The following is a 72089-nucleotide window of genomic DNA, read 5'->3' on the forward strand; positions in this document are numbered from 1 at the left end:
AGGATGAAGGGCAAAGTTTACAAAACAGTGGTGAGGCCGGCCATGATGTACGGATTAGAGACGGTGGCACTGAAGAAACAACAGGAAGCTGAACTGGAGGTGGCAGAAATGAAGATGTTGAGGTTCTGGCTCGGAGTGAGCAGGTTGGATAGGATTAGAAATGAGCTCATTAGAGGGACAGCCAAAGTTGGATGTTTTGGAGACAAGATTCGAGAGAGCAGACTTCGATGGTTTGGACATGTTCAGAGGCGAGAGAGTGAGTATATTGGTAGAAGGATGCTGAGGATGGAGCTCCCAGGCAAAAGAGCGAGAGGAAGACCAAAGAGAAGGTTTATGGATGTGGTGAGGGAAGACATGAGGGCAGTTGGGGTTAGAGAGGAAGATGCAGGAGATAGGCTAAGATGGCAAAAGATGACACGCTGTGGCGACCCCTAACGGGACAAGCCGAAAGGAAAAGAAGAAGAGATGGATGGATATACTGTAACTTTGTAATTGTTTGTTGATGATGTCGTTGCACCTGCTTCGATATTAAAACTGGCTTCAAATGTGTTTGACTATGGTACGGGCAGCTCCTGCAGTGGTTTGACATAGTGCAGATTAGCTCATTCGAACCACTCTTCATCGCCTCTGTGGTGCCGAATAAATTACATTCTGTGTTGTAACTGACAGGAGAAGCTATAATTTGTTTTACTTAAATGTCATAGTTAAACACTGGAGTAAGTGCTGGGGTGGTACAGTACTCATTTCACTGCAGTCTTTCTCGAACCGCATTGCAGAAAAGCTTAACTAACTACAAACAGCAAATTAGTTGTTTAATTAAAATGTATTGAGAAAATAATAGTTACACACGACAAGTTCAAAAACCTAAAGTGAACGATACATTATTGCATACATCAGCCAAGCTGAGGGGCCTATAAAGTTAAATATATACAAGCATAGTGTGGTGGCGATGAGAAACAAAGACAAGTAGGAGGTACTTTGACTTTCAAGAAGAAGCCCTTTACTTCAAAGATCAACAGGATGGATTTGCAAATGAGGCTTTCACACTGTGTAGAAGTCTAACACGGTTCATCCGGCTCCGAGCCTCGGCATCCACAATACGAAACTTCAGTGAAGTCAAACTGGGTGAGTGAAACAATAAAATATGTTGATGCCAACATTGAGGCAACATTAAAGGTAAAGAACTGGTTGCACTTTTGCACTAATGTTCTTTAGCATTTATTTTAGACTTCAACGCAAGAGTCGATAGAGAAAAAAAAAAATACCATTGAGCTAAAACGTCACCAAAGCCAAACTAGCAAATTTTTGTCTAACCACAGGCAGGTCATGCTTCCTCAAAAACTGCAGGAAGTACATCCTCTGCTGGATGTGGTTGATATTGATCTCCCAATTCAGGTCCTGAGAGACTGGAGTTTCCAGGGAAATGAAGGTCTCAACAGTTGGCACAAGGCAATTGGACAGCATGAGGCTCAGGTGTGACGAAAGATGCCTCCTGAAATCCACGATCATCTCTACAGTCTTGAGCGTGTTCAGCTCAACATTACTTTCCACAGACTCATGACCGTCTTCAATGAGGTTGATGACTGATGTCGTGTGAAAACTTCAGGAGTTAGACAGTTTGGTGCATTGAGCTGTAGACCTGTTCTTTACACGCTAGTTGAAGTTTCCTGTAAATCTAGATGCCAACTCAAAGAACCACACACTTTGTATACTTAAATACAGGTGTCCATTCAGTTATGACAATGCTCATGGAATCCCCTGAAGGGCAAAAGTCACTCAATTATTGACTATATGAGGAAGGGATGAAGAGACAGTTCAAGTAACTTTACTGTCAGATGTGTTATATTGCCTAAATAGTTAAAAAGAAATGAATAAAATACAAGTCTGTCTAAAATATGTACAATGTGCTTTACACGAAAGCATTGTGTGTGGGAAATATGCGGTGTTGTAGAGGTGTTGTGGTTTAGTAGGTGCTGTGTTCAGAGATGGCATTTCAACCTTGATGTCAATGGTCTGCCTCACTGCTTTTTCAAACAATCTCACTTCTCTGTGCATTACATGTACATTTTTGTCCCGTTTCTCTTAGAGGGAATGCAGTCCGCTGAGTCTCGACCTGAAGAGTCTGTGTTGCATTGACATGTGCCTGGATGTTGTATTGTCTGCCTGTGCGTGGCACATTCATCCTCTGTGGCATTCCATCCACTTTTTTCCTTCCTGTGCATCTCCACATCTACGAATCTGTTCTGTTTACTCTTGCTGCCTAGTATCTTTTCGTTCATATCCCTTTACACCCTCCAGCCAATTTCCCCACAGCCCCCTTTCCAACATTGAGTTTTTTTTCGATCTCATTGCTCATCTACCTTTCCGATGAGCTCCCTCTGTGTTTATGCTCTGTGTGTTATTTCTGTCCTCCTACTATGGTGAAACTCACTCCTCTATGTTTGGCTCCAGTGGCCCCACCCATAATAACTCACTATGCTGGCTCTCACAGGGACCAGGCCACTGAAGATTACACTCCACTGGGCAAGTTTCCACTCCATGGGCCTTTTCCCCACAGATGTGGCTAATGCAACCTATTATCACCGTGCCCTCCACCCCCCTTTGATGTCTTCTTTTCCACTCCATTTTCTTCTGTTATTCAATGCTACCTGCTGTTATGTGAGGTACAATCACCTCTATAGCAAGGACAAAAGGGCACATCCTCTCTCTGTCTCTCTCTCTCTCCCTCCTTCCCTCACTACCCCCCCCCCTCTTTATCTGAGAAATGTGTATGCTAAAACATTGATGCGCATCCAACCAAACCAATTTGGTATAAAGTGGGTAAGTAAAGTATTCAGACACCCTTTAATTTTTTACTCTTTCTTATATTGCAGCTATTTTCAAAAATCATTTGAGTTATTTTTTCTCCTCACCAACGAACACACAGCTCCTAATATTGAATGGGAAAAAGCTTAATTGTTGAAATGATGCAGATTTGCAAAAAAGAATAACAGAAATATCACACTTCCATAAGTACTCAAATCTTTTTGCTCAGTGTTCAGTCGACACAAACCTTTAAAGTTAAGACAGCCAAGAATCTTTTTAGGAATGATGAAACAACTGTCTCACACCTGAATACAGGGATCTTCTGCCAATCCTCCTTGCAGGTCCTCTCCACTTCTGTCAGGGTAGATGCTGAATGTTGGTGGAGAGCCATTTTCACGTCTCTTCAGAGATGCTCCATTGGGTTTAAATCAGGGCTCTGGCTGGGCCATTCAACAACAGTCACAGAGTTGTTTTAAAGTCACTCCTTTGTTATTTTTGTCATGTGCTTAGAGTCATTGTCTTCAATCAATTAAAATCAGTAACTAGTTCCAAAACTAATAAAGGGCTCGATCAGAGTAAACACTTTTGTGTGCAAGAACATGCTTGTGTGTGTGTAAACGTTGAGTAAAGTGGACCCATGCCCTTCACTTTCAAGTTTTCACCACAAAACTCGTGTTTGTTTTTCTGTACTATTTCCACAATGGTACATTTCCTCTCTCGAGTTCTTGTTTGAAGTCATAACTGGTTAAAAAAAAAAAATAGGGAGGGATATTGTGCCTGACGGTACGGTGGAGCAACTGGTTAGAGCACTGGCCTCACAGTTCAGACGATCAAGGTTCAAATCCTCACCCCGCCTGTGTGGAGTTTGCATGTTGTCCTCGTGCCTGCGTGGATTTTCTCCGGGCACTCTGTTTTCCTCCCAGATCCCAGAAACATGGATTCTTTGGAGACGTTAAATTGCCCTTTGGTGCCCTGTGATTGATTGGCAACCAGTTCAGGGTGTACCCCACCTCCTGCTCAATGATTGCTGGGATATGTTCCAGCACTCCTGCGATCCTTGTGAGGATAACCCGTTCATAAAATAGATGGATTGATATTGTGACCTTGTAGTCCAGTGATCATATTGAGGACCACCTGTTTTCCTTGTTTTTTTTTTTTTTTTCCTAGGGAAGCCACTTGCAGCTTTTTCTTGTGTAAATCTGTAGATTCCTGGGGTAACAGCTTTTTAAATCACAGACTCCCCAGATTGATGCTGTATTTCCCTAAGAATGGGAAAAGGAATTTTGTGTGACAAGACGTTCATCCACTGTCACCCCTGGCCCTGGGTTGAACATCAGCGGAAGAAGCTGCACGTCCCAGACATCGCAGATGGGAGCTAGCTTGTCAGATCTCACTCTGGTCTCTCTGTTGTCAAATATAAGGTCTCTTGAAATGATTTGAAATGACATTGCTGGACGGTAAAAATGTCTGCCTGTCGTTGCATCCCACAGACTATCAGTGGCCTCATTACAGAATATGTATACTCCAGCAAGAAGAACACCAATGAAAGCATCTAGGTATTCCTCATCAATGTCCTTACAAATTATCATGGCCCATTTTCCATTCATGGTTCATTTTAGTGATATTGGCATTAATAGCTCAAAAGATGTCATGATATTACTATTTTGGTGGGATTTGCAGCAGTTGCCCTGCTTTGTATGCCATGAGATACTCAATTCCAAAAGACCTTTCCATTATTGGACTTGAATCTTTCATCAGGAGGTTCAGCACCAGTGTCCTCCTCATCTGACTCATCAGATGTGTTTGTGTCTTCTGGGTGATATTCCCCATTGTCTTCCTGCTTAGAAAAGCAACGCTGCACTGTGTCCTCCCTCATTGTCACTCAAAATTTAATCCAGAGTTTGGCTCACTGTGAATCAACTCATTTTTGCATGCCGCAAATTGTAAAAAGTGTAAATGTCAAATGAGTCAATTCACCTCACTTGTCTGGACATGCCCGTCTTTGTTTGTTTTGTGTTTTGTGCAGGCATACGGGTGAACCACGCAAAATGAGAATCCCCTAAAGCTCACATGATTAGGAGAGGAGCTGGCTTTCTGCCAGTGTGTCAGTGACAGTGCAGTTGTGATTCCACTTTTGCGTCTAATTGTTGCTTCATAATTGTAATATTATAGCTCGGTCGAAACAAACCCTAACAACACAAGTGTCACAATTTCAACCAGAGCATTTTATAATTTAGTGAAAAGATTTGTTTTGTTTGTTTTCTTTTGTTCAACTAGAGGTTCCTGACAAAGTTGAAAAGCCTTGATGTGATCAGCAAATTGATGTGATTCTTCTATGCATTTGAAATTTAAAACAGGTCGGTGGCGACCCTAAATCACAAGGCAGATTAACCCGTATTTATCTCCTCCTTATTTTCATGATTGATTGTGATGATTTGTTGCTTTATTTCGGCTGTAGCTCAGAAGGAAGAGCAGGTCATCCAGTGACTAAACGATCACTGGGCCGAGTCCCAGCTACGACTGTTCGCATGTTGAAGTGTCCTTGGGCAAGACACTGAACCCCAATTTGCTCCGAGTTGTCTTGGCAGCTCCTTGCATAGCAGCAGTCACCCGTTGGTGTTTGAATGTGTGTGTGAGTGTGTGAATCTGAGGCTTTGCAAAGCTCTTTTGGCATTATAAAACCTTGGATAAAGCACTATCTATATACGTGCAGTCCATTTACCATTTATTCATGCTGCATTTGTAAATGCTGAGGATGAGCCCTCCGATGATGTTAATTTCAGTGGCCACCTGGTTAAAAAGGTCACACGAAGTAACGCTTAGGCCATTGCAATTCAAAACTCAAGCTGTGGTGGCCAGTTGGACAGAGCAGCAAGGGGTCGTTTCCTCATATCACCTTGTTAACCCCCTCGGCAGGCTTATCTTACTCCTCAAACCAAGGAATACTTTGGAGGTCACAATGGTCACTTTCACTCTTGCAGATGGCCTGGACTCATCATCATTCAAACTTCCTCCGAATTAGCAGTTGGGGATGTAAAAGTAGTAAGATACACATTCCTATAAATTGTCTTTTCTCTCAGTGACCAATGCCATCGTTAAACACTATTACCTTCTTTTCTTGATTCAATTGTTAGAAAGTACACCCACAAAACAAGTACTTCATTTTTGCTTCCACATGATTGCAATATGATAAACTGATGTCATTTTAACCTTTTCCCTCCCAAAAAAAATCAATTTGTTTGACTTTTTACTCATGTGTGTTACGATGTTCCAATAGCACAAATTCAAAGGATTATTTTCAATGTAGATGTTTTGAGTCGAGCCAGTTAAAATTAACTCAAAGGTACAATGTGATAATATTTGTAGCATACAGCACTGTTTTAAAGATGAATTTTGCCTTGCCCTAAATCCACACTACCGAAATGGCTCACTTGTCGGAAGTGCATTTTTTCTTCCAATGATAAAATGCATGTTTTCGTCCTTGCTCATCTGCTTCCTTACTCTCACAAGTCTTTTGGCCCGCAGCTGTGACTGCAATACAGCTGTGCCAACACACATGACTATCCATATGAGACAGGACAAAATGGCTATTCGATGGTCATACTGACCTTTTTTTTTTAAAAATTTAAACTGCATATTCAAAAAACAATCCACACACACACGAAGAAAATATCATATAATACCAAATTATCATTTGTGCAATTTTTAGATCTAAAATAAAACAGATGGGACTTTGTGTAAAATATAAATACAATTATTTTCCAATCCTTTATTAAATCACATTTTTGCACATGCTGAAAGTGGCCCATGGGCGGGGATATTAATATATCTGTCGTAGGTGATGAAATTAGTGAATTTCTTGCAATTGTACGTTGAGAAACTTTGTTCTTAATCTGTTGGCCAATTTTCCCATGCAGTTGTCCACAAAGTGATGAACCTCATCCCATCTTTACTTGTGAACAACTGAGCCTTTTAGGGAAGCTCCTTTTATACACAATCATCACACTCACTTGTTTCCAATTAACCTGTTCACCTGTGGAATATTCCAAACAGGAATTTTTTTTTTTTTTTTTTTTTAATCATTCCTCAAATTTCTCAGCATTTTGTTTCCCCAGGCTCTGCAGGCACTGAATTTAAAATGAGAGAATATTTGCAAACAAACAATAACTTTCATTAGTTGGAACATTATTATCTTGTCTTTGTATTACATTCAGTTGAATGCAAATTGAAAAGGATTTGCAAATGTATTCTGCTGTTATTTACGTTAAACACAATCTCCCAACATAATTGGATTTGGGGTTTGTACATGTTTGTGTAATAATAAAATGTAGACAATGTAGCAAAGGGCAACCATGTAACATGACTACTTCTTCCTAATATGAATAAAATACCACAGATTAAATTTGAGAGAAAACCAAAAGGAAGGGATTAGAAACCCAACAGAAATTTAAATCAGCCCAGACGTATCACACAGATGAGAGAATGCTGGAAAGAACTGGGGCAGAATGCAAGCCTATTGGCTGACACTATCTGCTGTTGGCGAGGTAAAGCAGGCTGACCTGGTCAAATTAATGATAGAGAGACAAAGGGAAAAAATGGAACAATTTTCAAATACACATTCTAGACATATGATATAAACATATTCACACAGAATACTAGTTCGATGAAGCAAGTGATACATTTTTTTTCAAGCCATTGCCTCTCTGTTCTGTGCTACCTTTCAATGTTCTAAGTTTTTTTTTTCTCCATGCAGCATAACTAACTAATTGAAGAAAAACGTCCAAAACACTGCAGGCAGACTGTTAGGAGGACTGACTATAAAATGTGACCATTTTGGGACAGAGTGCAGATTGGCAAAACTGTGTGAAAATTAATTTCCTTATCTTTTTTTTTTTTTTTTTTGGACTGGGGAGCTGAATTACAACCATCTTCTCACCTTTCCCAGGGTTATTCCAGCAGTCTCTGACTGGTTGTTTCACATTTATGTGACATACAGTTGAAACAAGCATGACAGAATTATGTAAAAAAAAAAAAAAAAAAAAAAAGGATTACCTTCGTTCAAAAGAAACAGACTTCATTGAATGTGTGTATTTTAATAGTCCAGCAACTAATTTACCATTGATTGATAGCAAACCGATTGCCAAACCGATGGTGTTACACATTATTTTCCTTGATTGACGCAGTGGAATCACACCCTTCTTTCTCCACACCAACTTCAATCAGATTATTAAGTGTTGAATACAGCAGAATGGGTGATGGTGTTGTCAATCATTTTCAGACATCATAAATGTAGCAGGACATTTTCAAACCTGCCACAATTGCTGCCACGCTGGCGCAGCTGCAATGATGTCGTCAACTGGAGTGTTGGGAAAAGTCAGGGACAGGGAGCAGACAGTGACCGTTTTCTCCCTTCTTCACATATGATCCCGTTTTGTGCGTTGTGTAAAAGATAGAATAACTTTGTTACAATACATTTGTGGTAAAGAAATCAAAGAGCAGTTATTGCAAGGCACAGTTAAGATCTACAGTATATTGCCTCTCCTCTGTTATTGATTCTTAGTACTGAAGCTTAGCCAAGAGAACAGCTTTTCTTCTTTGGGAAACAATGAATGAGCTATCTTCCAAAACACTAGACATTCGTTGACTTTGTGTTGAGTGTATAAAGACTCTACTAATCGAAAAAATATTTTTAGCAGTATGTTTATCTCATACAATATGATCCAACCAAGTGGGTTTGGCAAACCAAGTGATCAAAACATATAGCTTTACGGGTCTAGTCAGGTCAATATTTGTGATGATACAAGAGAAAAACACAAGTCTACAAAGAGGTCTACGTAGAAGTCCGGTCCTCACACAACACATTTTCACAAAGTGCGATAATATATATGATAACAAAGTAGAAAGAATTTAAAAGCAAAGGACTCTGCCCATGTCAAATACTGCCACTGCTGGCATTCATCCACTTCCATTTGAATGCTGAATTTTCATTAATTTATCACTTTTATGGTTTTATTTATTCGATTTACATTATGTGCCTTATTTTGACTTGCTCCTTAGAACTGTTAAAAGTATCCAGCATTGAAGAATAATTTACACACTGGAATGAAATGTGGCTCCGTGACTCGGGCTCTGCTATGAAGTCCTTTTTAAAGTACTGCATTTATTTAAACAGGGTAATACGGTGGCTTGACACCGAAGACACACTCCCCTCGACTCTGTACACAATGGAATGATATGTCATGTTTTTATTCCTTGGCATATAAAGTATTTAGTTTGAAGTTCTTCAATTTCATGTCACATATTCGCAATAACGGACATTTTGTTGATTTCTGCTGTCTGCTGTTAAGGTATCGTTGCTCAGTTTGAACACTTTGCCTTTTTCTTTCCAGACAAATAATCTAAATACATAAACATGTAAAAGAGGCACAGCATGGATAATCACATGCAGTGATGCAAGCTGAGCTGTTTTGGGGGGTTGGGTCATGGTGTCTAACTCACGGAGAGATGCTTGTCTGCTTCCACTTCAGGAAGCAGAAAAGTATCCCTTTTCACCAATCAACTCAGAGTATTTCCACATCACGGCCTTTTAGACTCTTTTGCTGGCACCTCCAATTTGGCTGAATTGAGTCTGATTGATTCAAAAAGGAAAAGAATCCAGTGGTTAAATATGCCATTAAACTGCGAATAGTGCTGATTCCAATGTAAAAATATAATTATGATGCATGGATAAGACTAAAATATTGGTTACCTGTTACTTATTGTTGCAAGCATCACAGTTTCGCTCAGTGAGTATGAAGAACAAATGGAACCATATCTTTACATTTGTATTTGCTAAATCATATTTGTTGTCTGATGTCACTGTTATTGTTGGGCATAATTTAGAAATAGTGGGTGTTGAACGACTGGTTTACACTTCTGAACTCACTATCTTCTGGGTGTTTTCCAGAATAACGCCAAGCCCTAAAGATATCATTTTTTTTTTTCATCACTGTAATTACAAGGGACAGAAAGTTGGTCAAAGAGTTCTGGCACAAAAAAAAAAAAGTAGAACTGCAAACTTAGTGAGGATAAAATGTAAATCTATCAAACCATGGTCTGCAGTTATCTCTGCGAGTCTAGCTCCTTTTAATATCAGGTCACTGGGTAATAAATCAATGTTGATTAATGACATCTTTACAGCCTATAATCTAGATTTATTATTATTAAATTAAACGCGGTTAACAGAAAGTAGCTGTAATAAGATTTTAAATGAGGCAACACCAGCAAATTTTAATTGAACAATGAATGAATGAACAAGTGTCGAATAGGGAACTTACTTCAGTGTAAAGACGCTATAACAGGTGATTTTAGCTCTTTTGAATATCAGTGTTTTTTTTTTTACTCAAAGGTAACCCAAAGGTTGTTGTTTTAATTTATTTAATTTATAGAATTCCAAGATACAATAGAAAATTTATGGTGTATTTTTCAGTCACAAGTAACATTCATGTTGACAGTAATGTGGAAAAACATCCAAAGCACTTTCTGCCGTACTAGACACATTTGACCTCGCAACATATTCAACTCACACTCAAGGCCAGCAATTTTTTGAATTTAAATGGACTTTTTGGCAAATTTCAATCAGGTTTCTGAACTCACTCCAGTACAGAATCTCAATGAAAGACCTAAACGATATAAGGTTGATTACTGACTCAGGAAAGTGTCATTTTTGGTCTTGATGTATCTCAGTGCGGCTTTTATATGGTAGATCATAATATACTGTTGAACAGTTTGGAAACTTGGGTAGGGCTAAATGGAATGGTCCTTAGATGGTTCGGGTCCTACCTGGAGGAAAGGAGGTACTTCATAACCATTAGAAGTGACCAATCTCAAAAAAGGGCATTGACCTATGGGATACCTCAAGAGTCAGTTCTTGGACCGCTCCTGTTCAGACTATATATGCTACCTTTGTGTCAAATCTTTCAAAAGTTATATTGAGTATCTCCAGATGTGTCTACAGATGACTACAGTTAAATTGAGGTGTTGTGTCATTGATAAAAGCAGATAAAATTTTCTTCAACTAAATCACCACAAAACTGAGATAATTCTTCTTGGCAAAAAAAAAAAAAAAAAGAAAGAAGTTTGTTGAGAGTAAATACCTGGACACAATATCTATAAAAACCGTAGATCAAGTCCAAAACTTTGTTTTTCTGATAGATTGTGACCTGACTTTCAACAGTCATAAAATCAATGACGAAAACTTCCTTCACCATCTGGAGAACATATCTAGAGTGAAGGCTTACATGTGTCAAGCAGACCAGGAGAAGTCCATTGATGCTTTTATCTGAAGTAAACTTGACGATTGTAATGATCTTCTGACTGGACACCCTAAAATGAGCATCAAACAGCTGGCGCTCATTCAGAATGATGATCTGGGCAGCGTGGGATCGATATCCACTCAGTGATGGTGTTGATATCTGCCCTGCGACTGACTGGGGACCAGTTCAGGGTGTAGTCTGCCTTTCGCCCGAAGTTAGTCGGGATAGGCTCCAGCTCTCCTGTGACCCTTGTGAGGATAAGTGGCTTGGATAATGGATAGTTTAGGGGCATTTCTCTGCTTCTACCTCACAGTTCTGAGGACCCGGGTTCAAATCTGGCCTCGCCTATGTAGAATTTTTCATGTTCTTCCTTGTTCCTTGTTCCTGAGTGGGTTTTCTCTTGGTGTTCCGGTGTCCTCCTACATTTTAAAACCATGAATGGTAGGCTAACTGAAGACACAAATTTGCCTGTGGGTGTGAGTGCCAGTGTTAATGTTTCTCTTTCCATATGTGCCCTGCAATTGGTTGGCGGCCAGATTAGGTTCCACCCTGACTCAAACCCCGAGAGTCATCTCAAATAGCTCTCAGCATGTCCACGACCCTAGTGAGGATAATCAGCATGGAAAATGGATGGGTGGATGTATTTTCAAATAGAATACATGTAATAACAACGTGTCACAATATACTGTAATTGTATGTAGTCTTTTGCGTTTGGAAAAAAAATCCAAAGGGAAATTCTTCAACACAAAATCCTTTTGTTCTGACACGACTTTATAAAACAACATTTTCATAAATGTATTGGCCTCACTTTAATGACTACCAAGTCCTAATGTCACCCAAGAGATGCGCAGCAATTACTGAAAAGATAAGTCCAAGTGTTTTAAAATGGACGAGGAGCCACTTCACGTTTGGATTTGTCCTTCCACACCAGCACTGATGGATTACAGCATTTCAGGATTGACTCATGGGAACTCTATGCTCTATCACTAGGAACAACATTTGGCAGATTAACTGAATAGGCAAGGTGTTTCATTTAAATGAGTCTATTCACATATAATCTCTATTTGCAAAGATGAATTACAATTTAACCATCACTTCACACTGTTCACTCGGGAGCAACTTAATATGCGGTACTTTTCCAGCACCTCCCTAGTTTGAATCTTGCCAAAGACTGAACCTAGAACTGATCTATTTCTAGATCAAATATAACCACTTGATAGGTAATTTAAAAATTTGGCAAACTGTAACATGTACCTGACAGAGATATACTTTTAATCAATTGTCCAAAATAATCTTGAATTCCGAGGAGGAACAACGCATGCAAAGAAAATGGATGTTATATTTAATTCAATAGACAAACTGTCATAGATGTAATGAGAAAAGAGCAATTATAGCGATTATTCTGACTTTTAGCTAGTCGTATTATTTCACTGTAAACTGATAGTTAAGGTACTTTTTTCTTACAACAAATGCAGCCTGGCTTAATGTAGTTACTGTATCTCTTGAGTATGAAAATTCACCAAACCATGCTAGCAGACCTGGGAGCACGATGTATTCAAATATGAGTAATGTACATCATTCGGTAATTGAGGAAGAAACAAGCAGATTGAATAATTCTTTAAGAAAGATGCATTTCCCTTAACAGTAAAGTCAACGGAGAAGCAGATTAAAACCTAAATTACTGGATTTATGATAACAAACCACTGCATACACATTTTGTTTGATACATCAAATTACAGATACACTACCAGATCTCCTGATAAACAGATAGTTGCATTATACTCACACCAACAAAACAAACACAAAATATCAACACAAGGTACATTGGGAAATTAACTCTGGGCGTTCTCTGCATACATACATGTATATTTACATAATATATGATTTCTTTACTGACATTCTTTGTGACGGCTCGACTGACGTATGCCAGGCAATATCCAAGGTGTTCATTAGTAAAGTTATTGAAAATGGAGCAACTGCTGTCTCTGAGTGTTGCGATCTTAGGGCATGGCGAAATTGTCGGACGTAATTGGTGTAAGTATACAGACATTGAGCGGACGCAAGGATTCATCCGAGACTGCACAACATCACAACAGGAAGCGTTTTTTGGCCACAAAAGACTATAACGAAAGCTTCCACAATCTCTTCAGCACAGACGCTATTACGAGCTACCTGTTGGAGAGCCCAGCACTGAATCTTCATCAACCTTATCGTTTGAATGTGTATTTTCAAATAAATCATCAAAATTTTCATACGGCTTATTCGTTGAAGAATCACCTCAACCAGAATAAAAGAACTGGATAAGAGACGTTTGAATAGTCGGTGGGATAAACCTTATGTTACTTTTCTTTGTGATCTCTCTCTCTCTCTCTCTCTCTCTTTTACCTCTAACAAATGAGACTTCCTATTTCTTTCAACAGTTTTTCTTTTAGATAAAGTTAACTGAACTGATTATTGCTTGATAGTTCCAACCATTGGTGGCAATCAGTTTCATTTGCTAGTTGACTCCATAAGATTAATGATATAAAATAGATTATTCATTTGCCGTAATAACAGCTCTCGATTGCAAAGTTTCAATATTATTTACACTATTTCTTAATTGTAAAATATAGTTTCTTTCTTTATTTCCATTAGATATTTATATGAGTTGAGTGGTCTAGCTGATACATGGCAACAACTTTAAAATAGGTTGCCAAGAATCAATTACCATCCACGCTAATTAGATGTAGACATCAGTGCTCCTTGATTAGGATTCCTTGGTTTGGATCACAGACCAATTCTCTTCCTGTTTTCGTCAATGACCTTGTTTTATCCCCCTTTCTCTCCTCTTTTAGCATAAACAGACAGTCATGGTGTTTGCCTTTTCCTTCCCCCTGACTGGTCTCCCACATGGCTCAGTAGCTTGGCTTGACAGCTCCTCTGCTTGTGGGTTCAATTGGTTGGAGTTGAAAGTCTTTTACAGCTCTGGGGTTTAGGCTGATAGAAACCTCCCTTTACCTTTTGCCCTAAGGCAATGAGAGGGAGGGAATAGGGTTAAAGCTATACTCGATGGATCGACTGAATGGAATATGATCCTGAGAAATACATTGTCTGAGATTCCAAATAGGATACACTTCCTACAAGAGGCATTTTTAATTTTTTTTTCATCTTAAGATCATTTCTAATTAAAAAATAATAATAACATCAATCACAATAACTAATTTAAAAACATCAGCAGACTACACTTTGCATAGAACACCTCCATTACTCATTGAGAGCATGGTTGCAGTATTCATAAAAACCAGCTTACTTATTCAACATGCTCTCTAAGGAATCAAGAAAAAAAACCCACACCAATAATTTACAAAATAACCTTTGGGAGAAAGAGTGCATTCATCACTCTACTGATTGCAAGGTAGGGCCTGATAAGAATGTTGGAAACATTTCTGTCAAGACTAGGTACTCACATTTGAGCTTCCAGTCAGTATCTGTGCTAACTTGGCATGGTGCACACAATCAAGCGTCGTCGTGACGGATGACGGCTGATGGTGGATGGCAGCTGTTGTCAATAATGATACTGAAATTGTCGACAGGAAGCTGAGGTTACCACATTGTTATCTCTAATGAGAGGAGGATTGTGGCGAGGTTAGAACTAGCCTCAAGTGGTTTACTCTTGTCTAGGACGTGCGGGCATTTACACAAAGATCTTAGCATCCACAAATGGACTTGACATACTGTGCACTCACTTGAGCAGAAAAAGAAAGGCAATGTTCAGTTTAATCTGCATTATAATAGTAGATAGGAATACATGATAACAGAAAAAACAATATTTCCACTTTTACAAAAAAAAAAAGAAAAAAGATGTGACTTTGATGAGAGGAATTCCACCAGGGAGGACACTCAGCGATGACAGCAACAAAAGCCTGGTATCCTGGGAGATTAACGACAGGTGTTTAGATCAGGGATCTGTAGACAAGCGTTTTTGACAAGAAAATTCACTGCACAAAGCCATCGTGAGATGATGAGACTGTGGAACACTGCAATGACAAGTGCCACTATGATGGTGAAGCAGAGAGAATGGATGTTAACTTTTGTTAGATCACAGATTTGGGTTGCAAATATTAAATGTCTAAACACAGCACTTGAAAAATGACAAACTTGCTGTGTTTTGACATACTATGACAGATAGGTCAAATGAGACACAATTTCTGAATTTCATCACAAAATCTTTCTGTCATTTAAATTGGTAATGGACCAAACTCCAACTACTTAATTATATACAGTATGTATTCATATGTAGAGGTGTATTCTGTGTATTCAATGCTTTCTGTAAAGTCTTTCTCCAAACACGCTGGTTCAAAGTGATTAGCATAGTTTGGAATGCACTCAAGGGCACCCATAGCTGAGCATGTTTCTTCCCGTCACTTGACTTTGCCTATCTACTGATCACGTATTCCCTATTCACTTGGAAAGCCCCAAAAAAACCTATTGAAAAGAAATGACACAAATGCTTTATGCAGGTATGACTATACAGTGGACACCAGCATATTTGTGTTTCACCATTTGCAAAATCTGCCAATTCACTGATTGCAGCATGGCAAAAAAAATCAAATACCCTTGACAGTATATGCTCTAAACACTAACTATACAGTAGCTGTCCAATCCAAAGCGGAAGAATGTTGTTGCTTCTTCTTCTTCTTCTTTTCCTTTGCCTTGTCCCATTAGGGGTCGCCACAGCATATTATGCTTTTCCATGTAAGATTATCTTCAGTATTCTCCTCATGTCTTTCCCAACTACATCTATTAACCTTCTGTCTGGTCCTCCTCAAACTCTCTTGCCTGGCAGGTCCACCCTCATCATCTTCTCACCTATATACTCACTCTCTTTCCTCTATGTTTGTCCAAACCATTGTTTGCTGTGTGTTCAAAAACTTATAATTTTCGCCATCCCTTGGATGAGCTCATTTCTAATCCTATCCAGGATGCTTACTCCTAAAGAGAACCCCAAAATCTCCATTTCCGCCACCTCCAGCTCAACTTCCTGTTGTCTTTACAGTGGAACCGTCTCTAATCCGTACATCATGGCTGGCCTCACCACTGTTTTATAAATTTTGCCCTTCATCTTAGAGAACCCTTCTGTCATATAACACACCAGACACCTTCCTCCACCCGTTCCATCTTGCTTGCACCAATTTCTTAATTTCCTTACCACACTCACCATTGCTCTGGCTTGATGACCCTTAGTATTTGAAGTCGTCTACCCTCGCTATTTCTTCCCCCTGGAGCCTCACTCTTCCACCTCTCTCATTCACACACATATATTCTCTTTTAGTTCATCTAATCTTCATTCCTCTCCTTTCCACTGCATGCCTCCATCTTTCTAATTGTTCCTCCACCTGCTTCGTGGTTTCACTCCAGATCAATGTCATCTGCGAACATTATGATCCAAGGGGATTCCAGTCTTACATAATCTGCCAGCCTATCCATTACCACAGCGAACAGGAAGGGGCTCAGAGCTGATTCCTGATGCAGTCCCACATCCACCTTAAACTCCTCTATCACACCTACAGCACACCTAATCACCATTTTCCTGCCCTTGCACAATACATGTCCTGTACTTTTCTTACATACTTCTCTGCCGCTTCACTCTTTCACATGCAGTATCGCAGTTCTTCTTTAGGTTCTTTGCCTTTTGTTTTTTGAAGATCTACAAAAGCACAATGCAACTACTTCTAACCTTCTCCGTACTCCTCCATCAACACCCTCAATGCAAATGATACATCTGTGGTGGTTTTCCTTTGCATGAAACCACACAGCTATCAACCAAACACTTTTTATTCTGTATAAGGATATAGGGGACTGGAGCTCACTATTTGCTGACTACCATTCTCCAATTCTCTCCTCATTCCTTTTTCCCCCTCTTATGTTAGAACAAATGGAAAAACAAATGTTGAGATTACAGGCACAGACTCAGAGAAACCATGAAAGAAATTAAGGCACCATATGGGTAGTGAAACATCTGTTGCCCTGAGGGTGGCAGGGACTGATGGAGCTCTGTTACTCCCATGGATAATACATTATTATAATTGAATAAATAGAGCATTAAGTTACTCTGAATTATCTCTAGCTCTGAAAAGCTTTAACAATTGCATTCTTCATCACCCTCATATTACAGTAATAGAAGTAAGATGTAATGCAATTTTTGAATCAATGTGAATTTAATTGTATGTTTAGTGACCAGAAAAAATACATTTAAAACAATTAAACATTCTTTCATAGATTATTGATGATTGTTCTTTATTGTAAAAATGAAATGGATGGTATCATTTGGTGACAAAAATGGGGTCAGTTGCATTTAGTATCCTCAAAACAGATGAAAATGGCAAATAATTAACCTTCGGGCTATATCATATATTGAAACAGTAAATGCCTTAAACACAGAGGCAATATGTTGACTTTGTCTTTCGGCGAACAGATGGAATACTGTCTAAAAAAGATGTAATCTGTCTAAATTGTAATTTTACACATCCCATCTGACTGTGTGATTGGGGGATTACCATGGACTGGTAGCCAGCCAATTGAAGAGCAGACAAACAACCATGTTTGCTCACACCTATGGATAATTTGGAATCACAATTAACCCTAACCCCTATCTCTACCATTGTTCCATTTTTTTTATTCAGAAGATTGAAGAGTTACAAAAAATAGCAAGTAGGAGACAGTCCACAACCCTATCATCAGTGTGAAATTACTGTTTTACAACACTCCCACTTCATTTTACACTCAGAGTTAAACACTTTAATCATTTCCATAATCATTAAAAGTCCTCCACATTAGAAATAATGTCAATAATAGAAATAGATTGTTCAAACTTGTAAGAGTTTTTACTTACTCCTTTTTAACCTTGCTTACTTTTAATAATACGCTAAAGAGAATATAGCACAGTAAGCATATTAGTCTGATTTAAACTGTGTGGATTGAGCCCAATGTCTTTCACAACATGCTTGTCAGTGGCTTGGTGAATATACTGTATCTGCCTTCATATCAACTGTTGGACAATTTTACACTTGTATTTGCCCATTTTTCCCATACTCATGACTGTTATGATAACGAATCTGTTTTTTCCTTCTGGTGATGATTCACAGGATTCTTTGTGATTGCGATGGTTCCTTGATTGTGCGCCAGGATCACTGTTGGTGAATCACTCATTCCAAGATCAGTGAGTGACTGCCTCAAGCAAGTATTTTATTGAAATGGTTGGCTGAGTGCAACACACTTAGCTTGTGTGGTTGTGATTGAGACTGTTGCCCGATGTTTCCTTAACCACCTCACTGCTCAAAAACTCAGCATGAATATGATATTGTTGAGCGATGATCATCCTGATCTTCATCCAAGTCAACATCTGAGAAACCAATTGACTTTTATAACTCTGACTGTTCATATATGAGGACAACGTTCACTGTGCTCTTCACATACTGAATAATTATTTTCACAGCAGCCAGATGTACAGTATTTTGGTTTACAATGAACTTTGACGCAACACTCACTGCTTGTTCAGTGTCGCAGTTTTAGCTCATACTGTGGACTACCTAACTTGGATTAGTGAGTACTCTGTGTTCACAGGGTTACTGACACCACCATTTTTCACTTCACTTCATGTTTGCATCAGCAGGGGTTGCAACAGATTGAACATAATTTATTCCATACTTCTGGAGAACGGTTTCTATGTTCTTTCTGAGAAGAAAGACAGTTCTTTGCTTTGTGTGGGACAACAGAGATTACTAGGATATACAGTAAGACAGCTCACCTATGTCCTTCATCACGTAGCGCTTATTTAGAACCTGTTTCTTAATGACATCCATTGTTTCTGTGGATTCTGTAATCACCATCAGATCATTCACATGCATAGCTAATATCTGAAGCTCCCGTTGAAATCTCACAAACACATATGGGTCTAATTTACTCTTTTAAAAGCCAATATCCTCCATAAACTCTGTGAAAGCCTTACAAGACAGACAGTTCTTTGCTTTGTGTGGGACAACAGAGATTACTAGGATATACAGTAAGACAGCTCACCTATGTCCTTCATCACGTAGCGCTTATTTAGAACCTGTTTCTTAATGACATCCATTGTTTCTGTGGATTCTGTAATCACCATCAGATCATTCACATGCATAGCTAATATCTGAAGCTCCCGTTGAAATCTCACAAACACATATGGGTCTAATTTACTCTTTTAAAAGCCAATATCCTCCATAAACTCTGTGAAAGCCTTATGCCAAGAGCGAGGGAATGTTTTAATTCATATATTGACTTCTTCAGTTTCCACAATCGAAGTCCCTTACCTGGGTGTATGGGTCCATTTGGTTTCTCCATGTCGATTTCTTCTTCCATGTTTCCACTTAGAAATGGAGTTACTACATTCATTGAGTGTACATGTGGATTATTCTGTACAGCAAAGGACAGTGTATGAACTGAGCTGAATTTTATGAAACATTTTCACCTTTGGTACAAGTCACCGCCATACCTCAAGGCCTTATGGGTTCTATTTTTCCTTTTCCTTTTTTGACAGACATGGTTTATATGACCTTCTTTTCCACATTTGTAACATCTCCATGAGCTGGATATTTCAGCTCTCACTGGTTTAGTATTTGGTTGCATCTCTCACCGAATTTGTGTTGATATGGTTGATGCACAACCGGATGCAGAACCCCAACTATTATCATCAGGTTACACTTTTTATGAATCTTCATTGATTGATGCTTGCTAAACAAACTGTCAAGTTGTGCATGTCCTAACGGTGCGACAATTGTAGCATAGCTTGATGGCAAACTACGCAGGAAAGTTAAGAGTCTGAGCTTCCTCTTCAGTTGCGGCACGTATTGCAGCTGGTTTGTCAATTACTTCATTTGTTTTAGATGTTCAGTTTGGCGTTCTCCTTCCTTCATTTCACATCGGAAGTATTTTTTCTTTAGCGGCAGTTTATTTGCAAGAGTGTCTCTTCTCAGCAACTCCCACACTTCTTTGGGAGTTTGACAGCTTGTTATCAGGTACAGTTTGGGAGTACTTGTATACAGGACCAAGATAGAAAATCTCTTTCCCCTCCTTCTTTTCACAGACTACTGCTAGTGCACCTGTTTCCACAACCATGCTCCACAGTCCTTTCGCTTTCAGCAAGTGCTCCATTATAAACATCCATGTTGCCCTGTTCCATGGTCGGCTCAGCTTGTCAATAAACAGTTTACTTTTTGGTGATGCCAATTGGTCCCATAAACTATTAAAATGTTTTTTTATTCAGAAGACTGAACTGTAACAACAAAAAATAGTCAGTAGGATGCAGTATAACACCCTATCATTACTGTCAAATTACAGTTTTATAACAATCTCACTGGCCTGGACACTAGTTGGCAAGTGGCTGGCGATTCTAGTGTCTGCTGCGTGCAGAGACATCCCTTTGATGTCTCCTGGAGACTGTTGTGTGACTGTTGTCTGTCTCTGTGTGCCCCGTGATTGGCTAGCAACCAGTTCAGGGAGTACCATACTTCCTGCCCGATGACAACTGGGATAGGCTCCAGCACTCCCGCGACCCTCATGAGGATAAGTGGCTGAAGAAAAGGATGAATGGATGAATTAAGTATTCCTTTATTGTGTGGTCAAACTCTCAAATAAGTGATGGGGAGCAAGCTAGAGCTGTACGTCCACCTCCAACTACATATGCACGCCACATTACTTGTTTTTCCTTGATTATGTTTTTATAATTACCCGGCATGCTAAGCCACGATAGAAATCTCAATTAAAATGTAATTCAAATTATCCCCTCCATACGTTAATAGTTCTTTTTCTCAATTGGCAGCTGTTTTACGTCTGTGGCATCGGTAATAAATTACACGTTGAAACCGTTGTAAAGCGATCAATATAAGCGTTCTTCTCTGTACTTGAACACAAAGACGCACGCACAGACCTTCGATATTACAGATACAGTAATGATGTTACATTACATCGTACGTGACGTTACATACGTACATGCGTTACATTTATCTTTATTTACATTTATTTATTTACATTTATCAAAAGGATATAAAATTAATTCTGTAGATTTTTTTTCTTAAATGGCTATTAAGAGAGAAGCAAAATATGCAAGAAGTGTCAGAAAGATTCCAGGACTGGTGTCATAAATGATATATTTCAAACAACAACAACAAACTATGTTTTTTTTGTCTTCAATGTTGGCGATACCAATCAACCAAAACATGAAGAGATACTGTGGTATTTGTTCAGTGTGAGAGAAAAGGCAAGCGCTGTGGCGAAACAACTCATAGCTGCTTCACCTTGACAATAACCCTGGAACAATGTCCAGAGAAACTGACAGTTGCAAGGTGATGCAATCTCCTCACTTACCTGACCTGGCTCCATATAATTTTTTCAAACATGTGCAAGTTTGAAGACATGAATGACATCAAGATAGTGGTGACATAAGAGTTGCAGAGGATCCCTGAAAAATCCTTCCAAGAGTCCCTAGGGGCAAGGCAGAAAAGTCTGGGCAAGTGTGTGAGACTACAGAGGGAGTCCTTGTTATTTGTTGTTTGGATTTGTACTATCTTCTTTTCCTTTAAGCTTGTCCTGTTAGGGGTCACCACGGTGCATGTTCTGTTTCCATGAAAGCCTAAACTATTGCTTCACTTGTTCTCTGCTTTCACCGCAGATCACAATGTCATCTGAGAACATCATGGTGCAAGGGGATTCCAGTCAAACCTCATCTGTCACAACGTCATCCTAGCAGAGAGTCTTCTGTCACATAAAACAGCTGACATATTCTTCCACCCATTTCAACCTGCTTGCACCAATTTCTTCACTTTACCACACTCCCCATTGCTCTGCACTGTTGAGGCCAAGTACTGAAAGTCCTCCTCATTATCGCTTCTCACTGTTCCCACTCCACCTCCCTTATTCAGGTACAAATGTTTTGACTTACTTCAGCTAATCTTCATTGCTCTCCTTTCCAGTGCATGCCTCCTCACGGATAATAATTTCCATCCTGAGTCTAGCCTCCACTACTCTTTCCCATAACTTCATTATGTGGCTTATCAACTTTATTCCTCTATAGTTCTAACAACTCTGCACGTCACCTTTTTTTTTTTTTTTTTAAAAAAGGGCAGTTGCACACTATTCCACCATTCCTTAGCCATCTTCTCACCTGCTATAGTTCTGTTAAACAAGTTGGTCAAAAACTCCACTGCAACCTCTCCAAAATGCTTCCATACATCCACAGGAATGCCATCAGAACCATCTGCTTTTCCATTTTTCATCTTCTGTAGTGCCTTTTTAACATTCCCCTGACTAATCATTGCCACTGCCTGACCCACCACACTTGACTCTTCAAGTCTTTCTTCTCTCTCATTTTCTTCAATCATCAACTCCTCAAATTATTTTTTCCATCCATCTAGCACACTACTGGTACCAGTCAACACATTACCTTCTTTATCCTTAATCAGCCTAACTTGTTGCAGATTCTTTCCATTAATTTCTATCCCTCTGTCTGGCCAACCTGTAGAGATCCTTGTCTCCTTCTTTATTGTCCAACCTGGTGTACATGTCCTCATATGCCTCTTGTTTAGCCTTCGCCACTTCTACCTTTGCCCTTCGTGGCATCTCACCTTGGCTGTAGTAATCCAGTCTTTCGTGAGTTCCTCCTCTCTCACCTCTTTCCAAAAATCTGCACAGTACTCTTCCTTTCTCAGCTTCGACCACATTGTTCTCTGCTCTACCTTTGTCTTCTTAATCTTCCTCCCCACCACCAGAGTCATCCTACGCACCACCATCCTAGGTTGTCAAACTACACTGTTCCATAACACGACTCTACAGTCAGTAACCTCCTTCAGATTACATCATCTGAACATAATGTAATTCTCCTGCATGCTTGTACCATCCTTTTAGGTCACCCTATGTATTTGCATCTTCTGGAAAAAGTGTTAACTAAAGCTATTTACACCCTTTTTTTGTCTACCACCATCTGTCCCTCAAAGTTTCCATTTCTGGATGCCAAACTTACTCATAACTTCTTCAATACCCCTGTTTCCTTTGCCAACGTGTCCATTTCACTCTAAGCCAATCAAAACACTCTCTGTGTCTGGGATGGTCAGAACTACTTCATCTATTCCTTTCCAGAATTTCTCTTTCCCTGTAGGTCACATCCGACCTGTGAGGCATAGATTCTAATCACATTATACATAACCACAATTTCAGATTCTGGCCTCATCATTTGATCCGAGTTTCACTTCCAAGACATTCTTAGCTAACTCTTCCTTTAAAATAACCTCCTACTCCGTTTCTCTTCTAGAGTAACATAAACCCTGCCCTTAAACGTATATCTTTACTGCCTGTCCATCTGCTCTCTTGGATGGACAATACATCAACCTTTCTCCTTATCATCATGTCTACTAAGAGCTGAGGTTGTCCTGTCATAGTTCCAACATTCAAAATTCTCACACAATTATGAGCTCAGTGCATTCCTCTCCCCTTTCGGCCGAAGAACCTGCTTTCCTCCTCTCCTTTGTCTTGCACCCACAGTAGCTGAATTTCCACCGGAGCCCTGCTGGTTAACGGTGCCTGGAGCGGACTTTGTTAACCCGGGCCATGTATCCCGCCACTTGATTCTGGAGTGCCCAATATGTCGATTGTGTAACATCGATTAACTGCCGTTCACTTACCAATCCTGACCTTTTATGAAATGTGCCACTTCATATGTGCACATAACGGGGCACTCTAGCAAGCTAGCAAGTTGGCCTCCAATTTATGATGTCTATACTTATGTATATAAAAGTGAGTAGGGAGCTGGAACAAGTAAAAAGACTAAAATCTACTAAATGACCTATCAAGAACTACCATTACTAGATGCAGTGAAACCATGGCCGAGGACTTAACCAAACAAATTTGGAAGGACATTGCAGACTGTGAGTGCTTATCACCGGAGCTGGATGAGTCTACAGCCGTGAGTGACACAGCCCAGTTGTGCATTTTCATAGAAAACTGAAATCTGTGCTTGTCAAATTCATATTACCATGTAAGAAGCTGGGAAAGCACTACTGAGAAATACAAAGCATGCAAGATAAATATTATCCCCTCCGGTAGGTAGATTGTGGGAGGTTGGCGCTTGAAAATACAGCTTGGGGCAAAAATGTTGGGCACCCCTGCTTTAGATGAATACAAACCACGCAAGAAAAATAATATTCCGCTCAACACCCCTCAACCCACAGTAGGTAGATTGTAGGAGGTTGACTGCTTGAAAAGTACAGCTTACGGCAAAAATGTTGGGCACCCCTGCTTTAGATGAATTCTCATATTTGTTTGGCCACATTTTTAACCGGATGTCCTTCCTGATGCCACCCTGTGCATTTATTTGGTCTTGGGACTGTCCTCCAGTTTGCACTGGCTTGTGCCCCACATAGGGCTGTATTTTGGATTTGAAATATACAGTATCTTTTATGACACCAGCCTTGGAGGTTTTCTGGCACACTTCATACAGTATATTACATATTGAACACAGTCTGACTGCTTGTCATGATTTGTTGTGACTGCTTGAATCATTGGAGGGAAATATCAGCGCTTCTTTTTTTTTTGGTGCTTCACAGCATTTTTGTTCCAGGGATTATGTCGGCACTATTGGACTGCTACTGTGATGGTACAACAATGAGGCGCTTGTTGTTTTGCACCTTTAAAAGCTGTGTTTTTTGTTAAGATGGAAATGTTGGTGCTGTTGGACTGGCTTGATGGTACAGCTCAGAGGTGCAAGAGCACAAGGACCTCGGAAAAGATAGTGTGTTGCTCGAGGTAAGTGCCACGAAAAAAGAAATTGCCAAAGACAATTAAATGGGACTGGAGAAAACAACCAACCAAGGAAAAGAAGAATAAGAAAATCCTCTATGTGTGTTACTTACCAGAGGACATACTTTTGGCTGTTAGCAAACAGCAAATGCTTGTTTAACTTTTCAAGTCAGCTTGTAGCAAATGCGAGTGACCTCATGCATGCTGTGATCATGATATCTATAATTCTGCTGCCTTCATACTGGTCAGGGGCGATTTGAGTCTCGCTCCTTTTTTATTTATAACAGATTCAACATCGTGCAACAAGAGGGTATAAATCCCTAAACCTATAACGGGAGATATGTCTCCACATTATTTGCAAGTGTGTTTCAAATCCACAAATACGTATATCTGTAATTTACATATTTTTAGAATCTATAAAATATTTGCACATTTTTCAAACTCACAAATATATCCATGATTCACACATTTTTTTTATAATTCTGTGTGTGCATTTATCATGATGTATCATTTGTAAATATTCAGTTTTGCTTATGATTTTTTTAGCAATTGCATTTGTGGATATATCCATCCATCCATTTACTTTTCCCACTTATCCTCACAAGGGTCACGGGAGTGCTGGAGCCTATCCCAGCTGTCAAGGGGCAGGAGGCAGGGTACGCGCTGAACTGGGTGCCAGCCAATTGCAGGGGAAAGTGCATATATTTGTGAGAAAAACAAACAGTTTTAAGATCCACACATGTGGGAAGGTCCTCCCTCCCTTTGTGAAACAGCAGTGTTGGTGTGTCTGTTGACAAACTGAATCCAGTAGTCTATGGTCTGACACTGCCGAAATCCCAAATAAACTGACCACGGATAGACAAGGTGGAGAACCAGTTGCCACATCATTAGCAATTGAAATGTAGAGAAATCACCTTCCTCATCTGTCAGCAAAATACAAAAAAACCCAAAAATAAAGCAACATCTTATTATCACAGCATTTAAATATTAACAGTGACTCACCCTCAAACACATGCAAATAATTTGTGGGTTTGAAAAACACTTGTAAATCATGGAAAAAATTGTGGATTTGAAAATTGTGAATTGTGGATATATTTGTGGAATTGAAAAACACGTGCAAATAATGTCGAGACATCTTTCTTCACATATGAACCTTCTATATGTGAACTTCCACTGTGATGGCAGTTATGATGTAGATTTAGTTATTTAAATTAGGATTTGGTACAGCTGCAGCTGTTGTGAAAGCCAAACGTGAATGAAGTTGAGTTGTCTTAATCTCGACGCATTTATATACTGTGAGTTGAAGTCGTGTGTAACACATACAGTATGCATTCCGAATACCATCAAGCCTGGACCAAAATTCCCATGGTTGTGAATGAGCTGAGAGAGCTGTAAACAGTACAATCGAGATGCACCAGTGTGCTAAAAAAACAAAAAACAAAAAACCAGGAGGAAATAAGTACATTATACATTTATTTTGTTCTACAAACTGCTATGAGCATTATCACTTTGTAGTCTTAGTTTCCCAGAGGAATCTTGGTTGGATAAGGAATCAAAATAGCTTCCATTTCTCCGACCCCCAATGACTCCACATTCATCAACGGAGGAAATGAAATTAAGGCCCTGACAACTTGATAATAAGGATATGGTTGGAGCATAAAGAACATTTTCAGGTTGTAATGAACTTCCATTATTCATAAAGCATGATATTAGACAGTCTTGAAAGTAACAGAATACATGTATACCCGAATAAATGCATTAAATAGTCAGGATACCAAATGAATTTCGCTGTAGTCTGTAAAAACGTAATCAGATTACAGGTACATTTATTGAAAATTAGGATGATTTTTGAGGATTACCTTTTTGATGCAGGGACAGGCTGGCTGGCTGTTGATTTTATCCCTATTGTGGGCTGAGCATTCTTTTCAGGACTTTAGCTGTGCAACAAGCGGGATAAATGATAACAGTGGACCTCAGAGAAACACAGGCATAGGTATTTTTTGGGCCAGTAGGCCAATGACACAGTCCACTGAATGTACTGTACTCATTGGCTTCCCGAAAGCAGAGAGTTTTAAAGTGTTTTGAAGGCGATCAACAATATTGTTTTGATCGTATGTTGCACAGAAGGATTATCTATTTGAATAATATTTTCAAAGAAAACTGCGGTTTTAAAGTCATTGGTATTTCTGGTGAGGCTAATAGAAGAGCGAGAATATCTTAAGGCTGCACCTTGGGAGCAAATAGTTCGCTATCCAGTTGCACACGACCCACTGCTTCAGTGTAATATACGACCAATCCCAGCTACGAAACTTGTCACCGGTAATAAAGTAGTTTTCCTGCTGTTATGAGGTCATCTTCTTATTTTTTATTTTTATTAATTTATATATTTATTTTTGTGCATGTTCAACTGCTCGGTCAAGCAGAAAGGAAGAGCTGTATCCCTTTTATCCTGGAATTGTTTTACTGTGTCACATGGAACATTTTAAGATCATACTGTATCATGACAAAAGTCAGAGTATGTACGCACGAGTATGCACGTGCAAAGCTTTTTTTTTGCTGCATGTATCCATCCATCCATGTGACGCACAATGATGAAGTGGTTAGTACATCTGCCTCACAGTTCTGAAGTTGAGGATTTTAATTTCAGGTGCTATGATATTCTTTAGGATTCCAAAACCATGCATAGTAACCAATCATAAGACCAAAAAGAAAAGGTACAGATAAAACTTTCTGACATTTAATTTCTTTTGTCCTTTTTCTTTTGTTTTTGTAGCATAGTTGGTATTGGAATAATTCAAAAGTAATTAAAAGTATTCCAGTTATATTACTTTAATATTGTAGTTATATAAGTTACGTTACGTTAATATCATGGTAATTGGATAGCTTTTTAAAAGGTGACAAGGATCTGTCTCAGAATATTTTTTTCAATTACATTTGTGAATTAACCTTAATGCTTTATGACTGGTAAGGCTTACATTTTTAAGGCTGATGATGTGAAGCAGACAGAAATATCATTATGTCTTGGTCAAACATAAAGGAAACCCCCACTATTTGTGGGGGATTTGGATTAGCCTGGCTGCGAATAGTGAAAATCTGGGAATAATAAATGCTCACGATTTCGATTCGTGAAAAGCATCTTTAATTGGCTTGAAATATGATATTCAAATTTGATATATTATTATCAACAACCCATGACAATGAGTGTGAAAAATGGATGGTGGTTTGATGGATTATTATTAATATTATTGTTATTATTGTGTATCACGGTGGATGACTAGTTAGCACATCTGTTTCAGTTCTGAGAACCCAGGTTAAATTCTGGGATTGCCTCGCACAAAATAAATGAGGTGTTATGACAGTTTTCCCTTGCTCAGTCACGGTTCACCGTTCAAAGTCCTGCATACTTGTGGATTTTGCTCCCAAAGTTCATTTTTTCTTCATGTATTTCAATTTGTGGTAGATAAATTAGTTACCGTACCGTATTTTCTGGCCAACAGTGTGCACCAGTTAATAGACCGCACCCACTCTGTAACATTTTTTTTCTATAGACAAGCCACGGCGGATATACAGTACTGTATAGTGTACATACTGGTACATTGTAAAGAATTAGATATTCACACAAAGACCTATTGTTTATTTACATACCTTTATTTCTAAATAGTGACCATAACACAGCAGTAAAAGGGCTCAAAAATAACAAAAACGTAATTGCTTTTTTCCATCCTCCTCCTGTTCATTGGAACAACTAAAGCATCAGGGTTGAACAGCCTCAAAAAATCTCATCTCGAGTTACCACTGAAGTTGTGCTATTCTCCTCATGTCGCATCCATCCATCCATCCATCCATTTTCTTAGCCACTTATCCTTACAAGGATCACGGGAATACTGGAGCCTATCTCAGCAGTCAACAGGCACGAGGCAGGGTACACCCCGAACTGGTTGCGAGGCAATCGTAGGCCACATAGAGACAGACAGCTGCACTCACAATTACACCTAGGGGCAATTTAGAATGTCCAATTAATGTTGCTTGTTTTTGTGATGTGGGAGGAAACCGGAGTGCCCGGAGAAAACCCACGCAGGTACGGGGAGAACATGCAAACTCCACAAATGGAGGGCTGGGATTGAACCCGGATCCTCAGAACTGTGAGGCCAAGCCTTTCCAGCTTTCACCGTTCCACCTTCACGTGGTAGTCCAGCCTTTTAATCCTTGAGTGCCATTAAAATCCAACAGATTTTTTGTGGCACCAAGGAGGTCCTCAGCACCACAAAGCATGCTGGGAGGAAGTAGATAGCCTTTAAAGTGCAAGTTTTATGTCAATTATTTCTCGTGTCTTTCTTTTATTTGTTCTATTATTTGCTAGTTATGTTATTCTGATTGCTGTGGTGTGATAATCTGAGTTTTGATGTGACATCGTGAGTGTGACCAACATTGTCAGTAATGACCTGCCTACATAGGCTGTGTGTGGGGCAATGTAAGCTTTTTCTGCTTACAAATGTAAAAAGCAATTATTCCTCTCTGCCTTGTGAGCACTGTCATATGGCACACACACAAAAATGTGCTAGCCTACATGCTAACAGTGTGTTCAAGTGTACTTCATTGGCTAAGTCACACAACAATTGTAAATATAAGGTATGATATGGCTTTTAAGTGCAATTTATGATTGCAAAAATATGGTAGCACTCATACATAGGTATTTTAATACAGCATCCATTATTCAAGGATTTCCGTTTTTTATGGGGGTGTAAGGAACGTAACCCCACCAATAATGGGGGAAGAATGTATATATTTTGTGTTTGTGAGTGTCGTGCAGCATCCTCGATCCAGTCTTCTACTGCCAATTGATCTCAACTCGATTGTTCTGGTTGCTGCAGAGGATGTTTCGCCTCTCATCTGACCAGACTCCCTCAGTTCATGCATAGAGGCTAGGGAGGAGAGCTCTAACCTTAGTGTTTCTGATGAAACCAAACTATTTAACCCTTAGTTAGAGAGGCACGTCTCAACCACAATTGGTGCGACTCTTAGGATGCAAAACCACAACCGAACGATGTAATGAAAAGCTCTGCTTTCCATGACCATTCGTTTGGGTCAAGTCACCTACTACAACTACAACTACACCTAATTCATGAATTTAGTCCAAGAGATGAAAAGATGACATTATTTGTGAGAGATCGGTGGTACAGTAAGCCTCCTCCTCGGTTTAGGGATGGCTTTTCGAATTTAACATCAATGTCCTCTTTCAATTCTCTTTCAAATACAACTATCTTCTCTGTTCAGAATGTGTTAAACTCAAATTCCAATCAGAATAAGAATCTGAATCATCTTTACTACCAAAGATGTCAGAAACACAATAGAAATTTGTCTCCAGTAGTAGGAGCCACTCTCGTATGACAACAGAGTCAACTGAAAGAGAATGCTTTTGAGACATAAAGACATTGTGAGAACAGTAAAGAAGCAATAAAATGTTATTAGTAATCTGGCAATGATGGTACACTTTTTGGATGATTGTGCAAAAAGATGCAGTCCTCTATAATTACAGCAGTTTGAATGCCAAATAGAGCAATTGCCCACTGGAATGACCATTCTGCAAAGGGAGCCAAGACTCCAAGAAATGTATGCAATTTAAAGTGACTCGGAGTGCAATAATATGGGACAATGTGAATTATGCAAATGCTGCAGGTACTCCTCAGATGTGCAAATGTTGCAGCACGGTGAGACTGTTACAGTGAGTGCACGAGTAACGTGTGATGTATAATAGTAATTGGCCCGGGAAAAATATGACAACAAACTCAAGACTCAAAAAATTGGCAGTGTGTTTCAGTTAAATTCTAAATTAGCTATTTAAGAAGTTAATTGCAGAAGGGAAGAAGCTGTAGGAATGTCTGGAGTTATAGTTATTACATTCTTTGGTGGTGCCTAATGGAAGGAAGGAGCTAGAAGAGCTGCTGACCAGGATGTGGGGGGTCCAAGAGGATTCGGCCTGCTTTTGTTTTATTTCTAGGAGCGTGCAAGTCTTTGAATGCGAGTAGAGTGGTGCCAACAAACCTTCCATCAGTTCTGATTGTCCATTGCAGATGGAGTTTGTTGTTTTTTTAGCAGCACCAAACCAGACTGTGATGGAGGTACACAGTATTGATTCAATGACTTGGTTTGGAAAACTGTCTCAACAGGTACCGTGGTTGGCCGTGTTTCCTTAGGAGCTGCAGGAAGCAGATCCTCTGCTGGGCTTTTTTGAGGATGGAGTTGATGTTAGTCTCCCACTTCAGGTCCTCAGAGATGGTAATTCTCTGTAATTGTCCTGTAATTTGAGACTTAAAAGGTCTTGATGGTTGAAACAAGACAGACCTGAAATCTGTGATCATCTCTACGGTCTTTAGTACGTTCAGCTCCAGGCCCACCGGAACTCCAGCCTCTCCATTTTCTGTTGGGATTCAGACTCATCAGTCTTTGATGAGGCTAATGACTGAAATTGGATCTATAAACTTCAGGAGTTTGACAGGCGGGTGCACTGGAGTGCAGTCGTTCATGTAGAGAGAGATGAGCAGCGGGGAAAAGACACAACTTTGGGGTGCCCGGGTGGTGATGGTACGTGTGTCCTGTGTCTTGTCCATCAGGAAGCTATATATCCACGAGCAGATGACGGAAGACGCTGCAATAGAGAAACTTGGAGGAGAGGAATTTGATGATGATGATGGTGTTGAACACTTAGTTGAAGTCCTTGAACAGGATTCTCATGTGGGTTCCTACGCTGTTGAGGTGATCTAGAATGTAGTGTATTCCCATGTTGACTGCATCATCCACAGTTGATTGGTAGACAAACTTCAATGTGTCCAGCAGGGAACCTGTGACACCCTCGAGGTGGTCCACCACGAGGCATTCAAAGGACTTCATGACCACAGATGACAAGGTGACAGGACTGTAGTCATTTGGACCCAAGATTGCAGGCTTCTTGGAGACGGGATGATGGTGGAGCATTTGAAGCAGGATGGTACATTCCAGATATCTGTTAAAGCTCTCAGTTGTCACGGACCTTGCTGCACGTCTTTTAGATCCCACCTAGCTTAGTGGTTCTGTACCTCTGCCTTGTTGGACTGCTACACGGTGTATGACCCAGTTTCCAAAATAAACTACATCGAACATTATGCCTCTGCCTCGAAGTCCTACATTTGGGTTGGCCCCCGTACCGGAGGTTCGTGACAGAACGAACTGGCCAGAATAGGACCCAGTGGGAAAGCCAAGGCATAATGTGCATAACAATATCGCCGAGGATGTCGCCGGGGACACCACCTGCTCAAGGACCAACCATCTCCTATTTGGATGGGCTCCGTTATATCGTCCTTTCATGCCTGGTCATGATTATGTGCCAACCACGACCCGTTCATTACCGCATATCCTTTTGGACTCTGATTTTTCGGACTTTGAGGAAGACCTAAATTTATATGACCGGCTGCCTGACTGTGATTCGGACAATGACTGTGAATTTCCTCTCCCTGTGACTAGTCCCAGTCTGTTTGTGTCGCCACCCCACATCTCCAGCTCCCGAGTGCCTTCGTCCTGTAGGTCCAAGTCCCTGTCCTCCAATCCTTTTTGGGGAACCTGCTTGGTCATCTATCCGGATCCTCCGCCACAGGAGACGCCCAAGCAGGACCAAGACACCGCCATCGTCCATCCACGCCTCGCCAGCAACGACCAAGGCAGCGGGCCCGGAGCTGATGGCGAAACTTCCAGCCCAGAGGGAGCAGGGGTCCGCAACTCCCGAGGTGCAGCGACGCTAGGATCACAAGGTCTTTTATCACAAAATGCGGGCGGAAATAGAGCGGCAGAGTGCCAAACTTAAGGTCCTCACGGACCAAGTTCAGCGGGAATTAGTCACGTCATGGTTTCAACAGACTCACTGCTGACCCACGCTCACGCCGCGGTAGCAACCAACCCGCTACCGAGCCAGATCCAAGTCGCGGTGGCAACTGACCTGCTACAGAGCCAGATCCACGTCGCGGTAAAATGGCCTGCTACCGAGCCAGGTCCACGTTGGCGACCGACCCATTGCTGAACATAGTTGATGTCACGGTAGCCACAGACCCGCTGCGGCGCCACACCCACGTTGCGGTGGCAACTGACTTCCTGACAAATCACACTCACGCCACAGTAGCTACCGACCGTTTTCCGAACCTAGCTCACGTCTCTAGTGGCAACATCCCGCTGCTACGTCACACCCACGTCGCGGTGGCAACAGACTTCCGGGCGGGCTTCAACATAAAATAGCGGACTTGGTGAATGAAGATAAGCCTACCATTGCGCCTCCGGTGTTTGTTTTCCAAAAAGACACAACTCAGAAGTGATCTGCAGACGGCTTAAAGCCTGGGTGTCATCCCTATAAACATTTTAAAATAGATATTGTAATGAAAAATACATATAACATTATTCACTTCAATGTCTATACGAAAAAATAAATGTGAGCGGAGAGCGCGTCATCCATGCGCAAAGTGTCATTCTACGATATGCAAGTGGTCGCCATATTGGCTGCGTCCTCCGTCCGTGACGTCACCCGGACATTCGCAAATGAAAACACGCGGAGCACCCTAACTATGGAAGACAAACGTGCCCCGTCTGACATGGAAGCTCTTTTCGACAAGGAGAACGCCACACAATTGAGTGAAGTTACCGGGGCAATATTACACTATTGTTTCGTGCCATATTCAGATGATAAGCGATCACGGCCAAACCTCATCTCCGTCTGATCCACTTCCGCGGCAGAGATGAGCTATTGCGGCTCATCACAGCCAGCCGGTGAGGCTGATTTTCTGCGCCTTGGTGGCATATAAGGAAGAGGTGGAGCCGAGCCATGCTGCTTTTAGGGGTATGTTCAAAGCCGCCGCAGTACTTGTTGAACACCGTCGAGCCGGGGCGCATTACTGGCTACCTTTTATTTGGAACCCACTAAGCTCTCGTCCTCTGCACCCGTGCAATCCATTTTTCACAACGAACAGGGTCTCTATCAAACTTATGAAGGGTAAATCCATTCTCCCGAGTTTTCAAGCAATGCAATGAGCCGGCATTTTGGCTAACACGAAGGAACAATGAGCTACCTTCCCAGAGGCAAAACTAATGAAAACAAACGAGTCCACTAGGGGCCGCCGCTGTCCTTTACGTCACTTCCTGCTTCTCCTTGAAGACTATTTAGCCATCACTTGACCTTTAAGTACGGAGGATGGAGAGGATTCAGATAAAAATGAGACTATTTTCCTTCAGTGAAAAGTGAAAGTACCATTCCTGTCACTCCATTCTGTTCCCAAGAACAATGTATTCATGCCCCCCCAGTTTCTGCCAATCTCCCACTGGGAACTATGAGTCTGAGCCAGACGAGAAGCCAGTCAGGTTCTGTCTAAAGCCGCCGACTCTCATTCATGGGCAAGCGCCAAGCTCAGGTTTGTCATGGCAGACATCTTGACCTGCTCAGCTGGACACCTCGCTTTGGGTGGCCTGGATGGCCACCAGACAGACTGGGGATGGGGGGGGGGTCTGTGCCCTCCCCTGGGCCCCCCTTCCACCCTCCTCCTCATGTTTTTTGTTCTGTTTATTTTGTTTTGTTGGATCTGGGATCAGCGCCTTAAGGGGGGGTTCTGTCATGAAAAAGAGGCCACGCCACCGCTCTGGGTGGTGACACCTGTCACCGGTTACAGCTGTTACACATTGGAACTGTAATTTAAGCATTTAAGTTGGAGTTTTTGTCGCTGGCATTTGCCAGTTCGTTGCCTTGCGCTAGTGAGTTGCATTCACTGCCTGTGGTACTCTCCACTTCAATGCGTAAGTTAGAGTAACCCTTGTCACAGTGATTCTGTGAGTCTTTAGTTTGATCCTGTCCTACTGAGGTGTTAGTTTGCCCCATAGTCATCGGACCTTGCTGCATGTCTTTTGGATCCCGCCTAGCGTTTCTGTACCTCTGTCTTGTCGGACTGCTAAACCGTGTATGACGACATTTAACATTATGACTCTGTCTCAAAGTCCAACACTTGGGTCCGCTCCCGTACCGGAGTTTCGTGACATCCATGAAGACTGGAGCGAGCTGGTCAGTGCAGAAAGTTCAAACGTCAGCAGCTGTGATGGTGCGGGTCTGTATTAGTGCCATTTCGTTGGATAACTTGCACATTTATGATGACACCTTTAATGCTGAAAGGCGCATACAGGCTTAGGAGCAACATATGCTGTCATCCAAGCAACATCTATTTCAGAGATGTCCCTGCTTATTCCAGCAAGACAATGCCAAAAGCACATTCTGCAAGTATTACAACAGTGTGGCTTAATTGTAAAAGAGTGTGAGTACTAGACTGGCCAGCTAGCAGTACAGACATTTTTATCTATTCAAAATGTGTGGCACATTATGAAGTAAAAATTACAACAATGGAGTGGCAGTTGTACATCATGCAACAATGGGAATGAAGTTTACCTACAAAGCATCACCATGTATTATTGTCAGCTCCCAAACACTTATTCGGTGTTGTCAAAAGGGGTAAACTTACCCCTCTACCGGTTTTTGGGGTAATGTTTTCCTGGCATCAAATTAAAAATTAATGACTATTTCCAAAAACAAAATATATTGTTTCATCATTAAATATATTGTCCTTGTAGTTTGTTCAATTGAATGTTTAGTAGGTTAAATATGATTTGCAAATCATTGTATCTGTTATTTTATTTACATTTTACACAATGTCCCAACTCCATTGGAATTGGGGAATATTTTTGTCTTCAAAAGAGCTGTTTATCTTTGATGTAGTTGGACAGCTGAGTCTTGAACTAAAGAGTTAACCTGTCTATGTTGTGACTTGTGCCTCCTCAGTGGTTGCTTGTATTCCCTCATACAGTATACAGATCTATGCCTTCCTCACTGCACTCGAAAGTATACACCCGACTATTTTTATGGGTATGGGATATCTGGTCCTTGGGGTGTACTGGTGTTTGTCTCAGGATGTTAAACCGGTTTGAAGTGTACCTGAATGTTGTTTTGATTATAAATCCTTCTTTCTCAGACATGCATGAAACATATGGAATGACAATGTTTCTGATTCTTTCACTCTTTTCTTCTTTATTCTCTTTACTTTTTTTCCTTTTGGAACTATGGTAGTTGCACTTTTTTATAAATGATCAGCTGGGTTCACTACAGGTTTTTAAGGACTCCCTTGGGTGCCTACAGTCTCTATCTTTGGCCTGTGGGCCAGCGGAAACATTATCAGGTGTGTGTTGTAATGTTCTGATAAAACCCAGTTTGGGTGGCTCAAAAAGTAAGTAGTGGTTGGTGTGTGTGAGTTTTCTTTTTACCATAGGATTCAATTCGAAATGTCTTCTATACAACCAGAACGGTCCAGTGGCGATCAATTCAATGCCCTGAGAATGAAATGACCTGGATGAATATTTTCATAGGCATTTTGAAAAAGATGCATGACATTTCTCTGCCAATATTTTTTGTTAAATTCTACAGGTTTATAAAAAGGTGGAACATTTTAGAAAAACTGGCATTTTTTTGTTTTGCTTACATTCTACACTTTACGACAATCGATGTCCCCAAAACAAACAGGTACTTTGGCTGACAATGATCTACGTTATCAGGGCAGAATTCAAACTAGATCAGCCAAACACTGCTGAGTAATATTAATTTTCCAAACACACAGTCTGGACAGTGGGTATGAATTCCTGCACTTTTAATACAGAAGCCAAATGAGTATATGCAGAACAAAACACATGATGTCAATAAGACAAATAAAGAACATTGGTTGCAGTCACTTGTGACATCATCTCACCAAGCAACATGTGAGGAGGAACAGCTGACTCTTGTTCCCTCACTGAAGGCTGAAAATGAACTGCCTCAACTCGAACGAAGACGACTGATGTTCTGAAAGAAATACAGTATGTGACATCTGACAGGTCCTCTGATCAAGATGCTCTTCACACAGGTAAGCCGTTGCTATACTTAAAAAGGATTTCTTTCATGCTCCACCTATCATGCTCTCTGTTTGGGAGGCGGCAAACAACAACCATGCTCTAATATGCTTTTCTCTTTTTAATCAGCATCAACACTGAACCCTCTCATCAAAAGGTGCACATCTCCTTGAAGTTGAGTACGCTTGACCCAGCGAAAAATGAAAAGTGGGTCGCAGTAGAAAACAAAAGATTAACCATGATTAAAGGGCAAGATAAAATGGTTACTTCGGCTACAGGTCCCTGGAAGAATGCACAGTGGTCATAAACTGAATGTTTTTCATACAGATGTATTGTTTTGGTTCAAAAAGAAAATGATTCCTGCAATGAATGCATTGTCAACTTTATATTCTGAAATGAAATAGCACATTTTGGTCAAACTGTTCTGTCTGATTTGTGTTTTTTGTTTCTTGCTGTCAGGTGGCTCTTACCTGTGTTTCTTCATGGCTGGAGTGAGCAAGGAGCTGCTCACCTGAAAATGATTGAAATTCAGTCTTAACTGGTTTGTGCACATGTGAAAAACACAATATCATAGTCATATCATAGTCATATCATAGTTTCTTGTCATCTGTATTCCTTCTTGCTCCACAATTATTTCATATATCTCTCTGTTGGATTTGCTTTGTGTATTAGTACTTTTTTCTATAGTTTTGGTGTATTCCTGGTGATTCTACTCATTCCCTAGTCTGATCATCGTAAGTTGTGGTGCTGACGTATGCCTTTTGCTTTTAACCATAGTTTTCAGTTATTTTTTTTGCTACCGTTTTGGCTGCTTCGAGGTCCAACCTGTTAGAAAGAGTTTAGCCAAAAGAAATGGACCCCCAGGAATCTGAAGATTTGCACCAAGCTATTCTCTGCCATTGTCCAGAGCTTGGACAGCAAAGTAGGTCCTTACAAGAGATGAAGGATGCTTTTCAAACCTTACTTCTAGTATGGTCATTCTGATGGCACATGTGGACAAATTTTGTCAACACTTAGTCAAATGGTCCTCATCCCATCTCCCACTGGTGATGCTCAGCCAGCAGCTCTGACCCCAACAACCCACCATCTTCTGGAGGATGCTTGTCCAGCGGGAGCCATCCAACGGTGCTCATCCCACAGCTACCCTTTGACCTTCCTTTTTTCGGCACTAGTCCTGCAGCCATCACCAAATCCCACTCCAAGGGCGCACGGCATAGACCTCAAAACATGCCTGGTATGGTCTGCCACACTAGTCATCTTCTTCTCTGGTAGGTTGTATTCGGTATGCCTGGGCATTCCATCCTATCATGTCCTTCTGTCTGAATGACCAGCCGGAGCGCCTCATATCTGGTGTCCCAGACGCCCACCAGACTGGCCCCAATTGGAAGAATTGTTGGCCATCTGCAACCTATGTGCCTCCAGAATTCTCATTAATTTGGGTATGTTCCTGGCCACTCTCCTCCCTCCCTCATCCTATCACCATAGGCCACGTTTATCTGGTCTTTGCTTTTGTTGTGATGCTTATGTTCTCTTTTTGCATTGCACCATTGTTTTAACTGATAACTGGTTTGCCAGCACTTTTTGTTACACAGTTTTGATTCTTTTTGGATGTAAGTTTTATTTATAGTTTTATTAATATTGTAATTATTTTGTTACATAAGTTGTTTGTAAATAAATATTCAAACATATGCTCTTATCATTCATAATTTTTTTTAAAGAGAGACAGAAACAATTGATCTACTCTATTCAAAAGAGCAACAAATAAATGGCTTGCCATATGGTTTTAGTTGGAAAGGAGAACGAGAAAGAAACCATATGTATGATCCCAATCCTTAACACAGTATAATCAAACATATCTCCCCGAAAACCTTGAAAGCAAGAAAAGTGCCTGAAATTACAAAACCTTCAAGTTCATGGATCAACATATCTTCAGACAACTGAAATAGTTCAACAGTAGAACTAAATGACATATTGATCTACTGGGACCTTTCACTGAAACAAGTAATTTCCTCCATCTGCAATGACCTTTCACTGGGTTATTTAAAGATGGACATTGTTGCTTGAAAAGGTAACTTATGATGCATCTTTTCGTTCTTGGTTTTTTTTTTGTAATTTAAACGCTGAATTTATAAAAAAGGCAACATATTTCCACTGCAGCTGAATAGAGAAAGAAGCGCTATGTGCAGCCGTCTTCCCCTTGAGTGAAATATTTTGAGTCACAGAAATGGCAATTCTTTTCACTTGGATCCTGTGGAGTTTCAGAAATTGCTTGTGCCCCTTCTACCCTAATTTATTCTTTTATTGCTATGTGTCCTAGTTACGTTGATGAATTGTCACACAGGAGTAGCAACTCATTTATTATGATTCTTCACCTTCCATCCGCTTTCTTAGCGGCTTATCCTCACAAGGGTCGCGGGGAGTGCTGGAGCCTATCCCAGCTGTCAACGGGCAGGAGGCAGGGTACACCCAGAACTGGTTGCCAGCCAATTACAGACACGTGTTTGTTTAGTCCACTGGGCTAACAGTCTTATTGCTCTTAATGTAATTAAGTCAGTCAACTCATCACTAAAGATTACTTACATTGTGGATCTTTGCTGTTAAGTTCTCTTCCATATTTGTATTGCTTAAGAAATGAATAATCACGCCAATATTCAGTAAAAACAGAATAATTTGCAGTTTCCTAATCTGAGAGCAAGATCAGTCAATACAGTAGTTGCAAAGTGTGTGGTGATTCATTGGGATTCATCATGGAACATGAAAATGACAACAAAAACCAAGCCTTGAATGGCCTTGATGAAATGTTCCCAAAGAAACTAATTCTGTCAATTCACTTACCCCAACTGCAAATGTTACTGATCTGCTGCAGGAATTATTAATCGCTGATCAAATATTTTCTCCCTCTCTTTCTTGCCTAGGCTTGTCTAAGCACAAGCTGCCATTTGCAGACTATAAGAGCAAATGTTAATTTCTCCCATGTGCATTTCTGTGCCGGAGGAGCCACAAGGACGCAATCTTACAGTGTAGTGAAGCGAGGAGGGGGTCACTTGGATATTTGCGTAAGGAAATGTGATTGAGTTGTTCCCATCGATTTAGCCTTTTCCTTCCAAATCATTCTGCGAGGTGAGAAAGAAGATATTTGAATGTCTGTGTGGAGATTTAGTTTGTTTACACAACATTCCAGACATCATTTTACAAAAAATGCTTACATCTATCTATCTATCTATCTATCTATCTATCTATCTATCTATCTATCTATCTATCTATCTATCTATCTATCTATCTATCTATCTATCTAGAGACACACACACACACACACATGCACACACATGCACACACACACACACACACACACACACACATGCACACACATGCACACACACACACACACACACACACACACACACACTTTCCCCAAAAAATAGAATCTCACGGAAACCTTTATTTCCATTATCTATTCACAAAGTTAAACTTTCATAATTATAAATAAAGCCCCCACACTTTAAGCAATATCAAGTATTTACTTGTTTATTTTTTGCATAATCTGTGATAAAAGCAACAAAATCAGGAATTAAAAAAAAGAATACTGTGTAGTAATCACCATTTACTTCTTACTTTTTGAAGGGGGAAAAAAAGAAATTAGGCTCACGTTAAACCAAAACAAAATGTGCTACTTTCAAAAAGTTATGTTAACCTTTAATTCTAGGCTTTCATCACTGATTATGTGCGCCGTGGCATTGCCTTGGATTTATGGATCTTTAGATTTCCTTTACCCTTGCTGTCAGTTATTCTTTGTTTTTGCGTCTGGACCCCCTCATTTTTCTTTTGATAACACCCCATAGATTTTCAATAGGGTTTAGATCAGGTGAGTTGGCTGGCCAATGTGATGGCATGAACATCAAACCAGGTTTTGGTGCTGGTGCTGCAAGATGAAATCTGGATCTCCATTCGGATTACCATCAGAAGGAATCATGATTCCCTGTAAAAGATTCTGGTAGACTGTTGCAGTGACCTATATGTAAAACAGCAGAGTTTGCCAACACCTGCACTGGACATTGCACCCCAAATCATGACTGACTGTGGATATTTCACATCAGAGCTCTAGCTTGGTTCTGTTCTTCATCTGTCTTCCTCCAAACCCTTGGGACCCGTTTCCTGAATGAAAGGCAGACTTTCCTTTGACCAGAAAAGTGGACCTTGGACCACTGGGTAATTGTTCAGTCTTCTCCTTGACCCAGACCCTTCTGACGATGGCTCAGACTTATAAGTGGCTTGACCCGAGGTTCCTGAAAGTTCTAGCCTATCTCCTGGATGCAGCAAACTGTGGCATTTTTCTGAAGCTGTGACTCCTGCGTCATCCCACACTCTCTGGATCTCTGCTAGATTTTGATTTAGATCTTTTGTGTTTTGCTGGTGCATCTTCTTCTGCCACATTTTGTCCTTCTACTAGACTTTCCATTGATGTGCTTGGACACAGCACTAAGTGGACAGCCAGCCTCCTTAGCTGGGAATTTTTGTAGTTTACCCATCTTTGAAGATGGTCTTCTGGCCAGTTGTCAAGTCACCTGTCTTTCCCATATTGAACCCAACTAACACAATTGAACCAAATTGAAGGTGAGAACTGTGCAGGTGCTTTGAGTTCATTAAATGATTAGTGTGTGGCTTTCAGTTAGAAAAAAATATCGCCTGAAAAGTGACTGATTTATTCACAGTATTAAAATTTTTGAATTCCTGATTTGTGGGTTTCATGAGCAGGAAGCAAAAATAATAATAGTGCTACCTCTACTTACAACATTAATCCGTTCCAGAAGTCCTTTCGTAATGTGAAACCTTCGTAAGAAGAAAGACATTTTACATGTAAAAAGCCTGATCCGTTCCAATTATAATTTGGACTGAACCGCTACCATCCCCAAATAGAAAGACAAGTGCTGTGAAACGGGATATCAGAAACACATCAGTTCCTCAGCCTTTCATCATTAAACAATAGGATATCTTTGGCATGCCTGTGAATACTCTCATTCATTTGAGCCATTTCATTCCCAAGACAATGAGTCAATTGCAACTGGACTGGTCCGTTTGTCTTAGAAGAGATTGGCTCAAAAGAGCAGGGGGCTTACAGTATAAACCCATCTCCAACTTACACTGTCAGCCTTTTGTCCATTCCAACAACACTCCATAATTTTGCCTCCAACAAAGTGCACTTGAAGTACATTTCCAGATAGGAGTCCAGATTACAGGGTGAATGACTCAATCACAGGGATACCATAGCTTTGAGCTAATTGGTTTCCTAACCCATGTCTACCAGCTGAAAGCAAAAATCCGATGATATGATAGGTGAGAAAAGCAGAAGTAACCCTAGTTAATCAGTGATATAAACTTTATGCCCCGAGTGTGGAAAGGAAGTCCCTTTTAATGTTTCACCAATGGGACAATCACACTCCATGACCCTCTACGGAATGTACTGCTGGCCACAAGTTGGCACTCTGTAACAATGAAATACCTACTTGCCGGCTGGTGGCTCAAAGTCTGTGGACATCGAACAATGGGCCGATAAAGCAATAAAATGCAGATCCGTTTTCTTTGAAACCACGGCCACTGGTGATAAACCCCAGGACAAGTGATTGTCTACTGACAGGAGGCTTGCTCTGACAGTCGAACTGCAATGAAAGGATGTCTTTTTTAATTGCTGCGCCCAAAAACTAGTTTCCATCACTAGGATTTTGACAAAAGTAATCTTAAAATACACTACACTACCTCCTTTACTGCTTTAGACATCTCCACAACCATTTTACAATGGAATGGAATATTAATGAAGGAGTTTCAACTTAATAACTGGTGGAATAAGAAAGGTATCACTGTAAGGTAACTAATTGGCTATCCCCCATTTACATTTCAAAAAATGATACCATATTGGATTTGGGGTGTGCCAGCAACTTGGCATAAATGGTTAAGTTTTCCAGACAAACATTGGCTAAGCCTTATTGCATGAAATGGTGAGCCTGGGGGATGAGAAACAAACAAACAAAACAAAAAACACAAAGATAAGAGTACAGTTGCTATCAATTCAATGACTTGATAATGTGTACTATTGGTTTGACTCATACAAAAATGTGATTTTTTTACTGTGTTCATCATTCAGTGGCTCGAAGGAACACTTTGGCTTTGATGACACACTTGAAGGACAAAAAGTGTAGGAGTCTGCTTTTGTCCCCAAACAATCGCAGGAAGAAAAGATCAGGTGACACGAGGCACAGATGGAGTCAGAATTGGAGGAACGAATGATGAATACGATGAGGCAACACTTGGAATGTCCCACACCCATCCCTTCCCCATTGGAGCAAAACCCTACATAAAATGTAATCTCCCCTAGCCTAAATGCCCTTTTAGGGATCGGATGAAGGCTATTGTTAATATTGGGGAAAAAAATCCAGAGAACTGTGCTATACTGGACACATTTGACTTCTCTCAACATATTAATAGTCTAACCCACAGTCAACGTCAGATCTTAGACATGGTCATCTCTTAGGATGTTGAAATTCTTTCAGATGACATTAAGAGTATGGCTATTTCTGATCATTTTTGTGTATTCTTTGAATTAAAGATTCTCCCAAAAGTTCAGGCAAACTCTATAAGGAAAAGATACATAAATGAAAGTACCGCCACTAAGTTTACGGAGACTGAGGCTGTGCCGCAGACTGTGAATACTGAGACAGAATACTGAGAACTTTTGAATAACTTCACCTAGAATATCTCAAGACATCAACATGTTTTTTTGAAATCACCAGTAAGAACTTCAACAATACTTCCACTCTATTTGCTAAGATAGCCAATCTCACAATCTCCATGAATCAGAGCGCTCCAGAAATCCTAATAGCAGTGAGACAGGAACAACTCTGAAATCATCAGTAAGCACAACAACAATACTCACACTGTATTTTCTGTGGTGGAAGTCACTGATGGTGTAGTGGTACACATGCCTGACTTTGGTGCAGACAGCGTGGGATCGAGTCCTGCTCAGTGATGGTGTCAATATCTGCCCTGCAACCGGCTGGAGACCAGTTCACGGTGTAGTCGCCTTTTGCCCGAAGCTTGCTGGAATAGGCTCTGGCTTTCCTGTAACTCTTGTGAGGATAAGCAGTTTGGATAATGGATGGATGTTTGCTGTGGTTGACAAGCTCACAACACCCCAATTCAGATGGCTCTGCAACTCCTAACAGAAAAATGCAATGAATTTGCTTGTTATTTTAGTAAAAAAAAAAATAGTTAAATAACAAAAATAAGCAAAATGATAAAATGACACAACATCTGAAGCCTTTTTTGTAGCTAGCGGCTATGAGTTTAAAAGTCAACAAAAACTTGTTCAAACAAAATGGTTGGAATATGGTCATTCCAAATAATGGATTCTAGATTGGACATGCGCGGACACCTCCAATGCATAGAAGAAGATAAAGACTTTACTTTCACCCTGAGTAGAAGAAGAAGAATCTACCTCAATTGCCTGTAGAAGACGACAAAAATACCTCTAGAATGTGTAGAAGAAGACGGCGCTAGGTTTTCCGTGCACAAAGCATTATGCAGTATGACACGCACAAACGCAAAACATATATTTTAAATATACGTAATTAATGTAATGTCCTTCACAACAATGGGCCGCATGTGAAGGTCTTCCTTTTCTGAGGTCTGCAGTGGATTTAAATGTGTGTAGCAGTGTGAAAGAATCATCCATCACCCACGGATTTCGAAAGGCTGGACTGCTATGTGGAAAGAACAGCACAATTCAGCGGTAACCTGAGATGAAAATGACAGAGAGACTGAAATGGTATGTGACGGAGACTTTCTGAGGCTCTTCTACTCCAACACTGAAGACGACGACTTTAGTGGTTTGAGTGAACAGGAAGAGGGGGGATAAAAACAATGACTTTTCTGTTAAATTTCAGCCGTTTTAATGCCATACTACAGTCTTTTTCTTTCGGCTTGTCCCGTTAGGGGTCACCACAGTGTGTCATCTTTTTCCATCTAAGCCTGTCTCGTGCATCTTCCTCTCTAACACCCACTATTCTCATGTCCTCCCTCACAACATCAATCAACCTTTTCTTTGGTCTTCCTCTTGGTCTTTTGCCTGGCAGCTCCATCCTCAGCACGCTTCTACCAATATACTCACTCTCTCGTCTCTGAACATGTCCAAACCATCGTAGTGTACTCTCTCTAACCTTGTCTCCAAAACATCCAACTTTGGCTGTCCCTCTAATGAGCTCATTTCTTATCCTATCCAACCTGCTCACGCCGAGCGAGAACCTCAACATCTTCATTTCTGCCACCTCCTGTTCTGCTTCCTGTTGTTTCTTCAGCGCCACCGTCTCTAATCCATACATCATGGCCGGCCTCACCACAGTTTTAAAAATGTTGCCCTTCATCCTACCGGACACTCTTCTGTCACTTAGAACACCAGACACCTTTCGCCAACTGTTCCATCCCGCTTCTACCTGTTTCTTCACTTCCTTACCACACTCAGCATTGCTCTGTATTGTTGACCCGATGTATTTGAAGTCATCCACCCTCGCTAATGCCATACTACAGTCACTTTTTCGAAAACTAGGCATGTAAAGAAACAGTCTTTCAGTGTGAACATCTAATATTACAAGGTACCAGTACGTACAGTATATATGTGCAGTTTACGGTGAGGTGCGGCTAGACTCGCAGGAGTGCCCAGACTTTTTTTACCCCAAGATATACTTTTCAAGCAGCCAGCCTCTCGCGATCAACAGGCGGGGAGGATGGGAAAGTGGAGGATTTGGGCTTTGGAGGCGGGGGCAAATAGAATGACCAAGTCACAAAGATCTACCCACTCCAAAGATGCAAAACACATATCTATTTTAAAGTATATTGAGGTTTCTTTATGTGTAAATGTATATTTGTGTGTCTTGCATAACCGCATGAGCCAATATTGCACCACACAACATAATTAACTTTGAACATTTTTGTAACTAAGTTCACGTTGATCATCACTTAACACCATACGAATGAAAGTACACACCTGAGCTGGGTCACGTCAGTGGATTTGTCCAATTGCAGTGAGAAACACTCACAATCTCCGATGTCCTGACATATTTGCTTGGTTAAGTTCTCAACCATAGCTTCACAGCGGTGTGTACTTATTGACAGCTGCAGAGGGTGGGGGTGGCTTATTATCCAGTGCGCGCCGTCGTCTGGCAAATACGGTAAATTATATTTGTTGCACTCTACGCTGATGTAATAGAACATATTTTTAAAATATTTGTTTTAGATTTTTGTTGGCAGTTTTTTCCCTATGTTTTGAAATTCCTTTAATCCTGTAAAGCACATTGAGCTACCTTGTGTATGAAATGTGCTCAATTGAGTTTTTCTTTGTTTACTTTGCTTTAGATCATTGGGTCAATCTTTTGTGACGACTGGGACCTCTTGATTGCTTTAGCAATAGCGTAATATGGAGGCTGTGTCATGGTGTACGTGGCATCTCCATCAATGAAACAGCGGTGTGTGACTCGCCTGGTTACCGGGTCAAACTTCAGTCATACAATACAATCTAGGAAACGAGTCAACACCAAACGACTCAGCAACACCTGAGCCAACAACAACAACCGATTAAATGCAAATAATGTTTTTTTTAAGATAAGATTTATATTTTTTACACCCATTCTCAATTGTGCTGCTAATTCCACCGATGCATGGTTGTTAAAATTAGGGAATCATTTAAAAAGTGAATTAAAACTTCTTACCTGTTGTAGGAAATTAATTGGAAAGAAGCTTTGTTGCAACAAAAAGGGATAACAATTCAGATTTCATTTTTGTTTTATGTCTTTGTTTTTACATTTTATTTAAAAAGACTGGTAGTTTTGGATCCAAAAATTGAAAATCATACACAAACGCACGCACATACACATCTATTTTAGGTCATATTAGCCTCATTAGGTTATGGATTAATTATGTGTCCATTTGAAGTCAGTCGAAAATTTTTTAAATTAATGTCCATTTTTTTGTACAGTATGAATGTCATCAATCCCGCCTCGCTGCCCACCCCTAGAAATTGAACATGTATTCTCATCGACAGCCAAAAGGTTTTTCAGCGTACAGCGAGGAAGCAAAGGGCTGGGTAGGGGGGCTGAAGAAAAGCAGGTCAGTTGTTGACATGGACAAATAGGGGATAAAGCATCACCATAGCGACCCAAATAGGAACCACTTGAAAGCAGGACCATGTGTATTTTTGGTGTATTTCTTTTTCTTTTTTCTTTCTGTACACTCAGATGTAGGTGACTTGATCTGTACACACCGTAATATTAGCAAGACATGGTAAGAACTTCAAAAGGCTCCCAGCCGTACATATATGAAATGCTCAGGATATTTTTCTTTGCGGTCAAGACATGGAGGCAACCTCTGTGAGACGCAACCCAGATTTTTCAGCCACGTGGTGGTGCTAGTGGACTGATGACCACAGGGTCACAGACAGTCTCAATGCACACCATCGGTCTGTTCCCCCACCACCACACTCACACACACGCGCCCGCACAGAGTCACCACATCTTTTTTTCAGTCCACTCTCCTTCTTCAACATAATGTGAGATATTTTGAAAATTCGATAAAAGTTAAGACAATACTATAGGTAGTTCGGCTCACCTATGCTATGGGTTTGTATTTAATGTTTCAAAACCAAGAACCTTGTACCGTTGTCCTTTAAATTGTGATTTCAATTGATGACAGACTGCAAACAGTGAGAAGAGCAGAAGATATTTGATATTCAGTGGATGTGCTGGTATCAGCTTGTCACCTTTTTCTTTTCACATGTTCGACTAAGAATGTAATGCAGTTTTAAATGTTTCTTTTTGGTTAAAATTGTGCAAACAACTTAATGGCTAATTTCTTTCAATTATTTACTGAAGACAGTGAACTTTATATTTGGAGACGGTGCATCCCAAATGCTGGCGTATCCTGATTTTCGTGTAAGCTTAACGTCTTCTCTGTGTGTGTGTGCCAATTTGGCAGACTAGTCTGCAGAAAGCTGGACACACGGGGTGTAGTGACACTTTGGTGGCAGAAAGTAGATTTAAATTCATGACTAAGACCATGTCTAAATCCTGGCCCACAGTTATTCCACTTGCCGCCCCTGAGTTACATTGTTCATGACCTAATCACATTTGTCTTTTTTGTACCCAGAATTCCTTTTCAGCAACCATTTTAAAATACATATATAATTCGGTTTGATGCAATTTTAGCATTCTGCACTCTACCAAGTAACATTCCATATTTTTTTCCAAATGAGTGCCCCAGGCCTGACCCTTTCCTTTGTTTAACTTAACATTCTCTGTCACATTACTTTGTTCGCTAAAATGTTTTATCTTTCCTTCCACAATTCTCTAACATACCAGTCCTCCACGCCATCTTCCAGTTCTCCTTATACACGGTCGATGGTGCCACTCAGAACATGCGCCTTCATCATCCTCTTTTTCCGAAGTGGCTCCCTCTGCCCTGGCAGTCTGACAATTGTTGGAGCCCACACTGTTAAGCAGTTATCACCAGCCCACAGAAGTGTATGTGAATTTGTGTATAATAATAGCCGGGGAATACATACATATATGCATGTGTGTCACCCTGTGATATCTATTTATAGTGATATGCACTGCTCTTTTGTTCTGTAAAACAATACAGACAATGTGTCAGGCCAGTCACTATTATACTGGAGCCTTGTATTTGTCATCAACAAGAATGTTTTTTCTTTTTTTCCCAACAATGAGAGGTATATGATACTGAATGGCTTCAACCCATTTCCTAGCCCTGCCAAACATCCCTGGTGTCTGGCCTTCTCTGGATCCATATGAAAGGCACTAATTTGTTTGCCTTCAAGGATTTGATTCGAGTTATAGTCCCATCTGTCACTGGGAGGAAGTTGAAAGAAAGGAGAAATAATCCCAGCTGGAATAATGGGTCTGCTGAAGGTAGATCACATTGTAGGAAGACGAGGACAATATTTTTTCTGGCCTTGAGGTAGAGAGGGACGATGGAAACAAGCCAGACTTCTGACCTCAAGAGACATAGGAAGCAAACAATACTGCCTGAGGAAATTAGGGTCCCCCCCAGCCCCCCAGCTAGGCTTGAATTTTATTGTGTATAGTTGTTTCCACAGTATTGCCTGTTTATAATTCTGGTCACTTATTTTCACAGTCAGTTATAATTTGGGGTCTTTTTTGGTGTTGTTGCTTTAGCAGCAATACACCTTGTAAAAGTACAGCATAGGACCTTTGCAGCTCAGTGAACTAAATATAAGAATCACTGATGGAAATTCACACGCCTCCAACAGTTACGAGTGTGATGCCCTTTAACTTTAACATATCTCTAGGAGAGTCACTGATGATGTAGTGGTACACACGCCTGCCTTTGGTGTGGGCAGCGTGGGATTGATTCCCGCTCAGTGATGATGTCAATATCTGCCCTGTGACTGACTGGCGACCACTTCACGGTGTAGTCCACCTTTTGCCTGAAGCTAGCTGGGATAGGCTCCAGCTTTCCCGCAACCCTAGTGAGGATAAGGAGCTTGGATAATGACATGACATATTGCTAGGATGTTCACAGGATCCCGATTCTACATGTAGGTGTTTCTGTCCTATGTTGATCATGTCTCATTCTGAATGTGTAAAAATAATAATAATCATTTAAAAAAAAATCCCGTTTTGGGTGCATGTTAAAGGACAGGAAATGCATTTATGGCTGTGTGTTTTGGGTCATTATCCTGTTGGATAACAGTTAATGAGTGAATTGGAGTTTTCAAATGAAACTTCATTGGGTAGACTCTACATACAAGTAACTTTTTGCTCTCACTTGCCTGGAAAATGCCATCCCCCAATCCAAAAAAAGGGAACTAAGTTCAAAGAAGAAGGAGATAATCCCTTACAGTCCCCACAGTAGCGAGGACCCAGGCATATGGAGCAAATGTGGTTCAGTTTCTCCCTCAAGGACAAGAGAACAGGTCTGGGGGGAAACAAGGAGTCACACCAGCAATCTTCAAATTGCAAGACAGCTACGCTAACTCTACCCTTCAGCCATGTTGACCTGAAAAGAAACAGAATAGAAGGCTTTGTGCTAAATCACATCTGGTGTGCCCACATTGCAACAACCAATGTCAAGAGATTTTGTTGATTTCTTTACTCAAATCAAGGACATTTCAGAAGGTAGTTGTGTTGTAGTTTAAAGTGCCTGATAGATAAAGACTTAGGATGGAGAAAACTGTGGCAATGTTTTTTGAGTTGGTTCACAAGTGCTAGGTGAAGCTGTAGGAACAAAGTGGGTCAGAAAACTCATGCAGTTGTTAATGGGGAACTTCGGCAATTTTCAACAAAAACACTCCACAGGAACATCCAGTGTGGTCACCCAGTTAAGGTGACAAATGATGTTTCTGTAAAATGAAGCTTGTTTGTGGATACAAGACTTTGCTTTAAACAAAGAAAAGATTATCACAGGGAAAAACGTACATTTGAATTACTGGACAGTTGAAAGTTAATTGCGCACGACTAGTCCTTTAATGGGAAGAAGATAGCAGACGTTCGTCTTGTATGTTGTATGAATTTACCGGTATTATAATCTTTCACAGAAATCTTGTCTTCCTCGGCATTATAGGAAGCAGATAGTATAAGCTACATTTTTGGGAGATTTAGACTATGCATACATAATTTATATGCTTGCTCCTTTTTCCGCATCAACACCACTTGATGCAGTTTATCACATGGCAAATTGGCTTTATTGTTGACAAATGACAAATGCATCAGAATGTCAAATGGACAACACAGTTTATTCTTAAATTACAGTACGATACAAATTTGCTTCGCTTTAAGTCGTTCTGTTACTCCACGCAAATGGTTTTTAATAGCCCATATGTTAAGATTAAGGTTGGAAAATGTGGTAATTTGTGTTTTTTGTAAAGTAAATAATGTAATAATGTTTTACCACAGCTCCAAGTGGCCGCAATAATGACTTTTACTTCTTCCAAGTATTTTATCATTGACTTGGACACGTACCTTTTTGAATTTTGTTGGTTTTGTAACACGCTTTTCAATGTGCCTGTGGCAGTTTTCTCTGGGGTACTCTGGTTTTCTTCCAAAAAACATGCATGAAGGTTTAATCGAAGATGCTCAATTGCCTGTAGGTGTGAATGTGTGTCCGAATGATTGCTTACCCTGCGATTGTCTGGCGACCAATTCAGGGTGTACTTCATCTCTCTTTTGCACCCCCAAGATCATAGTGTGGATAAGCAATGTGGAAAATAGATTGATGTTTTTGGAATTCTACATTTTGTTCATGTAATGAATTCTAGGTAGCTCCGTGGAAAAGTATTGTATGTTAATCATAACGCTCTCCTTGAAATAGTGAAAGCCGGTTGATTTGAAACCCTCGGCTTTTTGTAATTGATGAGTTCGATTTTTGGAAGGGCCTTCCTGGAAGACCACCCCCATATTTAGTCAACACCGATGTGATCGAGTGCATCAGATCCTCAGATCGTTAGATCATTTAGTTTAGTTAGACAAATAGATAATTAACATGTGAGGAGGTCTGTCGCTGCGAGTTCCGCCACTGCCACCCTCATTCAGTGATTTGAAGATTTTCTTTTCAATGTATTTCAATCCTCTTTTTCAAGCTTTGCATAAGACTGCATTCAGTAATTGTGGCTCTGTGAATGAATTAGTAAACGACTACAGTGGTCTATCCACCAATCACCTGGGTACCCTGGTGGGTTTTTTCAGTGACGACACAGGGGTAATTTAAGTGACCAGGGAGGCTGGGTAAGTTCCTGTGGTGGGAAAGCCCCTTGTGTTCCACTGGCATCTCTGGGGCTCTGCACCATGTTTAGCCGTGCTAGTGAGAAACCGACAGCCGCAGGAATGCCCTGCTTTTAAACGTGACAAGTTCACAGTCACTGATCATTACCTCACTAAATCACTAATTATTGCCAGATGATTATGTCCAATATGAGACCCGCCATGTGGAGGTATCTTGAAATACAATAAAAGCACAAATAAAATAGCAACAGTGAAACAGAAGAATATGTTGTAGGCATACGACATTGCGGCATCAAACAACGTGCTCAGATTGTTGAAGCATATTCCTGAATGATGCTATCAATTGTTTGGTTTTGATTCTGTGCCACACCTTCAAAATATGTCTTCACTTCAAAAGCACTCCTGTGACCCTTGTGAGGATAAGTGGCTCAGAAAATGGTTGGATAATAGACTGGTGAGGTAAAAACAACTGACTGGAAATGGAGAAATGCTGCAGTGATAAGAAATGGTGGTGGTTGGTAGAGCTCCTTGATGACAATATCTTTCCTTTTTCAGGAAAAATCCTGTCAATATTGTCACGCACCTCATCAAATAGAATCTTGTGGCACTACTACCCATCCAAATCATAGAAAAGCTCACATGCTGTTTTTGAGTATACGGGAAGCCATTTCTCCTGATTTGATCAAGAAATGGCTCCGACTGAAAAAGGGTTATAAGTCATAACCCTTTTTCAGTCAGGGACATTTTTTTCCCTTTTCCCTTTTTTTTCTTTTTTTTTTGGAAAGATGTACAAATGACAAAAATGAAAAGAGATAGTGAGTTAAATTGTTTTGTTCCTCCAGAGGAGAAAGCCATTGGTGTTAAAATGTTCTCAGAGAGGAGGGCACTTGCACCTAGGGCAGGTTAATGTTACATCATGTATGAATTGTTAAAAAATGTATGAATGTGTATGCATATGTTAAGTGCCTAATCAGAAACAAGCCTTAAGACAGTGCACCTTGCTGTAAGACTTTAGGTATTATCCTATCCAGCTGCATGATTTGTACAAAACAACAGAGCCAATTTCTGAAAAACTTAGTGGAGGGCTATTACATTTACCGAGAAAAAAAGAACATTTATAATAAGACTATTCCCTTGGCAACGTCTCCAGGAGTGTACGTAAATCATTGTGCAGCATTACAGCGTATTAATACAGTCTCAACCATGTCAAAATCACTGGTGTAACTGAGAGACTTCATGAGAGTTCATTAACAAGTTTAAATTTTTTGCCGACGTGAACTGAACTTAGTTCATTTCTGCCTGACGAAGGATTTTGAGAATGTGCTATTTCTGGCATCCAAGAATGTTTTTCAAATGAAAATTCATTCTCATTCACGGTTTTGAGGTTTTGCTAGGGACTTCCAGGACTAAACCCATCTGGACACTTTATATATGAGCCTTTCATGTGATGGGGATTAATGCCGTATTTTGCATCCACCATTCATGTTTACATACATAAATAGCCCATCAGCAACAATTTGAGAGAAAAACAAAAAGGAATTATGAATTATGTTAATTTTTGATTGAACTTGTACGTTTTTGGAATGCTCAATTTCCATATGAAGTAGTTCGTGTAGAAAATTGACTTTCCCCGGTCAAAATCAGATATCACATCAGCACTCTGGAATGTCATCTGATTATGCCAATTTGAAACGTTCACTTTATATACTGCATTGTTAGTACTGATTAGGTCCACACCTACTGTAGATAATGTGTACAAGTCATACTGTATGTGAAGCATGTGACGATTTGCTGTGTGAAGGGAGCAGAATCCTCTGGTTGTGTGATGGGAATGAATTTAAAGACAAATAAAAGTGGTGTCTTGTATTTCTTATTCCGCCAGTAGATTTTTTTTCATACGTCATCTAATACAATCGTGAATTTTTTGTTGTAGCACTTTACATTTACAGTAAATATCCATAAAAAATAATTCTGATTAATTAATCCACAGAGGCAGGGATGGGATTTGAACCCCAGTCCTCAGAAACTTTGAAGCAAGCGCTCTAGAGCTGTGCCACCATGACATTATCTAATTCAGTAGCATCTAAATCAACCTCACATGTTAAAAAGAATTAATTATTAAATATTCCAAAGCAGGACAAAGCCTGTGTACCAATGTGTTGAGCAAAAGTACATATGGTGATGGCAGAAGGTAAGATTCGAGCATCTAAAATCAAAACAAGAAGGAAAATGCCTTGGGGATACGTGGGAAAGGGAGCAGAATTATTGAGGTGCATTTTAATAACTACTCTATGCATAACTTAGAAATTATCAATTTTTTTTCCACTTTCTTTTTTGCCACATATTGGTTGGGAAGCCCAAGAGACCTATTAAGGAACCAAGTGAAGAAAACACCAGATTTCTTCTGATTCCTACGGGAATACAAAATCAAAATATTAATATCACTTGGTGCAGCAAGAATCTATTCTTAAAAAAGTTTTACTGTAAGAATTTTTTTCTGTTATTGATCCACTTAGCTTTTCACTCTCCCATGTGTCTGTGGAAGCACAAATTAAATTAGCTGCAATGCGGCTTGGTGACTGAATGGTTAGTCTTAAAGCTTCTGCCTCGCGGTTCTGAGGAATTGGGTTCAAATTGGGCTTCCCCTCTATGGAGTTTGCATGTTTTCCCAGTATCTGCGTGGGTTTTCCCTGGGTATGTGGGTTTCCTCCCACATTCAAAAACAACCACTGACATGAAATCCATGATATTTAGTATGAATTGAATGAAAAAAAGGGAGCCGGAATGGACCCATCTGTTTTTTCACGATAAAACATGATTTTGACGTATATGGCATTTTGTAACTCACACCATGAAAATCCTCTCGAGGGATTTGTTTTTGAGAAGAAGCAGGAAGTGACATTATCAGCAGGAGCCCAGTCAGGTGGCCTCACGTGTTCATACCAGTTTTACCTGTGAGAAAGTAGCTCTTTGTTCCTTCATGTTAGCCAAAATGCCGGCTCGTTGTATTGCTGGATATTGCTCATACACTCGGGAGGATGGATTCATTCTTCATATGTTTCCAAAGGACCCAGTTCATCATGAAAAATGGATTGCACAGGTGCAAAGGACACGAGCTTCGTGGGTTCCAAATGACAGGTAGGTGTGTATAGAGCTACTAAAAAAAATGATAGTGGGGGCGGGGGGTTGTGATCCTCTCAGAATGTAATCAAAGATCTGCATACGTAAGTCAGGGATGCTAAATGTGTTGATGTGTGCGGCAGCGCCGCGTCCACCGATCATGGCTTCGGGATCGCTTCGGTGGCTCATCACAGCGCCAAGCTGGGGTGGCTGATCGCAGCGCCAAGCCAGGCCATTTTATGGCGTTGTTATTGCTCGCAGCTGAGTACGGTACATACTGTCATGCATATTTTCGGGGAGTCTGTTGTTAGCTAGAAGTGATCCGCATTTCATCTAAATATGGCTTGAAATGATATAGCGAAACGATAGAGTAATATTGATTATGAGATGTTCTCTTCTTCAAAAAGACCTTCCATGTCAGAAGGGGTGTCGGAAAAATCCGAAAATCTCTGTTGTTCCTCCCCATAGCAGGTGCCACCACGTGTTTTCAATGGCGAATGTCTCAGTGTGACGTCTGCTGATGACGTTGCACGCAGTATGGCTACCACTTGGATGTCGAGTGAGACTTCCGCAACTTTGCCCATGGATGACACGCTCTCCGCTCATATTTATTTTTTCATATAGACATTGAAGTGAATAATGTTATATGTATTTTTCATTACGATATCTATTTTATAACCCCACCCCTCTCACCTGAAGATTCCTGTGATTGACTCCAGCAGCACACCCACGACCTGCGTGAGGACAAGGGGTATGGAAAATGAATGGATGAATGAACGAATGAATGAATGAATGAATGAATGAATGAATGAATGAATGAATGAGTGTTGTTCTATGCCATCTATGCCAGTAACATATTGTGACGCAATGACAAACTGTTAAAGTGCATTAAGTAGAAACCAGAATGCAAGATAAACCTGGGAGGTTTTTATTTGATGGTGGGAGATGGGTGCAGGTCACCATCAAATCTAACGTGTACTGAAATTATGAAATAAATGTAATTAATATGCAGAAAAGCAAGAAAATACCATTTGCTCAGACCCAAAACAGCACAAATAACCTGGCGATCCCTTGTTTTTAATTGGTACCAGATCCACCCCCAAAGAGTGAAAAACCGCAAAGTAGGGGTAAATGGCGTTGGTTTTTTTTTTTTGTTTTTTTTTTGCTTCATTGGTCCATGTTGTTGTGCCAGAGATGGTGCATTTGTATGTAGTGATCTGGCTTTGATTTTTTAAAATTGTATAATATTTATTTATTTATTTTGGGTGGGGGGCCGTGTCCGGAAATCCACGATGCGCTGAATCCGCGATAGGTGATCCTTGAAGTAGAGAGGGATTATTGTACAGTCATGCCAGGGCATGTGCGTGCGTGTCTCTGAGTGTTGTAGTCTTTCAGATAAGACAGTGAGTATACTACTGTATTTCGTGTCTTCACAGTAGAATACCAGGAGCAGTGTTGCCACTATTTTACAGTTCTCTATTGTTTTGTAGTTTACATTTTTTTTACTGTTTTCTCTAACTTTATTATATGCCCATTAGGTGCAAAACGTGCAAAAGTGCTGTGTGAACTAAAAGTATACGTATATGCAAGGAAAAAAAAAGTATTTTCCCCTGATCAACAAAGGAATTTCCCCCTCATGCTAAATACTGTTCAAAACCATACAGTCATTATTGTAAATAAGTAGCTCAAAATTACACCCCCGCATCCACATGAGCGGTGACTCGACAATATGTCGCAGGAAGATGCCGAAATACAATAGGCATGTGATGTTTCAATGTATCTTTCTTTTGGTGTTAGAGGTTAAAAGCAGATGACAGAATCCTTTGCAAGAGAGCATTTTGCCCATAGGATTAAGATTGGATGGCTGGGTTTAAAGCTGTCAAAAGAGCAGACTCAAATCCCTCACTCACAATGCTACAGTTCTCACATGAAGTGCGTGTGAGCAGTGGTGGAAGGAGATATTTCTCTTTCATGCCACTTACTTCAGAAGCCATTCAACACATCACATGGATTGTGGAGGATTTGAAGAGCATAAGCAAAGACGTGAAATTGTAGAAATTTGCCCCCCCTCCCACACACACGTTAGTAAAACTTCCATTACCATTGATTCTAGGTAATTAGCTAGATTACATGTGCTGTTGCTGCCGGAGTGTCAATTTTAGTGTATTGTATCTGTAAATAAGTAGTCACACCCTTTATTGACAAAGATGTGATTTTGACTTGCCTTAAATAGCCATTTGTCTGATACAAGCAATAATGATGAATGATAAAAATATGCATCATCTATTGTAAAATTCTTGAACTCAGAAATTATCAAACGAGCCATAACACTGTTGTCTGTTTACCACTGCTTTTCTGTTTTCTGTCTTTGACATGGTGGTGAGCACTCATGGGGGAAATTGGAGCGCCTTTAACCTTGTGAGAAGTAATTTGAATAGAAGTACAATGTCTTTGTATTTTGCCCCCAAAAAAATGCAGTTTGTCTAAAGAGAAATTGACTTGGGATTTGCCTTATTAATGCAAATATGATTTTGTGACCTTATATACCCTCATATTTAGAGTGCACCTCCATAATGAAACAATATTGAAACATTATAATATCATCACACGATAAGAAATTATTGATTCCGCATTGCGCAAGAGTTTTGTTCAGTCCCTTGCTCATGTGTACTGTTTATCGTACTGAGTAACTAGTGAGTAACATCTGATTTATTTCTTTTTTAAATAGCATATGAATGCTAAATAGATATAAAATCGAAATGAAATATTGTCCAACAATATCACTTTAAAACTAAAAAGGATTCTTATTTTACAAAATAGCAAACTAATGCAATTTTAGCCAGAATACATTTTCTGCACTTTCATTTCTAACTTTTCTGCCACATTCGGATCACTAGGCAGAGATTATTATTGTACTACACCAGCTGGATTTACCCACAATTATCAGGAACGCTGACATCTGTTTCATTACTTAAAAACATTTGGAGTACTGCCAGCTTGACTTTTTTTCTACAGTGCTCCTTCTGAATAACAACTATGCTTTCTACAATGAGGAATTGGAGGAGCTGCAATTTGTATTCACGTGCAGTGTTTGACCTGCTGGTTTTATGTCAGAGATTATTATTATTACTATTTTGCAAACGGACACCAAGATTGCCTCCTGTATGTTTTTTATTTACCAAGTGGAGTTCGTGTCGGCTAAAATCAAATACTTTTCAGTAGCGGGCAAAACTGTATATTTTTGTATCAATGCAATACCATCCATCCATCCATCCATTTTCTGAGCCGGTTATCCTCACATGATCAAAATATATTTTTTTCAGTGGTGTGTTTTTGGTTTTCTTTTGTATAATTTTCCATGCCCTCAAATAAATTTGTAATGCTACCACTGTATGTTCCAGCTGAAATTTGTACACCTTGCAGTTGTGTCATTTTGGGCACGAAAATAGCGCCACACAGCACTCCTCGTCCTCTCTGCCATTCTTCTGCTCAGTATCTCTGTGGATGAATGTGTTGTGTGTGTGTTGGTGGGTGGGCGGACCCAAGCCATTGGCTTGCTTGCTTGTTTTGCACTGCTAAATCAAGTGACAGCACAAAACATCAAAACACAAAACAGGGGTAGGGGGCCCAAAGTGTTCCAGCATTGGGCCGAGAAAGAAGAGCAAAATTGAAAGTACTGTATCAGTCTCACCACACTAGTATTGTTCCAATATTGATATTGACTTGATTATTATTTATACTGTCAATATTTGGATCGAATCATTCACCGCTAATAGGTTTTCTTTTTTGTGGTCCACCAACCAATTTTTGAATCCATTTATACTATTATACTCTATATTTCAGAATCAGAATCATCTTTATTGGCCAAGTATGTAAATGTTACACTTTAATGCAGCCCTATGGGGGCACAAACCAGTGCAATCTCTAGGCCGGTCCCAAGCCCGGATAAATGCAGAGGGTTGCGTCAGGAAGGGGATCCGGCGTAAAAACTGTGCCAAACAAATATGAGCGTTCATCTAAAGAATCCCATACCGGAGCGGTCGTGGCCCGGGTTAACAACGCCCGCCCCCGGCACTGCTAACCTGCAGGCCGTCAGTGGAAATTCAGCTACTGTGGGTCGAAGACAAAGAAGAGGAGGAAAACGGATCCATCGTCAGAAGAAAAAGAGGAATGCACAGAGCCTACAACTGAGTGTAGGGACTTTGAATGTTGGGACTATGACAGGAAAAGCTCAGGAGTTGGTTGACATGATGATTAGGAGAAAGGTTGATATTCTGTGCATCCAAGAGAGCAGGTGGAAAGGTAGTAAGGCTAGAAGTTTAGGAGCAGGGTTGAAATTATTCTACCACGGAGTAGATGGGAAGAGAAATGGAGTAGGGGTTATTTTAAAGGTTAGAGCTGGCTAAGAATGTCTTGGAGGTGAAAAGAGTATCAGATCGAGTGATGAGACTAAAATTTGAAATTGAGGGTGTTATGTATAATGTGGTTAGCGGCTGTGCCCCACAGGTAGGATGTGACCTAGAGTTGAAAGAGAAATTCTGGAAGGAACTAGATGAAGTAGTTCTGAGCATCCCAGACAGCGAGAGAGTTGTGATTGGTGCAGATTGTAATGGACATATTGGTAAAGGAAACAGGGGCGATGAAGAAGTGATGGGTAAGTACGGCATCCAGGAAAGGAACTTTGAAGGGCAGATGGTGGTGGACTTTGCAAAAAGGATCGAGATGGCTGTAGTGAACACTTATTTCCAGAAGAGGGAGGAACATATAGTGACCTACAAGAGCGGAGGTAGAACCACGCAGGCAGATTATATTTTGTGCAGACGATGTAATCTGAAGGAGGTTACTGACTGCAAAGTAGTGGTACGGGAGAGTGTAGCTAGACAGCATAGGATGGTAGTGTGTAGGATGACTCTGGTGGTGGGTAGGAAGATTAAGAAGACAAAGGTAGAGCAGAGAACCATGTGGTGGAGCTGAGAAAGGAAGAATGCTGTGTGGCCTTTCGGAAAGAGGTAAGACAGGCTCTCGATGGACAGCAGAAGCTCCCGGAAGACTGGACAACGACAGCCAAGGTAATCAGAGAGATAGGCAGGAGAGTACTTGGTGTATCTTTTGGTAGGAAAGGGGAGAAGGAGACTTGGTGGTGGAACCCCAAAATACAAGGAGTCATACAAGGAAAGAGATTAGCGAAGAACAAGTGGGATACTGAGAGGACTGAGGAGAGGCGAAAGGAGTACATCGAGATGCGACGTCGGGCAAAGGGAGAGGTGGCAAAGGCTAAACAAGAGGCATATGAAGACATGTATACCAGGTTGGACACGAAAGGACGAGAAAAGGATCTCTACAGGTTGGCCAGACAGAGGGATAGAGATGGGAAGGATGTGCAGCAGGTAAGGGTGATTAAGGATAGAGATGGAAATGTGTTGACTGGTGCCAGTAGTGTGCTAAATAGATGGAAAGAATACTTTGAGAAGTTGATGAATGAAGAAAATGAGAGAGAAGGAAGAGTTGAAGAGGCAAGTATGAAGGACCAGGAAGTGGCAATGATAACTAAGGGGGAAGTCAGAAAGGCACTACAAAGGATGAAAAATGGAAAGGCAGTTGGTCCTCATGACATAACGGTAGAGGTATGGAAGCAATTTGGAGAGATGGCTGTGGAGTTTTTGACCAACTTATTCAACAGAATACTAGCGGGCGAAAAGATGCCTGAAGAATGGAGGAAAAGTGTTCTAGTTCCCATTTTTAAGAACAAAGGGGATGTTCAGAGCTGTGGGAACTATAGACGAATAAAGTTGATGATCCACACAATGAAGTTTTGGGAAAGAGTAGTGGAGGCTAGACTCAGGACAGAAGTAAGTATCTGCGAGCAACAGTATGGTTTCATGCCTAGAAAGAGTACCACAGATCCATTATTTGCCTTGAGGATGCTAGTGGAAAAGTACAGAGAAGGTCAGAAGGAACTACATTGTGTCTTTGTGGATCTAGAGAAAGCCTATGACAGAGTACCAAGAGAGGAACTGTGGTACTGCATGCGTAAGTCTGGTGTGGCAGAGAAGTAAGTTAAAATAGTACAGAACATGTATGATGGCAGCAGAACAATGGTGAGGTGTGCCTTAGGTGTGACAGAGGAATTTAAGGTGGAGGTGGGACTGCATCAGGGATCAGCTCTGAGCCCCTTCCTGTTTGCAGTGGTAATGGATAGGCTGACAGATGAGGTTAGACTGGAATCCCCTTGGACCATGATGTTCGCAGATGATATTGTGATATGCAGTGAAAGCAGGGAGCATGTAGAGGAACAATTAGAAAGATGGAGACATGCACTGGAAAGGAGAGGAATGAAGATTAGCCGAAGTAAAACAGAATATATGTGCGTGAATGAGAAAAGTGGAGGGGGAAGAGTGAGGCTACAGGGAGAAGAGATAGCGAGGGTGGACGACTTCAAATATTTAGGGTCAACAATCCAGAGGAATGGTGAGTGTGGTAAGGAAGTGAAGAAACGCGTCCAAGCAGGTTGGAACAGCTGGCGAAAGGTGTCTGGTGTGTTATGTTACAGAAGAGTCTCTGCTAGGATGAACGACAAACTTTACAAAACAGTGGTGAGGCCGGCCATGATGTACGGATTAGAGACGGTGGCACTGAAGAAACAACAGGAAGCAGATCTGGAGGTGGCAGAAATGAAGATGTTGAGGTTCTCGTTCGGAGTGACCAGATTGGATAGGATTAGAAATGAGCTCATTAGAGGGACACCCAAAGTTGGATGTTTTCCTGACAAAGTTTGAGAGAGCAGACTTCGATGGTTTGGACATGTTCAGAGGCGAGAGAGTGAGTATATTGGTGGTAGGGTGCTGAGGATGGAGCTGCCAGGCAAAAGGGCGAGAGGAAGACCAAAGAGAAGGTTTATGGATGTGGTGAGGGGTTAGAGAGGAAGATGGAGGAGATAGGCTAAGATGACACGCTGTGGCGACCCCTAACGGGACAAGCCGAAAGGAAAAGAAAAAAGAAGATGTAAATGTTACACTTTAAAGAATCGAGTCACCCAGTTCTCTGTTCAGCATATTAACGTTGTGTTTATTTTATTTCTGTAAACAGCACAGAATACACATTTAGCTCATAGCACATAAATAGCATCCGCTAACATTTCTCACGCACTATACATCTCCTTGTGCTGCAGCTTCTTCTGCGAATTTGAATCACACAGCTTATAAACTAACAAATATATTGAACAAAACTCTTTGAAACAATACTTTAAATAGGGGAGTTCTATGCTAATTCCGGTGTTCAAGAACATAGAGAATTCAAATCTGACAAGTTAAACATCGAAAATAATACAGCCGGATTAAACATAAAAATCACTTCATCTGAAACACCTGCCGATCTGTCGCTCTTGTTGTGAAGCAACGGGAAGTTGCACACTCCCTTCCTGTTCCATAGTTCTCCTTAATAAAAAAGCTGTTGCATTAAAACTTTTCTGACAAGTACACCATATCCCAAAAAAAAAATAAAAAATCAAGTAAAAGTAACAAATTAAATGGAGTTCATTACCACCTAGCTCTGGTCTGTGATAATTGGAGACTGACTGGATACCAGTGTAATTTCCCATTAGCAAGAGAAAATCCTGCATAGAGCAACTACATACAGCATGTACAAGAGCAACTCATTAAGCAATATCCCTGTCAACTACTAATTTCCTCCGGGAAAAACAAGACCCATATGACAAAGTTTATTGTAATATATTGTGTTCTGGTATATGGAGGGAACAATGGGGTTTGGCCTTGTTTTACCCAATCTGAGAGGTTCTTCTAGTGGCACTACATGTAATGCCCAGGGATGAGTTCTTATTGCAATAAGAAATGCTTGCATCTACAAAATGGTCTCTGTGGGAGTGTTGTTCGCCACAGCCCCATACACATTTTAGCTCAATCAATTTGACAAATCAACAAACCAAGAAATTCACGTGCAAGGGGTTTTATTTCAACTTGACAATTAATTTAGTAAATGAAGATCAGAAAAAGCCTTCATCGATTAAATTTGTTTTTTTTTATTTTTTATTTTTATTTTTTTTCAACTGTCTTCAACATTAGATCCTGGCAGATAATCAACAGTGTAACTATCCAAGTACTCAATGAGTTTACAACGCTGCAGTACACTTGAAATACATAATAGGGGTTTCTATTTTTTGTGAAGCACAATATTACAGGTGCGCCACAGTATCAGATATTATTGTTTTTTTGAGAGCAAATTATACAGAATCAAAATTTATGCCTGTAACCAAATGAACTCAAGTATTCAGTGCCCTATGAATAGCTGTCCTTCAGCCTCTGTCTGTCTCTTTGTGTGTCTCTCTGTTTCTGTCTGTCTCTCCCCCTCTGTCTTCCTCTCTGTCTATTGCCAAGAGAGGATGCATGCTAACAAGGGTCATGGATTTTGGTCATCTTACAAGCGAGATGGATTGCCCCTGCTTACTGGCTACAGGGACCACCAAGGTTGTACTGGATAGTGTTTTGACTCATTTTATAATTTCTGCTTTTGAATTGGATGTTGTGTTCTCCTGTGGCACAAAATATGCTGCCTTAACTCAGTTAATTGGCATAACTGAACTCACCTCCTTGTGAACTTGGCCCTAGTCGATTTCAGATGTTTTTATGATCATGCTCACATAATCACCGTCATAAAAAAGAGGTGAGTTGTATATATTGCTACATTCCATTTCTTATGAATTGTGGCTGTGGAGCTACACTGTTGAAATAGCTATTGATTAGAGAAAGCTGATGGTCACTAGGTTAGATTGTGCATGTGAGGAAATACCTGTGTAAGATCAATACAGACTCCAAAGATGAGAACTGCACATCCTGTATGCGCAATAGGTAAAAAATAAAATGTTTGGTGGAACAAAACTTGCAACATACTGCAGAACAAGCTAAACAATGTCACTGTTGTACAGTTGGGCCCAGAAATATTTGGACAGGGACAAAATCTTCAGCAGTTGGGCTCTGCCTGCCACCACATTGAATTTGAAACAACTACAATCGAATTGAGGTGCAGAGTACAAGCTTTAACCTTCAACCAGAGGTTTGAACAACAATATCTGATTAAACATGTAGGAATTGCAGCTATTCTTATGCAAATGCTCTTCATCTTGGGGCTTAAAAGTAATTGAACGAATAAAGATAACCCAAAGTAATGTTACTTTTCAATATTTGTTGAGAATCCTTCGCATGCAATGACTCCCTGAAGTCTGGAACCCATGCAAATCACCATGTTTTCCCCGTTTGTGATGATTTGCCAGGCCTTTAAAAGCTGTCTTCAGTTGTGGCTTGTTAGTGGTTTTTTTTTCTGTTTCAGTTTTGTCTTGAGCAAGTGAAATGCATCCTCGATTGGGTTGAGATCTGGTGATGAATCGGTCATTGCAGAATATTCCCCTCCAATGTTGTTTTTGGAGTACGTTTTGGATCATTGTCCATCCGTACTGTAAAGCACTGTCTAATCAACTTTGCAACATTTGTCTAAATCTGAGCAGAAGGTATATCCCTATACATTTCAGAATTCATCCGGCTGCTTCTGTCCTTTGTCACATCATAAACAAATACAAGGGGCCCAGTGCTATTGGAAACCATGCAACCCTTTCCCATTACACTGCCACCCCCATGTGTGGTGTGCTTTGGATCATGAGGTGTTCCAATTCTTCTTTGAACTTCTTTCCATCGGTCTAAAGAATGTGCTTACAGAACTGGGGTGGCTTCTTATAGTGTTGTTTGGCAAACTCAGTACTGGCCTTCCTATTTTTGAGCCTGATTAATGGTTTGCACCTTGTGATTTGTCCTTTTTATTTACCCTCAGGAGTTTTCTCTTTATGTTAGACATATATACTGATACATGTACTTCCTAGAGAGTGCTCTCCACTTGTGTGGATGTTTTGAAGGTTTTTTTCTTTAAAATGGAAAAGATTCTGTGATCATCCACCACTGTCTTCTTGCATGGACGTGCAGGGCTTTTTGAGTTCCCAAGGTCACCAGTGCAGCAGTCTTTTTTTTTTCTTTCTCAGAATGTACCAAACTATTGATTTGGCCAGATTAACATTTCTCCTATCCCTCTGTATGGAGTTCTTCTTTTTTTCAGCCTCAGGATCATCTGTTTCACCTCTATATGGAATAAGCTGCCAACAGACGTGACGTCAGCTGCAAATGGCAATGTTTTTAAATCAAGGTTAAAAATGTTTCTTTTTTCTTCTGTACTTCTATTTTCAAATGCTATTTCTTGCACTATATGCTGGTTTTATTACAAGTAATAAAAAGTAAGACTGGATGATTTTCAAAATTCTAATGAATTGGTCATTAGTGACCAATTCATGCAACCAATAAAATAAAATACACTATGTGCATTTATTTCTTTATTTATTTTAGCTATAACTGTGCCTTGATGTAAGTATTTTATCTGTTGTTTTGACTTAAGATGTTCTGCTATTTTTATTCTATTTTCTTCACACATGCACCTTGCTGAGAAGCTCTCATCATTTTGATTTGATTGATTTGGTTTAATTGTAGTTTTGTCATCCATCCATTTTCTTAGCCATTTATCCTCAAAAGGGTAACAGGAGTGCTGGAGCCTATCCCAGCAATCGCATGGCACATTGAGACAGACAACATGTTTTGGGGATCTGGGAGGAAACCGGAGTGCCTGGAGAAAACCCACACAGGCGTGGGGCGAACAGGCAAATTCCACACAGGTCGGGCCGGATTTGAACACTGGTCCTCGGAACTGTGAGGCCAATGCTGTAACAAGTTGGATTTCCCCAATGGGCTGCCTACTTTTGTCTTTTCTTTTTTTTTTTTTAATGTGTTTTCAATGTTTATTTCTTTGTTTAAAATGCTTGTCATCATATAAAGGACATTGAGTTACCTTGTGTATGAAATGCACTTGTACTTTTGTGTGCCTTGCTTTGCTCCATTGAGAGCTCCTTTGACCGCATGTTGTGTGTTCACAGCAACAACTTCGAAATGCAAACACCACAACTGGAATCAACTCCATGCCTTTAAACTGATTAATTGCTGACAGGTTGATGAACTGGGAGCCCATGACACTTCTTGCTTACTTCTGGTCCCTTGAAAAAGAGGTGACTACATATTAAAGAGCTGTAAGTCCTCAACCCTTGCTCCAATTCGGATGTAGATACCCTCAAATTACAGCTGCACTTTCAGACCATATTGATTATATTATTTTATTCTGAGTATGTTTTCTAAGTGAAAAACTTGTGTCACTCTTCTAATATTTTTGAGTCTAACTGTACTTGTTACTGACAAGTGACAATTTATACCTCATGATCTGCTTGCACTCATTTCTGGTGGTGCTGCTGATATAGTACACTAGCTGCTCAGTGATGGCATTGAAACAATGCCCCAATGACTGCTGAATGTTCATCTGTTGAATTGTTTTCGCATATAAAACAAAAGGAAAAATCCCATCAATTCACAGCCACACATGGAAACACAGCATTAATGACTAGAAAGAAAGAGTCTCCTCACACTCTTCTCCTCTTCCACTCTTCCACCAAAACTCATTGTCAAGCATCCGGCAGGCGGAACAGACCCAAAGCGAGAAAGCCGATGACTGTGCTTTCTTTGCTTACAAATACAGTAAGTGTGATGTCTTGGGGGTTGTTCTCGCTTTCTGCACATCTTCATTAGGAGCTCCAATAATGATGTAATACTGGTGCATGTTTTCCACGTTTGCTTGTGTGTAATAGAATGATCACATAATAACTCCCAAAACAATTTAGCATGACAATTTTGTGCACTGCCTGATCGTCACTAATGACCAACTCATTAGAATTTTGTATATCATCCAGTCTTCCTTTTGTTTTTTTCTGTCTTTTTTTTTGTTTTTAATACTTAAATATCCATCGGTACCCTACAGTTGTTTACGTTATTCGTTACTTCATCAATGCATAGATAGAAATCAAACGAATCATACATAACAGGATGAGGGTGTCTGGGAAGGTGAACAATTTTATGTTGATTCATAACAGGGTTGTTCAGTGCTTGTGGAGTTCTGATAAATATCCAAAACGTCTATTGTGAAATGAGATAGAACAAATATTAAATCATAAAGATGAACTTTAATTCTAATTCTGAATGAAACTGGGCATATTAATGTCTGTACTGATTTGTGAGACCTGACTGTGTTATGTGTCATGGGTGGTATCATTATTTGTTGGGATTAAAAAAAAAACAAACTTGGATTCTTCCATCCATTCATTTTCTGAGCTGCTTATCCTGACAGAGGGTTGTGGATTCTTATGACACAAAAGATGAACAATATGCTAATATATAAGTTAATACTCTGATATCGAAGAGTCTTTTTGCACCTGTATTCTGTTTGGGAAAAATACAGTTCCCAGAAATGGAAAACACACAGGGTGGGATTGTGCACAATTGGCCAGCAGATCTGGCTCACAGTTCTGAGGAGCGGGTTTCAAATCCTGGCCCCGCCTTTGTGGAGTTTGCATGTTCTCCCTTTAATTGCATGAGTTTTCTCAGTACTCTGATTTTCTCCCACATCCCAAAAACATGGATTTTAGGTTAATTAAATACTCAATTGCATGTAAATGCGAATGTGACTGTGAATATTTTTTTTCCTATATATTTCATGGGAGTGGCTGGCGACCAGTTCAGGGTGTACATTGCCTCTTGCCCGGAGTCAGCTGGGATAGGCTCCAGCGCACCCGTGCCCCTTATGAGCAGGAGCAACATGGAAAATTCAATGGAAATGGAAAAAATATAGATTCCTCCTAATTCCAGATTTATCTTTCCAGTGTTGTCATGAGGTGACATATTGTACCATGTGAGGCAATACAACAAATATAATTCAACATTTATGATAATCTGCAACAATACTGAAATCTGATGGATTTGGCATTGGTGGTTACACTGCTGGCACTTAAAATCCCCATATTGCAATGCACTAGAAGTGTTTTTCTTTTACATAGAATTATTTGTATAATGTGATGCAAAACTCAGCCCACATTTACTCTTAAGTCTTTTGCAACAATGAAAAAATAAAATAAAGCAGCAAAACCCCTGCCGAAAGTTGAGAGCAGTAGGTTTTTTTTTTTTTTTTTGGTTGCCTTACTTTGGCTTCATTATTGCACACTCATGAACTCAGGAAGCATTTAATCCGATATACAGCATTAGGGATTTTTTTTTTTTAAAGTATTGTGCTCTCTCCTGATGCTCCAAGAATCCTGTAAATCCTCATTTCTAAGTAGAAATAGAAGCTGCAGCAGATGAAAACGACTGCAAAAGAGAAGTGTCAATGTCTGCAGTGTTAGCACTATTATATTATTATTTTTTTATTTATTTTTTGCATAATATTGTCATGACATATCAAGTATGGGGGGAAAAAGTTGCATTAAGCCCCATTTTGTGCAACCAGTAGAATTCAGTGTGGTTCAGTACATTCTAAAGGTTTTAACATATTCAAAGTGAAGCATATGAAAATAAACACTGTACTGCACCCAACACTGTGGCATGATATATTGTCATAAAACATGCATGCATTATCTGCCATTTATTCTGTTAAGGGTCACAGATTACCTGGAACCCATCAGAGCAGAATTTGGTGTTGTCACTATTCATTCAATCACAGTCCACAAGGTACTTTTCCAGGTAGAAGTGAACTGTAATCCACTGTGGAAACTTAGCATTTGAATGTATTAAACAAAAATATGCTTGAGATACTTGGCCCCACAAATACTGTACTCATTTACACATAGTGTTTTAACACAAGTAGTCATCTTTTGCTTTGAAGTGTTGCCTAATGTGTCCTTTTTTGTACTTGAAAGCACCCAAGGTCAGTTTGGTCTCCCTGGCAACCGTATAATACATTTGGCACATTCTCAGGCTATTTAATCAACACTAGCTCTCTGTGCTTCAGATGAACATGGACACCCTTTTTATCGCTAAAACTGCTGAGTGGAACACCACCTACAACCCCTAAAAAGTGTAAGTAATAGACAGCAGGAAGATATGGCTTGTGAAGGTGATGGTGGCACTTAGTGAAAAAGGGAGAGCGTCACGATTGCCGTGAGAAAGTACTCCATGTTGCCTTATTGATTAGACTTTACAATAGGCACCCCAAAATACATCTATTTGTATATGACCAGTGCAGCAAATCTGCTTTTTGAAAAAGGACAGGGAATAAACAATCAACAAACATTCTACCATCTGATTTCCAATCCATTTAAAGACTTCACTTCCAATTTGAACAATAACAGGCAAGGAGAAAGTGTTGGGGGGAGAAGGGAGCGGTACAAGGGGATTTTGCATCTCATCTGGTGACAGTCAGGTATGTTGTTATCATTGTGTGCTGCCCTCTAGTTTATCTCCTTGCAGAAGATAACAGCTCGCTCCACGTGACCATAGGGCCAGTCGGCCAATTATCTATGTGCCCTCTATCCAATGTGATTGAAATCAGGCTGTCCCCTCTTTGCTGCCCACTCTTGCCTGCGATCAATCCTTTCCAGCTTTAATACAAAACACGCCCTTAATAAAATAAATAGCTCATATTTTGGATTTGTACTGAAGATAAGGTTTGACCATACAAAAATAAGGGAATGCTGATAGCGGGAGGGAACATAATATGGTGGATAAGTGGGTAGATTGCCCAAATGTTGTCGACTTTTAATAAAATGTGAAATAACCTGGTAGGTCCACTTTCAAATGTTGTGCTCACCCAGTTCTATTCACAGGACCAAGTTGTTGACATATGAGTCATCCACCTATTCCTTTTCTTTACCACTTATCTTGTTCATGGGTGCGGGTAAGCTGGTGCCAATCCAAAATGACAACCAGCTGACTTTAGGCAAAAGGATACACCCATACAGCCACCCATCCGTATCTGCAGCATGGTGTAAAAAGTAACAGACTATTCAAAGAACACAATGTTCTTGCATTTTTGAGATTGTCGGGTGAAACCTTCGGCTAGCTACAAATGTGTACCGAATGGACGGCAACAATAGCAATATGAAATGCAAGTATGAGGGAATATCTCACAAGGAACAGCCATCCATCCATTCATCCATTTTTCTAAGCTGTTTATCCTCATAAGTGTCACGAGAGTACTGGAGTCTATCGCAATTATCTTTGGATAGGAAGTGTGGTACACCCTGAACTGGTTGGCAGGCAATCTCAGGGCACATGTAAGGGAACAACCATTGAAACTCACTTTTAGGGGCAATATAGGTTCTTCAATTAACCTATCATGCATGTTATGGGGATACAGGATAAGGAAAGGAGAGGAATGAAAATAAGATGGAGTATCCATGCATAAATGAGAGGGGTGGAGGAGGAGTGAAGCTACAGGGAGAAGTGATAGCGAGGGTGGATGACTTTAAATACTTGGGGTCAACAGTCCAGAGAAATGGCGAGTGTGGTAAGGAAGCGAATAAACAGGTCCAAGCAGGTTTGAATGGGCAGAGGAAGGTGTCAGGTGTATTACGTGCCAGAGGAGTGTCTCTGCTAGGGTGAATGTCAAGGTTTACAAGACTGTGGGGAAACCAGCCTTGATGTACGGATTAGAGACATTGGCACCGGAGAGACAACAGGAAGCAGCCTTGGAGGTGGCAGAAATGAAGACGTTGAGTTTCTCTCTAAGAGCGACCGGGTTGGATAGCCTCTTCAGAGGGATGGGCAAGGTTACCGTGCTTTTCGGCAGTGCGCTACTTTTTTCCAGTACTGTGAACCCTGTGGTATATTTAAAGATGTGGCTAAAACGTGGATTTTTTTTTTTAAACATACAACAAAAACTTGTTTGAAGAAAATGGTTAAACCATGACCATTCTCTATAATGCACTCAGGTTTGGGAATGAGCAGATGACTCTGATGTGTAGAAGAAGACTTTACCTTCAGCGCACAGAGAAGAAGAATCCTCAACCTCAATTTTGTGTAGAAGAAGAACAATCTATCTCAATTGTGATTAGAAAAGGTAAAGCTACATCCAAAGAAGGCAAGTGGAGGTAGTCAGGCTGCTAGTGCTGAAAAATGGAAAGTTCACCGTAAAACTGTTGACTTTAAGAAAGAATTGATAGCCAAATATGAAGAGTATCTGAAGAAAACGTTAAAGGAGGGGATGTTGTCCGATGAGGCTAAAGGCAAGAAGGATGTCCGAAGTGCTGACATCAAAGCCATATGTGCCAAATGGAACAAAATCCATAATTTTGTTGAACTTCATCACCCCAATAAAGATGAATGTAGCAGAGGACAGCAAAATTTTGATGTGATGAGCCACTTCAGAAAAGTACTTAAAAGAAAGCAGAAATAAATGACATTAGATTCGTTCTTAATGAAAAGGGGTGATTAACCCCCACGAAGACATTTCATAGTTGTTGAAACATTTCTGCATTTTTGTTTAACTCGAGTTACGAATGTTTTTGTGTTACTTTTTGTAAATATAAAAAAAATGTCCCCCCCCCCTTGTTGTTGCTTGTTTAAAGTTATTCTGCCCTTTTGTTCATAAAAAAAAAAAAAAGTTTACAAGGCTGGTAGCCGAGTCACTACAGATACGGCAATCCACTCCCAGCCTCTCTACTATTAAAGCATGCATTTTAAGGAAAATGCTTTAAAAAGTCAATTTTTTTAGGCTTGTAACACATTATTTCTTTTTCTATTCATTGTAATGGGAAACATTGATTCGGTTTTTGAACAAATCACTTCTCAAACCATTTTCTGGAAAGCATTGTGGTTGAGAACAAATGCTTTACTGTACTATCACGAAGGGACTAAAATGCTGCACTGATACTTGAGGAGAAAGCACAACTTCAGCGGTAACTTGAGATGAAAATCACAATGAGAGCAACAGAGCAACTGAAATGGTTTCTGATGGAGACTTTATAAAGCTCTTCAACTCCAATAGTGAAGACAATGACTTTAGTAGTGTCAGTGAAGAGGAGGAGGGGAATAGAAACTGACTTTATGTTCGAGACGTTTTACTGAGCGTTACAGTCACTGTTTGGAAACAAGGTATCTCAATAAATATTTACAAAGTCTTTCTATGTGAATATCTAATTTCACAAGGAACCTTTATGTATATACAGTATTTGGTTTATAGTCCAGCTATGGATGGAAAAGAAAAAAAAAAACACTACAAAGAGTGGGCACTGCATATCAACCGGGCTCTCGGTAGATGTTTTGGAGACACAGTATTATCTGACAGTGCAACCAGCATTACCTCTTATTTACAGCACTTACTTAATTCCTTGGTAGAGGTGTTGGCTGGGCCATGGTTGGTGTGATTTTTGTGTTTTGTCATGTGTCTATGTGCCACAAAAATGCTTTGTGTGTTTGATCAACTCTCTCAC

General features: G+C 40.3%; 2 long non-coding RNA genes across 2 annotated transcripts in view; both read left to right on the plus strand.

The window, feature by feature from the left end:
- Positions 1-36228: 36228 nt before the first annotated feature.
- LOC133498210 (uncharacterized) lies at positions 36229-38282 on the plus strand. The gene is made up of 3 exons (XR_009794240.1): positions 36229-36841; positions 36957-37034; positions 37287-38282. It is a non-coding gene; the product is annotated as an uncharacterized LOC133498210 (long non-coding RNA).
- A 30351-nt stretch (positions 38283-68633) lies between these two features.
- The window catches only part of LOC133498447 (uncharacterized), a 13034-nt gene continuing 9578 nt past the window's right edge, over positions 68634-72089 (plus strand). Inside the window, exon 1 of the long non-coding RNA XR_009794317.1 lies at positions 68634-68736. This is a non-coding gene — a long non-coding RNA (uncharacterized LOC133498447). The remainder of the gene's footprint in view (positions 68737-72089) is intronic.

This window comes from Syngnathoides biaculeatus, chromosome 3 (genome assembly GCF_019802595.1).
Source record: "Syngnathoides biaculeatus isolate LvHL_M chromosome 3, ASM1980259v1, whole genome shotgun sequence".
In the NCBI taxonomy this organism is placed as follows: Eukaryota; Metazoa; Chordata; class Actinopteri; order Syngnathiformes; family Syngnathidae; genus Syngnathoides; species Syngnathoides biaculeatus.